General features: G+C 38.7%; 1 protein-coding gene across 1 annotated transcript; it reads left to right on the forward strand.

Annotated features, from left to right (window-relative positions):
* Window positions 1–5,981: 5,981 nt before the first annotated feature.
* On the forward strand, window positions 5,982–38,129 carry LOC149104646 (uncharacterized). The gene is made up of 5 exons (XM_089271320.1): window positions 5,982–6,048; window positions 7,978–8,100; window positions 10,380–10,508; window positions 11,604–11,783; window positions 34,861–38,129. Exons 1-5 carry the CDS (start codon window positions 5,982–5,984, stop codon window positions 38,127–38,129), a joined length of 3,768 nt encoding a protein of 1,255 aa, XP_089127446.1.
* The last annotated feature ends 33,960 nt before the right edge of the window (window positions 38,130–72,089 follow it).

Raw genomic sequence — 72,089 nt, forward strand, 5'->3', positions numbered from 1 at the left:
AGAACGTCTTCTTTGGAAGAATAGTTAGTTAGCTTGAGTAACATGCACGGTGGTGGGCGGAGAAAAGACATCTGTTGGGTAATTAATCCTTCCAAGAACTGCTCTTTAGTAAATTTGTTTGCGTATACAATTATGTTTCTTTAACAGCCCTTTTGGCGAATCTTCCTTAAATAGAAATATAACCTCTTTTAGGAATGACGATGTCAAACTGTGAGAACAAACACTGGTCGCATAATGTCACAATTTCTTCAATTTTAATAACATGCTAAGCCAAAATAATTGTTGTTGTTACTGTTTTTTTTTTATATAATCTTTATCTTTCTCGTTCTTTGCTTGTTGACGACTCTAAACGATTTTTGGGAACAAAGAATCAGTCATTAGCATGGGACAAGGGATAATTTTGGATTATTTTAAGGGAACAAATGCTGTCTGGGAACTATCAGCATAAATATTTTGAAGCAAGATTCCAAAAATGCAAAGTTTTCAGACATCCGGAGAAAGTGTAAGCTTTGACCAGGAAGTCTTTTGTCATGGGCTTGATAGATGTCTTAGCACCTATTTTTCAATCGCATTTAACTTGCTGTGGTATCCAACATCTAGGACTTCTCATTGCAGCGAAGGATAGTTTCAGGGAAAAATGTAGAAAGGAAAACATGTGGGAAGAAAAAACGGAAAAAAAATCATTAACGAGGGTTACATAGAGGATATTACACGGTGGCGAGAAGATATGAATTTTATGTTCGAGTGGCAAAAACAATATCTCACCCGTTCGCTGCGCTCACTCGTGAGATATTGTTCTTGCCATGCGAACATAAAATTCATATCTTCAAGCTAACGTGTAATGTTCTTTTTATTATATAGACATACTGATGACGGCGTTTTTAAAGATTTTCCGAAGATTTTCGACCACTTTCCGAAGATTTCCGAAGATTCTCCAAAACTTCTTCGAAGGTCACACGAACGTTGCCGGACATTCTCCGAAAATTTTCGAAGATTGCCAAAGATTGCCGAAGACTTTCGAGGAAGACCCGAAGATGTTTCGATCGTACCCCAACGAATTTAAGTACAATTTAAGAGACAAATTTGATATGAGTGAAATCATTGATATCTTCACTAGTGAGGATATGGAAAATACGCCACTCAAGTCCCGGATGTAGTTTCGTATGAATTTTGCGAGTGGTGTATTTTCCAGTAAAACACTCGTGTCTATATAATAAAACCTTGATAGACCATCCTGTTCACAATAATAACGTTCAAACAAGTGAGAGTATACCAATAAAGAATCTTGATACGAGACTAAATAGCGGGAATCAGAAACTCAATCATCGTTGCACTTAGTCTAAGAAAGAATCATATTTCTTACAAGGAGAACCGGAGTTTTAGAAATTTATTTTCTTCTTCTATCTAAGGTGTAACTGCAAAAAAATCTCTTTTGTAATTACTTGAGGACAGTGAATTAGCTTAACTTTGTGGGTTATTTCGAACTTAAACTAGAATGGCTCTCCTTCAAGTATATTCAACCAACCTACATGTAGGCAAAAAAATATACATTAATAATTAATTGAATAACCGTATTCTATTTCTTCATAAAAAATGCACAATTAGAATGGGAAGTTTACATGTACTGAAAAATCTGTCAAGCGAAGACGTAACATGATTGGTTTACGCCTATTATCTAAGCGTTGTTTTAGCTGTGAGCCAAATAATGCCATCTTTCATTAGTCGCTGTTAGCTTTTGTTGGAGCTTAATTCGACCAGACATCACTGGTGCTTAGACAGCATTGGTGCTTATTCAATACTGTATTGACTTGTATCTGAGACATATTAAGTGGAGACGTCCGACGCAGGTTAAGAATGAGTTTTTCTCTCCCTTTCGTTCTCGTGTCATGGATTTCAGTAATCCCTTGTCCAACTCGGCCGCAGGGTAAGTTTGAAAAATTTCCTTTTTACCTGCTTTGTATTTTATAGATACTATTTTAATTCAGGTTTCTTCAGTTTGGCTAAAGATGGTTGTTGAATTAGGATAATTGATCATTTGTGAAACGAATCTATGGTCGGAAATTATACCGAATTTCTACGAATTAGCATCAGATCCTTTCCATTCTGACTTACGCAGGGTCGGCGCCATATCTCTCCATGCTTTATTAATATTGTCAAGTGGCAGACAAGTCAAGAGAATAAGGAAAATCAGGCGTAGAATCCATTGATATTGTCACAATATTCTGTCCAATTTGAAAATTAAGTGGTATCTAAGCAGGCCTATCTACTTCTGGTCGTGATCAAGGGTTAGTTTGAAGTCTTCCGTTTAAATCGAGGGCCAACATATTCGTTGATGATCTCCAATTAGCCATAGATTTGGAAGCAATGTGATAGAATGCTGCAAGCATTTGTGTTCATAACCATTTCATTCTGGAAAATTACGCACTGTCAGCATGTAAAGCGAGGAAGTGAGACAAATTTTGGACTAGCTTTATCTCTAAGTTTTATAAAGCAAATGACAGCAGTTTGAAGAAACCATGAATACTTGAATAAAGGTTGATGCCGAGCATTTTCCTCTTCATTGGAAAAGGTGTCTAATAGTTAACTTGAGGTGGTTACCGTAAATCCTTGGACAATCACTCGATCCATGTAAGTCTATAAAACAACGTCGAATTTGGACTTTCTGGAAATGATTAGAGGTTACACCTTTTTGGAATTCAAATGAGTTACATGCGACATGCGAATACTCTTTTGCTAATTATCTTATCTGAATACAATATCATGTATGAGAAACGTACGTACATCAGCCATGTTTACCAAATTCAAATTACCTACAAGTTTCTTATCTTGCATTTTAAGCATAATTTTACTATGCGACACATGCATTTATGGCAAACGCTTTTCATTAAATCAGTCCGTTTCCTAACGTAAGACGTTTAAACGCTTCACTACATTATTTTGGCCAGTAAATCGAAACTTGTATGTTAGAGGAAGTTGTTACAGTTTGTCTAAAACCACCCACAATGAAGGCAAATTTGCGCAGACAACAGAATTTCGTTCTGTTATTGATTTGTTCAATTTTGGTGCTAGTGTCTGTAGAAGCCTTCCTTGTATATTCCGAGAGAAACACAAAATTAAAGCTGTTGACATTATGATGGCGCGCGTAAAGAGAATTCATATTTTGATAATAGAAATGAACGAATGATCTTTCGTCGTTTTCTCGTAGTTATTTTTTTCCCAATGAAAAGGAAAATAAAGCGTTGTAGCATACATTAATTTTAATTCAAGATCGTAAAGCAGGTGATAGTCAGCTATTTAAGAAGCAAACATTTCCAGCTTTTCTACCAAGTTACAGAAACACTCGTGAAAATAACAGGAAAAAAAATATGGAAAAACATCCATAGGAACACAGAATTTTATTCCTTTTTTCATTTGTAATAACTAAAACCGCCGTGATCCTGATCATTACCCACCGCTAATTTAAAACAACAATACTTTTACCAGAGGTTGTTCAAGCGAAAATTCTAAACTTGTTTTTTTGACGCAATAATAACAAATATTATCGAATTAAATACGAAATTGTTTTGTAAAAAGATTAAAACCCGGAGGAAATTCCCTCCACCAGAACCGTTTTGACTAAAACTGTAGCTAAAAATAAGTTCATGATGTAAATCCAACATAGACGTCGTGTCTCGTATTAATTAGCCATTTCCATGTCAATCTAATTTCGGTCTTGTAGCACGGAAATTTTCCATCAGACCTAATCAGACCTATCAGTCCACAAAAGCTGATATTTCGAGGGGAGGATTCATTCTTCTGCCATAGAGCGAAATTTCGGGTTCCACAACTATTATGTTTTTCTTAAATAAACTTGGAAAGCTTGATCAGCACTCTCTATTGTCAGAATATTAATATGCTGTCTGAATGGACAGGTGGCAAAAACAACGTGGATATTATATTGATATACCACCAAATTCTCACAAGGACAGTAACTGTGAAATGTGTGATGCTTAGCTAGGAGAATTTACGATTGATTTCGGCGAGAGAAAGATTAAAAAACAAGCCGCCTCTACCACTTTAAAAAGTCGATTTTAAGTTTCAGACCTTTCTACGTTCTCCGCTAATTATAACCTAATTAAGACTTCGAGATGTCCAGTCTGCAAAATATTTGCAGTTCGCAATTTCATTCAAACACCAAGTAAACAATTTAAGCATCAGCGTCGAATGTTTAAGAAGGAATGCATCTGAGGTACGAGTAACATGTGGACAAATACTTTGTATTGAGATTATTTACAGCGTGTTGCAAACTTCTGTTTGACTGTTTTAAAATTCTTCTGAAAAATAAATCATTGCTAACAACAGGACATATCGAAGAAACACTTGAAAGTGCTGGTGAAATGAAACTTATGATAAAAATTTACCTGCATTTGCATTATTTCTTTGAACTTTGAAATTTATTTTCTCCAGTTCCCATAAATAAAATGTTCTCAATGTTACTCAAGGCAACTATTTAATACTATCTTTAGCTTTAAGAAAATGTAAAAGGGACTGAAAAGTACCTGTAATTATTCTGGTCCACTAGAAACTTAAATTTCTCTATTTACTATTAGATTTCTTCATAAATTCTTCAAAAGAAGCGATGACACTGAAAGGTGAACTCTGAAATACATCATACAGTTATCTTGGATCCTTACAAGACTTAGCAAGCGGAAAAGAAAATTGCGACAACACTCTTGAGTCCCCTTTAAGGAAGTTATTTCATATTTAGGGTCTGAACGATAACGAAGTGGTTAGAAATTATAGTTTCAGCGATTTGTTTATACAATTAAAGCTCTGGCAAAAAAAAAAATTCTTGTGCGTGGGAAGTAAATCGAAATAAAGATATACTGCATGTTTCTAAGAGATACTGCGTACTTGTTTCAGAATTTCTGTTATTTATTATAAGCCCTTTAGATAAACATGTGTATATTTTTTTCAGATGGAGGACGTGAGCTCTACTTTCCAGCCTGCTATTTCTATGCTGAGAAACATTTAGTGAACCACTCGATAAAAACCATGACTGTCAAGGACTTGGACGAGTGTGAACACCGTTGCTACCTGGATGCAAACTGTGTCAGTCTTAATATTAGGAACAAAGATCCTGACGGAACACATAAATGTGAGCTGAATAACTCCACTCACTTGGAGCATGACAGGGATCTGAAGGACAACCAGCTCTACTACTATCGTGGCGCCGAAGTAAGTGACTGGTTTTTTTTTTTTTTTTCCAACTTTTCTCCTTCAGTTGTTAATAAGCCAATTTGCCTCAAAGCTCTCCACGAAAATCTTAATATTTGTGCATAAGTTACTTTTCTTACTTCTGGGTTAAGTCGGCGAAAGTCAGCGCGATGCCAAGAGTGAAATAAACTTGTATCTCGAACAGTCATTCATTCGTTTATTCTAACAACGAGAGAGCAGTAGATTATTTATAAGCAACTATTTTCCTTTTCTGCGTTTCAGAACAAGTGCGGAAAGATCGGACTGAAGTGCGCGAACAACTCAACTTGTCAGTCCGGTTTTACACAGAAAGGATATCGATGTTCGTGTACTACTGGGTTCGAGGGCGAACACTGTGAGAATGGTAACTATGCTACTCCTAACATAGCCCTTGTGTTGTAACTATCATTTAGCGCAAATTTCGTTGAACACAGGGCTCGAAAAATATTTGAATTCCACCTTGCCCGTTGGGCAAGTAACTCTCAAATTTTGCTTGCCCGGGGCACTTCCCCGCTTGCCCAAGTTTTCAAACTCATTAATAATTCATGAACCCCAAAATGAACAAACTACAGGCGTGTTTTAATGTAATAAACCCATCTTGACTGTAATCGTACGTCGTCTCAGTGCTGATCACTTTCATGTTTACGCCATTATATTGTAATACTTCCACAACTTTTAACTTCTTCATTCTGCTTTTATGGCGTCAAATTCAACTTTCCCTGGAATTTTCGAACGTGATAAAAAAAATGTCACCAGGAATTAAATTTTGTCCCAGAGCATCTTTTGCCAGTGCCTCCCAGTTGAAGAAACAAAGTTTGCGAAGTTGTAGTAGTTCGTTCAAGTACGTACTTCCTAGTTCCTGTATTACACGCTGGGCATACAACCTTGAATCAATTTGATTAATTCGTCGAAGATCGTGTTCAACTCCCTGAATGTTCACCTGCATCTTGTCCAGCTCCACGAAATCATTGTGAAGAGAAGCGCGAGAAATTTATAACACGCAGAATTAACAACAAGTCGCTTTCCCACTTCAGTTTTGACACAGGCACAGTGTCGAATTTGAAAAGCCAGCGAGAGCATAATTTTTCATTTGGGTGAATGAAAAATAGTTTCAATCGAGGGAAAACGTCTTCGTTTGAAACAAACACTATTTTAAGTTATCTTCCAGGAGCTCTGAAAGTATTTTAATGACTTACTTATCCATTTCGTTTTAATAATATAATACTTTTCATTTCATTACTTGCATGTTACGCCGAAAACAGAGACTTACCTGGATTTTAGCATCAAAATTGCTGGCTTCGTTTTCGAGGTAGCAATATGCAGCTTCTTTTCGCGTACAATTTCTACAGCTTTAATATATCGTTGTTGAGTTAAGTTTTGTACAGAGAAACTGGAAAATGCTCGCAGAAAATTGCTAAAATTTTAAGAAATAAACACAGGGTTTCCGTGCCCAATGTGGCTATTTTTAATCCTGGAAAGAAATTTGATCACATTTTGATCACGTGCTAGGCAACCACTTGTGAGCCGTGAGTGCGCGTCACGCAATCAACAAAACAACGCTATAAATTGCAATTTTCGTCAAGCTTCGGATGTGTCGAAAACGAAGACCCAAAAACAAAGACCGAAGACCTAAGACCCTGTGGTCTAAAACGAAGACCCACCGGTCTAAAACGAAGACCCACCGGTCTAAAACGAAGACCCACCGGTCTAAAACGAAGACCCATTGGTCTAAAACAAATTCTTGTGGCACGTGGTGAATAAATTTGCGAGTCACGCACAGTTGACCTTTGCGCCTTTATATGATAAGGACAGTAAAGCAAAGTAATGAAGTCACCTCATCGTAATTTGCTCATATGCATTTGAAAAATAAAATATTGGTGACGATAAATTATACTAAAATCGTCACTAAAACGTATATTTCTATACTGTTGGAATTTTATTGGGTTACACAATTTGACACGTTGTACAGACTGAAATAAAGCAACTGTCAAGTTTGCCGCGCGCTCAGATGACATTTTAATTTATGCGCTACAGAAATGAAAGCAATTTAGCCTAGTGTAGAGTCTTTCCTGAAGAAAAAAAGGTTTTAGACCGGTGGGTCTTCGTTTTAGACCGGTGGGTCTTCGTTTTAGATCGGTGGGTCTTCGTTTCAGACCACAGGGTCTTAGGTCTTCGGTCTTCGTTTTTGGGTCTTCGTTTTCGACACAGCCTCAAGCTTCATCTACTTCAACACTTGATTACCCTTGAGCCTAAAATTTACCTTTTCTTCTCAAAATTGTTATCAAAAATTTAGTCCGCGAACGGCTTGCCTGGGTCCTTGCCCATGGGGCAAGTAAGGAGAGAAAGTTACTTGCCCGAAGGGAAAATCTACTTGTCCCGGACGACCGGACGGGGGTTTTCTCGAGCCCTGTGAACATCAAACATTCTGTGGTAGAAGCTAAAAGTTTGAACATCCCGTTCTTTACATGTTAACATTAAAACTCACATATTTCTAGAAAATTAGTTCAAATTGATTTTTGACTCTCTTCAGTAAACGAATTTTTCGGTCTTTTCCTCAGACAAATTCTCGATCACTTAGAGACAGCTTCTCGTTAAAAATTCACAGTTACATTGCCTCTTAAAACCAAGTTTAACTGATATTCCAAATTTTGTACTTTGTAGAGGTAATCTGACGAATTTAAGGAACTTAGTTGCTTCTCCGATTCAGTGGATCCTATGAAACATGTTTTACCTTAACTTTAGATATTGATGAATGCGATAGAGGTTCTCACAAATGCCACGTGAACGCCAACTGCAACAACACCAATGGAGGGTACAACTGCTCTTGTAAAGACGGATACACTGGAGATGGACAAAATTGCGCAGGTTTGTTTCATGTCTGTTTATAACATACTTTAAGCCAATGATACATGGTTCAACATTTGTTGAACAATTAACGAATGTTGCAGCTGCTGTTCAACAAATGTTGAACAGTGTATAATGTGATGTTGAACGTTGAAATCAGGGCTGTCATTAGTAGCCGGCAGCCGGCGATTATCGCCGGCTACTATGACGAAAATCGCCGGCTACTTCACTTACGAAGTGACACCGAAATTTTAGATACCGAATAAGTCACTCAGGGCTGGAAATAACAGTCGGTCATCGGACATTGTCCGACCACATTTTAAATATGTCCGGCCAATTCACATTATGATCGTATATGATGTCCGAACATTAATTTTCAGCAACAGCAATTTACTGTCCATCCATAAAATTTAGTTAGATACATTGTCAAAAGGCTTGAAATTGCGACCGGTACGGTCGCCAATAGGGCTAAAATTTCATCTTTGGCGACCAAAAATTCTGGTTTAGTCGACAGCCGAAAATACGTCTGCGTTCTCAGCCTACCATAATGGCGACAAGTTAAAGGTTATTTGGTGGCACAGAATTTACTGGATCACCAGGTTACTTATTATGAACTATACTTATTTCATTTAGCAAGTATCCTGTAAGAAACTGCGCTGAAAAAAGTACTTATATTCAACAAAAGGCCTTCAACTTTTGCGCTTTGGATTTTCTTTGGAATTATTTCAGTGCCAATTCATTAATCCTTTTTTGAAAATTTTGGTTTGTCGTCTGTTTTTCACGCCATTTGACATTACCAGAGATATTCAGGTCAAGCTAAATAGAGAGGTTCAGGTCAAATGGGCCATTTCCAAGTTGGACTAAACCGAGGCCTGGTACACAGCTGTTCAGATGAAAACGAATTTAATTTGCATGCGAAAGGGTGGGCACCAAGACTTCCTTTCAGAAAGAGGCAAAGGGTAATGGTCTGTTGGGTCGTCTTTAACAAAATTCCCTTTTTCTTGTTTTCTTCGACAACATTGCAGGAATAGTATCATTTCACTATCATTATTATTTTGGACTAATTTTCCCACAACTAACGCTTTCTCACCGACCTCCCGAGAAAATACTCCTTTTCTTTGGCCATCTTAGCTTAATAAGAAGTAACATACAAACTGCGGTGACAAACATGACAATGAAATGCCAAATTGACGGTGTGGCAACGGGCTTTCCTTTAGGTCCTATTTTGGCCAATATCTTTATGTGCCATTTGAAGAGAAAAGGGTTCTTAACAACAACGCTCGCCCTTCTATTCGGTTTCGATACGTTGACGATACCTTCACCTTGTTCGACAGTAAAACATAGCAACTCAGTTTCTACACTATAACTGTCGTCACGCAGTTATCAAATTTACCGTTGAATTTGAAGAGAACAGTACAATCCCTTTCCTGGATATCCTCATCAAACGCCACAGTCATACTTTGTAAACATCTGCTTACCGAAAGAAGACCTTTACCGGCCTGTACACAAATGGGACTCCTTCTCACCTAAGGAATACAAAGTAAACCTCATCCGCACGCTCACTTTTCGTTGTTTCCCCATCTGTCAATCACGTCACGTCAACTGGTCACAACTTAAAATAGGACCACTTTGAGATATTAGCAAAAGATCTGTCAGATACACATTCCAAGATAAAGGAGACTCTTCTAATTAGGGAGCTGAAACCTTCCGTAAATGATAATGTTAGCAGCGAAACTCTTTGTCGTTATTAGTTTGCATCTTTTAATATGCAAAGTTTTCCCAGCTTCTGTCATTGTTATTGTTAATTACTTATCTAAAATTCAGTTTTTACTCCTATTCTAAACGGTCACTTCTGAAGATGTATGTCGAAACATACGAAACGCCAAGTTGAATGAATTTTGTTTTCCAGCATGCGTTTTATTGTCATGTTTGTCACCGCAGTTTGTGTGTTATTTCTGAGAAAATAATTTGAATTCCAAGTTAGTGGATCCAAGATGGCCGGCTAAATGACGTCACATGACGTCATAACAACAGAGAAAAACAACAACTTATCTTGGACGAATTTTTAAGCAAGCCAAGAGAGAAAATGAACTTTCCATGTCTTACTACAACGAAATCCCGGAGGGTGCTTCTGTCCACCCACTCCTCCCTTGCACTACGGTTGGGCCGGTACGAGTAAGGAAAAAAAAAAGCACAGCATGACTCACAATGCTTAACACACAGTCGGTTTCACAAACCCTTGGGGTGGAAACGCAAGAAAATATCACATAAATATAACTATTATATTACATATCTCCCAGATATCGATGAGTGTGCTGCACAGAACGACCCATGTGCTGCCGTTGCTAACTCTACGTGCAGTAATACGCATGGATCGTACTATTGCATGTGTGAAGATGGATTCGTAAACAACGGTGCAATCTGTGAAGGTACAATGTAATTTGGTTCGTAACATGAGTATCCTTACGTTGCTTAAAATTAGTTACAACCTGTCCGTAAGGAGTTGCTATCCGCTCCATCCTCCATTATGTGTAAGACAAACCTCAATTGGCCATTTTTGTATTCTCGGTGTTGGACTGGAACTACAATCGTGGACAAAAGTCCTTGGGACACCTATGTAATGTAACGAGTTATCTGTGTTTTAGAACTGAAGTTTGAAAAGAAAGAAAAAAAAAACCCTGCTATATCCTTTAAAAACGCGTCGCTGTCCCCCCTCCCCACCCAACACAGTGTTGAAAATCAGGTGAAATTGCAGGTACTAGTTTTCAACATTGTATGGGAGGTGGGGGCGAGGTTAGGCAGGTGAAGTTGTATTCGCCTCTGGCGTGTGAGCAAAAGCGCCAAAAGTGCAAATTTGTCCCAAGACTTTTGTCCATGATTTTAGCTTGTGACTGCGGCTAATGCGGGGAGTATTTTCAAATGCAAACGACTTTAATCTCTTTTTAATGATATTCCCCCACACGAGCCTCCATTCCAAGCTACAACCATGGTCACAAGCGTTAGAAATCGTCATTCTTTTCGCATTTTGCCCCTCCCTACCCCTCTGTAATGTTGACATAACACTGAAGTCCAACACAAGTTTACATTATACCATTTTCCAACATTGAAAGGGGGAATGGGGGTGCTGACACTCGTTCTGTAGGTAGTACTGTTATGATTATTTTCCAAAACAATTTGTCCATGATTGCAGTTGCAGTCCAATACCGAGAATACGAAACTGTTCTATTAGTACACCTCTTCCTATTTCACGTGATTTACACCAACGGAAATTTAGTTCTTTTATGTATTTCATACGCCAAACGAAAAATCGGAGAGCATTAAAGACGCTAGAGTTTCTCTTGACTGCGCATCGAGCAACCCTATTATGCACGCTAAAGCATGAATCAATTCTTAATTACGTATTTCATTGAGTCACTTTTTCATAATTGTTCAAATGTCTTTCTGTTTATCACATATTTATTTACACATTTGTGTACTTCCTTTAGTTGATGTATGTCACTGGCAACATTACCAAAATCTGACAGATGCAGAAAGAAAATATGACTACGTGACAGTAAACAGTAAATGTGACAAGACACTCGATGGCTGGTACCGCTTCAAAGGAGCTGCAGGCACAAAAATGGTGACCACATGTCCGTCGATGAACAGATGTGATGGAAACTTCCCTGTCTGGTTGAGTGAAGATCATCCTACAGTGGCTGAAGGTACAGTCCTAAGAAAAGTCTGCGTGCGCAAGTTTGAACTCTGTTGTGAAAACTGGTTCCGGATTAAAGTAAAGAACTGCAGCTCCTACTACATCTACAGGTTGGGTAACCTGGGGCATTGTGACGCCCGTTACTGCAGCACCGACTAATCCAGTTACAAATGCCCTTACTGTAAAACCTAGACATTGAGTGACAGCTGAATACGTTTACTTTCATTGGTCTTTTTTTCTTTGCGATTATTAACAGGCCCGGGCACCCGAAAAACAAGCAAATGGAACTACAGAAGAAATTTACTTAGCACTAGACCTTTTCCGACTGGGCGGTTTGTTGCCCCATTTCAGACCATGTGATGATACCCTTGAGAATTATTCCTTTCAAATTTTCAAATGGTCCCGTGTATGTAAGTAAATAATTTTTAGACGGATAAAAGAACAATTCTCTAGAGAATACCACGTGGTCTGTGATGGGAAAACAAACCGCCCAAGCGAAAAAAGGTTTATTAAAAACAATATTATATTATTAGTGGGGTGATGCCTCAATGCTGGGCCTTACAAGTACAAGTATTTCTACACAGATTGTTTCATGTTGTAGAAATCATGGGGGTTGAGGGGCACAAGGTTAACAATTTTCGGTCAAAATATCTTCTTTACAGCTAGATTTTTTTGTTTGTTCTCTGTTGTTCTTGCGTTTTGGAAGGGGAGAGTGCAAGCTGCGCATGATTTTTTTTTTTAATGAATTTTCTTCTTTTTTATTACCAACTGTATTCTTGCCATACAACTGTAGTACTATAGGACACGTGACTCCACACTCACTCGAGTGATGTCGCGCGGAATGAAGTAGATCATGTACAACACTTTACTAATAATACTAATTTAGAGGCATTCCAAAGGTCGTTCAATGTCAAGATTAATAACATTCAGCCTAAGTCGACCATACCAGACTCAAGTTGTTAATCAAGCACGTAACCAAGGAACGACCAATAAGAACATGCATCAAGCAATAAGGCTTGTTGTTGCATCAAACCGGATGAAATTCCAGCTCCATTGCAATGTCCCTTGAGCGTTTTTCACCTCTTTTCTTATCAATTGTAGCTGTTCTTTAATATTAAAACTGCGGTAAAAAAGTATGCACCCATTTCTAGATTTGTCCTGAACGATGGCCACTTTCAACTAAATCCTTTTTTTCAAACTAAGGGTCCAGTTGGAACATTTGAGGTATAAAGGGCATCGTTCAGACTGCTCGGGCATTTTCTATTTTATTATTTAATTCCCTCGATGCTAACTGGACGGCGTATGAGCGTGAATTACGTTTTCGTACACCATAAAAGTAAGCGCACAAGCTGGAGTCACTCTGAAAAGCAAAAACAAAAAATTGTTAATAATAAGGACAGACAGTGACTAGTTGCTTCTTTGATTGTTTATTGACTTCACAATTTAGTTTCGAGTTGGCGTGTTTGTTGATAATATCTTATTTTCGTGTTTCCTAGTTTTCGCGTTTGTTTGTTTGTTTGTTTATAGATTGACCATCGGTAACTTTGGAAAGAATATTAGAAACAAAGACCTCAGTGCTCTAATCGAGGATGCGTGTTCAAACTGCCTTATATGCACTTCTTAATTCTTGAACTACTCACTTAAATATCAATTTTTATTTCTCTCTTGTATTATACTGTATTTGTAATTTCAGAAACAGTTTTTATATTATTTATAATTATTTATTCTTACTTATTCCTAGTGTACCCAATTAATTTTAATTCGTATTCTTAACTGTACATTTTAAATCTCAATACATTGTAACGTAGTAGTGTCCCCAATCAGCTTCTGTAAGCTAAATACCTACCCTGACACTTAAAGTTTATTATTATTATTGTTGTTATTATTGTTGCTTTGCTTGTTTGTTCGTTTGCTTGTTTTGATGTCTGTTTCCTAGTTTGCATGCTTGTTATCTTGTTTTAATGTTTGCTTCTTTCCTTTGTTTGTTTGTTTGTTTTGTTTTTATTTCGTTTTCCATCTTGCTGCTTTGTTGACTGTTTTTGCTTGTAACATTTAATTATTTTTGCTCTTTCTTTCACTGGTGTTTTTGTTTCAAACATTGTTAACCATGTCAAGTGAAAGAGTCGTGGAATTATTGCGCCTTTCAAAAACACGCGAACTCTGAAGCTCAGTCAAACCTCAACTAAGTTTTTTGTTTTTTTTGTTTTTGTTTTTGTTTTTCCCGCTGCTGTCAATAATAATGACAAGGAGATAACGAGATAAGATAAAGAGACCGCTTAATAGCGACAACGGACATTTTCTGTATCTCAAGTGACAAGTTCATATACAAAGTTGACCGCGTTTTACAGACACTGGTTATCTGAGCACTGCAGATTTTCATAATTAAGTATCAATTCTAATCTGTTAGAAAGTGAAAGCTTTTAATTTCACTAAACTTACTATGATAAATGAGTATTGACGCTCTTGCACTTGACAAGGGAACTTTAAAGTGAGTGCGAGACATTTGCATATTTGTTCTTCAGTTACATGGATTAAATAGACATTTTGGAAGAAGATTTCAATTCAGTAAATTTTTATGTATATAATTTTAGATAAGATAGGTTTATACTCAATACTTTTTGCCATTTTTTCTAATACAATAAATTGTAATTTAGAGCGTCCTCAATTAGCGCTGTTAAGCTAAATACATCGGCACTGTGAAATAAAGTTATGATTTATGTACACATGGACAAAACATGTGTTCACTGAGTCTATTACGAGAACCCGGTTAATACGGACACCCGAGTAATGTAGATACTTTTGCTTATCTGTCCCATAGTGCTCTACAAAAGCCTAACATGCACGCTGTACTGCGACTAGCAGGAGCCTGACCAGTTGCCTATTTGCAAATTGTGAAGAGGTAATTTTGCGACTACCAAGAACAAATCGAGTATAATATGTAGCAACATAGAGGACTTCAATGCAAGGTATTTAGATTACCAAACATGCTGCTTTTCTCAAACAAACAAACAAACAAACAAACAAACAAAATCGGTACATGAAACCTTAGAAGGGGGAATTATTGCATTTGCCATTCGGAGGAACTGAACTGTACGTGACAGTGTAAGAGAACGTAAATATTTTTCTGTCGGTATGAAATGCACGTGTGTCGCTTAAGGCTAATTTATTGAGTCTTTGGTTGTAAGGTTGGTTAGACAGTTGTTAAGCATGGATCTCAGCTTCAGTTTTAGTTTGAAATTTTATTAGCACCAGTTTATATCTGAAGGTCTGTGAATGCTTTAATTATCTCTAACCCGCAGAGGTTGATGTACTTGCACTTGGTTAGGGAATTCGTTCCCAATTTTTCCCGCTGTGTTTTAGGGTTTTGGAATGAGGCGATTGCAAGAGCTTTATCACCTGAGTGCTATTTTAATTTAATTTTGTTGTGTACCTCACAATAGTATCTTATTTGAGTTACGTAAGGCTGCACGACCGGCAGTAAACATTGCGGCTCAAGATTTGAGCTGCACTGCAATTCCTGAATACGAGTCGCAGATATGAATAACAAATCACAGCTACCGTCACGCTAGCAAGAATGACCAAAACTGCAATCCTGGTCCCTATTACTAAGATCTGACAACAATACGGAGAGACGCAAACATGAATGCATGTTCTCAGATTCAGTGATAATTGTTGTAATTTGGGATTGTATTGCAAATGTCAAAAATTTATCTTACCCCAGAACATTAGGAGCCAGTCCCTTGTAAAATCCTTTCACCCCTTCATATCTAGAATTTTGAAAGGGAACACGAAGGAAGATGTCAGCAGGCCGCTAAGGCGACAATGATATAACTGTGACTCGCCTCGCGTGACCCAGTCAAGCTTAAGACACCTGCTGGGTTTGAAAACGCGTCCATCGCCTAATACTGACAAGTAATACTAATAATTCTCTATTTCCTAAGAGTGTCGGTTGTATAAATGCACTTTGATGTAGGGTGCTTTCCACTACATCCAAAATTTCGGTTTGAATTTCCAGACCGACAATTCCCATGTAGAACAACATTTTTCAGAATTTCCAGACTTTGGTATGCCCAAATTTTGTCGAGTTTCTCCCCATGGATTTCCGTTCTATTTTACTTCGCACGCAGAATTTTTTTCGAATTTCTTAGTTGAATGCCGGTTCGATTTTCGAGAATTTAACAATTTCCGGAATTTCCCGAGACTTTGGCAGGACATTTCCGTACCATTTGCCTCCATTTGGAAATTCAGGAACTTTTAATCCAAGCCGGATAACGCCGAAAATTTCATTAACTACGCACTACTGATCTATTAACACACGTAATAAATGGAAAAGCGAAGTTAAGAAGGACCTCTCTCGCCCGCTTAGGCCCCGAAGTAAGGATGGACCCTTTCTGGTTCCAATAACGGAGAAGGAGGGGGGGGGGGGAGGGGGGGAGGGGGGAGAACTTTCAGCCCTTTGGGCCTTATATCTTCTCAGGCGTGAGGGGCAAGAAAGGAGTCTCCTGCCTTGTTGTTCTACTGAAGACGTCCCTAGCCACACTGCTCGACAATTTGTTAGTGGACGTGGTAAACATAGAGAAAGGAGAGTACAACTTAAGACAGTCAACTGACATCCACTCTTAGCTTAAGTCGAACACAATAACCATTTACTATTTAATTTCATTGTTTCTCGCTGAGTAAAAGATCTCGACTCGACTCACCTGAACGTTTTTCGTATGTCCACTGCTCCTTTGTACTCGGCCATGGTGTACTGATTCTTAAAATTAGAAAACTGACAATAGCGATAGTCCAGTTCAAGTATCGTGACTTATTAGAGAGCTCTCCTCTCAGCAAACACCACCATCTTTTGAATCTGTTCTTTAAAACAAGATCTGTTCTTCCCATGACGCGTGGCTCGAGCTTTATTCGACCCCCAAAAAATACCATTTAAAACGGAAATGACAGGATTTTTTGTGTTTCTTTTCTGTTTTTATTTCTTCTCGAGAATGCACCCTAAAAGATAATATGACGGCTAAAAATAGTGCCGTTTTGTCCTGAACATCCTAAGTGAGACCAAAATCCGTGATTTACACTCCTAAGCAAGACGACGATCATCCCTGACCTTTTTAAATCAAATGGGAGTTCCCGCCCACCTCCAAGCCCTCCTTACTTTAACAGCACTTAGTTTAAAAGCCTGAAACATTAAATTGCAATAAGCGAAGGACAAACAGCTAAAAACTGCAATGATTTTACTGTACACGTAACTCAAATAGCCTCGTTTAACAGTTGAACACCTGACATGCTAGGTTACCGTGTCTCGCTTGCTAACCTCCTCTACAATCCCTGTCAAAAGTAGTTGGGATAGTTGCACTAGATCACGTATCCCCCATCCCCTCTAATCAATGCTGGAAAACGTCGCGTTTTTCTCAACAAAAGGGACAAAATCACCTGATTATCAGCATTGTAAGTGAATGAGGGGCGGGGAGGGGGGGGGGGGGGGAGGGAGTGGGGAGGGGAGAACTTGCTTTGTGTCCCAACGTTTTTGTCTGGAATTGTCTGAAAGAAGAATTTAAAGAATGTCAAACCGCTCGCTGTAAAACAAGTTGGAGAAAAGGAGGAGTTGTACCATCTCGCGGGTACAGCTAACGAGCGCTACTAAAAAGAAACAGCATACAACGACAAGTTTTACCTGGGTAGGCGTCAAAGAACGTGAAGTCATATTTTTAACTGACTTTCTACGGTAGGCGATCGATAAGTCCGTGACATAAACCTCTATTGCTTCTCAAGGGGCAAATGACTCACTTGTTCGCCCCTAAAATCCAACTATGCGCAAGATATTGTGTTGAAATGGATTTTTCTATTTTCTGCACTGAAAAAAGGATCTTGTCTACTTCTTTAGAGGGGTGGTTGATTCGCGCCAAACAGAAATGATGCAAATCCGGCTGAAGCAGTGGGCACCGAGCAAGTGAATATTTTCGCCTTGTCTATGCTGTCTCGCCGAGTTTATCAGTGCACAGCAATAAAGCGTTGCTGCTACCTAAACGCGATTAAATTAGACATGTCTCTCTTCGTTTTCCTCTCCAATACCGGAACGCGTATAAAGCGAGGTGTGTTCTCGGCTTTGGAAGTGTCACCGGATAAAACATTTTGTTTCCAAACCTCTTCGTGTCATTCGAATTATACCTTTTTCCGCTTCATAGGAATTACTAAAAACTATTTAACATTGTTTGGGATCAAGAACTAGCAAAACAGAGCTTTGCGAGAAGGTTTATATGGTTAACCGTTCAATTAAGATAGGAAGGGTAGACACGTAGTTAACTTAGTCTCCGGAAAATGGTTAATCATATTTCAAATGTCAAACTCTACTATTTTGCCACTAAATTGCTTCCATCCTGCATTTCAAACGTGTGAAGTGAGAAATTTGTGTACCTTCTGCCAACTGGGAAGATCAGCGAAGGTTAGGTTGTAAAACGCTGACTTTCAAATCGTTAATCGTTGTTGGTTATTCGTGCGCGTTAATTAAATGCATGGAACAAGGAAGTTGTTGTGTCGCGTGTAATCGTGATATATCTGAATACTGTACACGGGTAAGCTTAAATCAACTTATTTAACACTATTCCGTGAAACAATACAAAGATCTGCTAATAATAATCCTGGAAAATGTCCTAAATAATAGACAAGAGCTCTAAATCCCATTTTGCTTGAAGCAGACCGCAAATTTCGTTCTATTACAGGCGGTTACGAGTTATATTCCACGAATATCTGCACCGAGCCTTGAACCAGAGACAAAGTGTACGTCATTGACCCGAAATCAAAATGCTAAAATATTGTGACGCCATGACAATCGTTGGCGTTACCTTTACTAGAAAATTCTTCGGATATCTCTTTCAGACAATCCCGGACAAACGTAGTTGGGACAGCTGAGCTGGATCACGTATTCCCCATCCCCCCTAATCAACATCGTAAATGATGGGAAGGGAGAACTTGCTTCGTGTCCCAACTTTTTTTTTTGTCAAGGTAATTCAGTTTTACCCTCATTACATGTTACTAGACGCTCTAAGAGCATTTACTCGGTGACGACTTTTTTTTCACCGTATGACAAATTAAAACGACAACACCGTATCAATAGGATGGGCCGTAATCTTTTTTCTCAGGGTTGGCAAATTTAAGATTTGGAAAGAAATGTAAGCTTATCTTCATCACCCGTATTTTGTGTTGTGTGGCGGCCATAATAAAATTTAAATACGCGGTCAACTGGTGCGAGGTCTGGAACCAAGAATTTAGGAAAATAAGGGAAATTCTGATACCTCGCCGAGCCACTCCCTGTCAATCACTGATGTAGTTATAATGTTACATTAACTAGACTATACAATGTAATTTTTAATTTCTACTCCATTGCCAAGATTCTCTTCTTGCTGTCTACGTTGACACCTGTTTTCAAATTGCGACAAAGGTTCGCAGGATTTTTTCTTTTGTTCGTTTTTTTGTTTGTTTGTTCTCGGGGGGGGGGGGGGGGTAGTTGTTTTCGCTATTTGAATCCTGTGCTCGTTTTGTAACCAGGTTAATATATCTTTTTAAAATCCATAAACTATTAGACCGAAAACCGTAATTAATAAAGCCAATCAAGAACTGCAATGGTGGACAAAAGCCCTTGGAATACTGATGTTATTCAACGTGCTTGTCTGTGTTTATCTTTTATCTTTTTCACTAAAGTTTGAAAAAGCACTGCAGTTCTTTTAAAGAGGCGTTGCTATTCCCTCCTCCCTACTAAATACAATGTTAAAACTCAGGCGAAATTACACATTTTAGGTAGGGTGGAGGGAGAGGCTAAGCAGGTGAAGTTTTTTTCGCTCGCGACTGTTGTCTGGCGTGTGTGCAAAACCGCCGAGAGCGCAAATTTGTCTCAAGACTTTTGTCCATGATTGAAGGTGAAAACTAAATTAACTGAATCCTCTTCGTTTTATGGGGATGTCTGGTGAAGGGTTTATAGTGGTAGCACGTTTACAGCGATTTGGTCCATCTCAGTGCCAGGCATTTGGTAAATGGCTGACTGGCTGTACCGGTTCACACACACATTGAACGCTCCAACTCGCACCCTTGACATGGTGACGGCCACACTCCGGGCAACGGCATCAACCTGTCGGGTAAACTACATAACGAATAACTGTCCGCTTCACCACGTGGCATATAGGGCCGCAACATCTTCTCTCCACCTCAATCTGTCCCTAGCCCTGTGCGCTGTTTCTCTCACAACCCTTTCGCGAATTCTTCTTCAATAAAAACATGAACTATTTTAAGAATGACGAAGTCAAACTGTGAATATAAACACTGGTGGTATAATGATCACAATTTCTTCTATATTGACAACGTGTGGTTTAGCTAAACTACGTCTACTTGACAATCTGTATCTTCCGCTTTCTTCGCCTCTTGGAGATATTTTCGGGAACAAAAGGGCAAGGTCGTCATGTTAAATGGAAAAAGGGACAATTTTGGATTATTTTAAGGGAACAAATACTGTCTGGGAATTATCAACAGACACCTGATGTCAAGGAGCAAAATTGCAAAAGTTTTGTGACATTATAAAAAGTGTAAGCTCTGACTAGAAGATCTTGCGTCGTAAACCTTATTGATTTTGAGTACCTTTAACTTCCAATATTCTATAACTCCTCTGGGTATTCAACATCGAGAATTTATCATTTAAAATGAAATATATTCAGGTACAACACGCCGGATGAAAAAGGAAAATCATTAACGATACCAACTTGATAAGACATCCAGTTCACGAAAATAACATTTAAACTGTTCTCATGCACTGCATAATTAATTAGCTCATTACAAAACATGCTGTTATTCCATAACATTTTCCCGTTTTCGCCCGTGCTGGTGGCGTCGGTAATGCTTTGCGCCATTTGGAGTTTGGTCTCTCCGCTTGAAGCGTGGTCTTTTCGTCCTGTACTCCACAAAGACAGTCGTCTTTTGCCACTCGCCCACCTCCCCTGGTGGCGGTTGACCAAGCTCCTATCTGCTCATATCCTCGTTGCATGCCTACTAGCTGCCTCATCAGTCGCGGACTCTTCCCAAAACTTAATCTTATGCGATGAGGTAATGGGTGTGCAGTGAGGATATGGTACTAATAAGAGTATACCAATCAAGAAGCTTGATGCGATGAGAAGAGATAGCGAGAATCTGAAGCTGAGTCACCTTGAGCGTAGTTATTTGTGATAACTAAAACCGGAAGTTTTGAAGTTTATTTTCTTCTGTGATCCAAAGTTTAACTGCAGAAAATCCCTTTTAATATTGCTTGAAGACAGTGAATTAGCTTACCTATATGTCTTTTATTTCGAAGAAAGAAAAAGTTCACATTTACATAAGAATAGCTATCCTTTAGACATATTCAGCCAACCTTGGTAAACAAATTAATTAATTAACCGTTTCCTCTTTCCTCATTAAAAATGCGCAATTAGAACAGAAAAATTATACGTGCTGAGGTCTACTAAGTCATCCGTTACGCGAAAAATTGAAATGATTGGCTTACGTCTGACATCAAAGCGTTCTTTTAACTGTGAGTCATATCATGCCATCTTTCATTAGTCCCTCTTAGCTTTTGTCGGAGCTTAATTCGACCAGACATCACTGGTGATTATTCAATACTATATTGACTTATATCTGAGAGTTATTAAGTGAAGACATCCGTCGCAAGTTAAGAATGAGTGTTTCTCTGCTTTTCGTTTTCGTGTCATGGATTTCAGTAATCCTTTGTCCAACTCGGGCGCAGGGTGAGTGGAAATTTTCTCCTTTAGCTGCATTGTATGTTATAGATGTTATCTTAACTTAAGTTTTCTTCAGTTTGGCTAAAGATGGCTGTTAAAGGATTCTTGATAATTTGGGAAATGGATCTATAATTGAAGGTTTGTCACTAATGATAACTTATTCGTTCGAAGAAGCATCACATTCTTTCAATTTTGTCTTACGGAGAGCCAACGCCATAGCATAAGCTGTAATGTTACGATAATATGTCCAGTTTTGACAATTTATTGAAATCTAATAAGCAAGCGTATTTACTTCTGTTCGTGATCAAGGGTTAGTTTGAAATCTTTGTTTGAATTGTGAGCCAATACGGTCGGTGATGATCTCCGATCACCGTAGTAGATTTGGGAGCGATGTGATAGAATGCTACACGCATTTGTACTCGTAACCGAATTCGTATTTAAAGAAAATGATGTATCATTTGTCAGCATATAAAACGAGGAAGTGCAGCGAATCTTAAACCAGCAGCTCTGCCTCTAAAAAATCAAAACAATCAAAATGACAGCAGTTTTTAAAAAGGCTGTGTTTACTTGATTAAAGGTTGATGCTGAGCATTTTCCTCTTCATTGGAAAATGTGTCCAACAGTTAACTGGAGGTGCCTACTGTAAATCCTTGGTCAATAACTCGATACTTTTAAATACTATAGACAACGTCGAATTTGGATTAATTCAATTATCAAATTATCAAATTGCTTCAATTTTCTTACCTGGTGATGTGAACATAATTTTACTTTGTATTATTAAAAAAGTTGGTTTCTTAGCACAAGAAGTATAATCTTCCCTACATATTTTTATCCTGTAAATGAAATTGCATGTTAGAGGAAGGTGCTACCGTTTGTTTAAAACCACCCGCAATGCAGACCAATTTGCGCAGGCAGCCGAAATCTGTTCTATTATTTATTTGCTCGGTTTTGGTGCACTTACTTGTAGAAGGCTTACCTGCATAATCCGACAAAAACACAGAACTCCAACAAAAGCTGCTGACATAATACTGGAGAGATATTTTTCATAATCGAAATATACGAATGATTTTTCGCCTCTTTTTGCCGATTTTTTTCCCTTCGAAAAGGAATATAAAACATTGAATTATAAATCATCTTAAATTCAAGATCGCGCAGCGGGTTATAGTCACCTGCTTTTTTATATTGTAGAAGAAGAAGAAAAACTTTTCTGTGTTCCTACCAAGTTAACAGAAATACCCGTGAAAGTATCAGTAAATTAAAAATTATATAAAAAAAATTTAAATAGGAACACCAAATATTATTATATTTTTATTTACAGTGTAATAACGAAAACTGTTCTTATCGTGATGTTTACTCACCGGTAATTTTTAAATAATCGCTCTCTCTCAGCGGAGGTTGTTTAAGCGTTAATTCTGAAGAGAGGTTTACAGGGGTCTTATCAAATTAAACGCTAATTTTTACCTAAAAACCTGCCAAAGATTGAGACTCACTTCAGTTCTTCTAAATTTGCTACAACCGGTAACTTTTGGAATATGAATGTAACTAAAAATACGGTTCATGATGCAGATTTAACGTAGTTGTCGTGTTTCGTATAATTAACAATATCAATTCCATGGCAATCTATTTTCGGTCTTGTTGTGCGAAACTTCTCTTATCGTGATGTTTACCCACCGCTAATGTCGACCAAACAGAAGCTCATAATTCGAGGGAACGGTTCCTTCTTTTTCTATAAGGGAAAAAACGCGAGCTCATGAACTAACTGTTATTTTTTAGACTAAACTTGAAAAGCTAATAGGCACCTCTTTTTTTATCAGAATATTAATATGCTGTCTGCATAGACAGGTGGCAAGGACAACATGGATATTATATTGATGTAACACCAGATTCTTACAAGGACAATTACTAAGGAATTTATGATGATTAGTAACGAGAATCTACGTTTGATCTCGGGGAACGAAGATTTAAAAACATGCCGCCCCTCGCACTTTAAAAGCTCGATTTTAAGTTTGAGACCTTTTTACGTTGTCCGCTAATTATGTATGGTTATCACTAAATTATGACTTCGAGGTGCCCAGTGTTCAAAATACTTGTAGTTTGCAATTTGATTTAAATGCAAAGTAACCGATTTAAGCATCGGTGTTGAATGTTTTAAAAAGAAGGAATTCACCAGAAGTTGGAGTAACAACTGTTAAACAAATTGTACCAAAATTATTTAAATATTGCAAACTTCTATGCCACTGTTTTCAATATCTTCTCAAAATTAAACTTTAATAAGCATTGAAAGTCGCAACTTTTCGCAAAGGTTTAAAAAAGTCTGTTCATAGGGTTCAGAGCCACCGCAACGTTCTGCTTAACTTTTCCAAAAATTGCGTCTTATCGTGCTTATTAATATTTTGATCAAAAAATCACCATCATGATGCCGTTTTCAAATTATGAGCCCCTAAAGCTGTAATTAAGGGTGTTTTTAGCAGGTCATACCTTTGCTTTGGTAACCTATTGTGTCACGAAAACGATAACAACGTGTTCACCAGTGACTGGACAGCTGTTTGATACCACGTTTGTAGCATTAAGCGATAAATAGTGCATGGTCATAACGACCCATCAAAATCTAAGTGACAAACTAGTCTGGGAGCAAATGTCGTAAAATTAAGTCCCGTGAGAATTTCGTGCTGAAAGCAAGCCACCAGTCTAAAAGTGTTCATTAGGGTCTAGTAAACATGAAAAGTTTTGGTGGCAACTCTGCAACTTTCTAGGACGGGTTTTAAGGAGGGTTGAAAATCGGACGTATATTGGCAAACATGAAAACGAGGCTGGTAAATTATATTCTTTATAACCTCATCAATTACCATCAGTTAACCGCCAAACTTCGCAGATATTTGTAAGTTGATTATTTTGTGACAACTGCTGATTATGAAGTGGCCACGTGATTTTCTAGCATAAAAACGAGGCTTGAATAGAATATTACATATTACTATATTTAGTGTTTGCAAAAGCTTATCAAACTTACCCAAAATGGGCAGAAATACGCAATTTGATCATTTAGTGACAGCTGCTGATTATGAGGTGGTTACGTGACCTAGCTTGAAAGCGAGGCTGGACCAGAAAAACGCATGTAACCTTTTTTAAATGTTCACAATAACTTGTCAAACTTTCTCAAAATTAATCCCTCGATGATACGGTTGCATTAATGACATTCTTATTTGTCACGTGGTGATATTTCCTGCAAAGAAACGAGGCTCTAAGCAACCATTTATTTTATGATAAATTTACACTGGTAGCAACCCACATAATTAAAAAAGACAAAAAACAGCAACAACTTAAAAAACAGCAGTAGTAAAAATGAAAATGGTCACATTTTTCACCTTTCTTTGGCGAAGTATTTGTCCAAGGACGCTTACGATATCTAATTTAACGCATCGTCATCATCTTCTTCTTCCTCAATATCTCTGTCATCATCGTCTCATTCGCCTTGTTGATTCTCACATCCATCATCATCATCCTCAGAACAGCTGCAGAGGTCCGTGTATAGCAGCCCTGCTTTGCGGCACTGACAGTGATTCGTCGCTGCATCGCTCCTTTGCACATCTGCACTTCACAAGCCTTATTATAGCCTCGGGAACGGGCGAAAGAGTTGTCACGACAGGGATCCACTTATAATTTTCCATTGTCCAACCATACCCTCGTGCTGACGGTAAAACAGGATTAGGTACACAGTCATTGTTCCAAACCATCAACTGGTAGTGTGCTCGTAGTATGGCTTGGTGCAGAGCTGCCTTAGTTGGTGGTAATCTGTCAGATTCAGCTTGTCTCTTCTTAAATAACGACCACCTGAGCTCTTCGACAGGTTTAATTGTGGCCTTTGGCAGGAAGTGCAGCGAATCTTAAACCAGCAGCTCTGCCTCTAAAAAAATAAAAATTAAAATGACAGCAGTTTAAAAAAAGGCTGTGTTTACTTGAATTAATTAAAGGTTGTTGCTGAGTATTTTCCTCTTCATTGGAAAATGTGTCCAACAGTTAACTGGAGGTGCCTACTGTAAATCCTTGGTCAATAACTCGATACTTTTAAATCCTATAAACAACTTCGAATTTGGATTAATTCAGTTATCAAATTATCAAATTACTTTACTTTTCTTATTTTGTGATGTGAACATAATTTTACTTTGTACCATATGTATATAATCCATGCTTTGAACTAAAATAGTCGGTTTCTTAGCAAGAGAAGCATAATCTTCCCTACCTTTTATTAGCCTGGCATTGAAATTGCATGTTAGTGGAAGTTAATGAATGAGTTGCCAGTAATCGGATACCCGTAATTGCACAAAGAACTCTGGGATCGTCAGGGGGCAAACATTGCAAGTCGCTAGAAGGAAATGTATGGCGAAAAGTTGTTTCGACGCCCAAAAACATGATTTTGTGGATTGATCAACGCTTTTTCGCCGTAGTTTTATCGCAAATGGATTTTGGCAATGTTGATACATGGAAAATGTAAGTTTTTGTTTGAATAACCGTGATATAAGTGATAAAATTTACCGATAAACTCCCTTTTGCTTGCGTGAGGTTTATTGTGAAATACATTGAAGAGAATTTTGAAAATTTCAATACACGCCTGATCTCGAGAGGCTACCCGGAGCAAATGGTAGAAAAGACCCCGCGAGAAGTTACATATAAAGACAGAAAAGAAGCTCTAAAACAGAAATCGAAAATTGCAGAAGGAACCACTAACCTTTGTGTCGGGCAATTTCGCTCAACCGTCAATACCAAACTTTGGAAAGCATAATTACGCACAAATGGCACTTTTAAATACAAATACTCAGAGATATATTCAAGGAGCCACCCTTGATCTGTTGTAGAAAAGGAAACCACTGAAATATGTGCTTGTAAAAGCAGAACGAAGGCTTTGAGCAACACGGTAGTCACACAGCATGAGTCGCGCGGACTCATTTGTCATTAAATCAACTCCAGACAGTACAATGATCGCCACCGGGCTTATTTCCAGTATTATTTGTATGACTGAGCTTTCAAATAAGCCAAAAGTAGCCTGCACACAACTTGAAAGGCTTTACTGGGTTATTTCCTCTCGATTTATACCTAATTAATTTTGTAATATTTTCAGACCATTACGTGATGTAAATTTCTCAATAACGCTCACGTAAGCAACGGAGTTTATCGGTAGGTTTTATCCCATATTTCACGGTTATTCAAACAAAAACTCATATATTCCACATATCAACATTGCCCAAATCCATTCGCGATAAAAACGACGGCGAAAAAGCGTTGATCTCTCTCACAAATCGTTTTCTTGTACCTCGAAGCAACTTTTCGTCATACATTTTGTTCTAGCGACTAGCAATGTTTGCCCCCTGGCGATCCCAGAGTTCTTCACGCAAACACGGGTATCCGATTACTGGCAACTCATTCATTTGCTACCGTTTGTTTAAAACCACCCGCAATACAGGCCAGTTTGCGCAAGCAACAGAAATCTGTTCTATTGTTCACTTGTTCGGTTTTTCTGCTCGTACTTGTGGAAGGTTTACTTCCATAATCCGATAGAAACAAATAACTCGAAAAAGAGCTCGCGAAAGTATAAGAAAAAAGTCTATAAAAAGAAACTAAATAGGAACATCAAATTTTATTATATTTTTATTTACAGCGAAATAACAAAAATGGCCGTTATCGTGATGTTTACCTGCCGCTAATTTTGAAATAGTAACTCTCTCAGCGGAGGTTGACGTAAGAGGTCTTGACGCAAGGGTAAAAATATTATCGAATTAAATGCCAAACCTGCCAAAGATGAAGACCCACTCTCGTTTAAATTTGCCATACATACAACTGTACCTACAAAATACGTTCATGATGCAGATTTAACGTAGATGTCGTGTCTCGTATAATTAGCAATTTCCTTGGCAATCTATTTCCGGTCTTGTTGCATGAAACTTCTTAAAACATAATCAGCCCTATTAGTCGACCAAACAGAAGCTAATAATTCGAGGAAACAGTTCCTTCTTTTTCTATAACCTGGGAGAAACGCGAGCTCCAAACCTATTATTTTTTAAACAAAACTTGAAAGGCTAATAGACACCTCTTTTCTTATCAGAATATCAATATGCTGTCTGCATAGACAGGTGGCAAGAATAAGGTGGATATTATATTGATGTAACACCAAATCCTCACAAGGAAAACTACTAAGAAATGTATGATGATTAGTAGTGAGAATTTACGCTTAATCTCGTGGACGGATAGATTAAAAATACATGCCACCTCTCGCACTTTCAAAAGTCGATTTCAATTTGCGTACTTCGCTAATTACCACTAAATTACGACTTTGAGGTACCCAGTGTCCCAACATTACTGTCCAATGTGTTATAAAGAAGGAATGCACCAGAAGTTCGAGTAACAAATGGTAAAAAAAAATGTGCCGAGATTATTTACATGGTATTTCAAACTTCTGTGCGAGTGTTTTAAATATCTTGTCAAAATTAAATTTTAATACGTATGAAAAGTCGCAACTTTTAAGAAAGTTTTCATTATTAGCCCCTAAAGCTGTGATTAAGGGTGTTTTTAGCAGGTCATAATTCAAGGTCAGTAAGCTATTTTCTCTGACATCTTCGTTACCAAAAAAAAAAAAAAAAAAACAGTCGAATGATCTAGAAGTTTTCGTACGCGGTGTTTCTTCAGTACTTCCACCTTGTTTCCCACCGTAATATCATCTCTTCTGAATGAATGAATGTCGAATGAACGAAAGAACGAACGAATATATTGAGACGAGTACGAGCTGAGGACAAGCTTGCGTACGCTGCATGAGACGCCCGTATCTCTGAGTAGAGTCCAGCTTTTTCAACAGGTCCAAATGGTCCATTTATATCATTGGCTTTGCTGCCAATAAATTAGCTGAATTTTACCATTAATTTGAGTGTCTTCTAACGGCAGATGAGCTAAGCCACAAGTTTGCCTGCAAGCAACCAAATGTTCTTGCATGCTTAAATTACAAGCTAAAATTTGCAAGCTGCGATGCCTATGAAGTAAAAAATGATTGCTGCCTATTTTAAAGGCTCTTCAAAGTAAAGAAGAATGGCGTTTTCCTGGCCTTTCTTGTTTAAAACAAAAACATCATATAGAAAAACCTCATTAACATTACATAACTAAACGGAGCTTGAGGCCTGTAATGAACTTTTCCGCAAGATGTGGCACGCTCGTCAAAACAAAAGCTTTATTATCGCTAAAAGCTTTCTTTCCTTCCATTCGGCGCAAGTAGAAAAGCATAAAACTAGCACTAGGGTGTTGAAAACACATCGACGTAAACCCAGCTTTGTGAAGCGTGGTGAAGCTAAAACTTCATAACTCTCTTTCAAATTTGCCCAACGTGCATTTTTTTAAACTTATTTTCACTCAACCATGCTATTCTTCTCAGTAGTTGACTGACAAACATTTTCACATATACTAGTTGGGAGAAAGATTAGTGCTTTTATATCAGGCAGATATATGCCCCTTTTACCGTAATCATCTTCTTTAGATAAAACACCTTAACTAGAATGCTTATTTAATAAGTATTTCAATCGTGTAGAGAAATTTGTGCTGATCGTTATGCATCAGTCAATTCCAGCAGTGCCCACCCCACCCCCCCCCCCCCCCCAGGGCTAACCCCCGGGCATTAGCATTTTTTTTTTAAATGGGCAAATTTCCCGGGGTAGGGACACATAAGCTGTCTAAATGCCCCGGCGTGGGGACGAAGAAAGAGGGCAAATGCCCCGCCCCCGGGATCGTCGCCGGCCAACACCTCCGCAGTTTTTTAATTAATCAGTGAATAAAACGGTCAACTATTCAGTATTTTAATGCAAAGATAAAACTTCAAGGACAATAGTACGTGTTAGTTGATTCTGATTATAGTTATTTCTTTATATTTGTTGTTAACAGTTTGCTAAAGGATAGCTGGGATTGCGGCGGATGTGCCCCCAGCCGCGAGCGATGATAGGCGCTTGTATTCGCAGGCTACTTTTTCTGTGAAGAATCAAGACATTTTAAATGATGATGCATTGCATTTTAAGCTCGCAAGATCTGTCTTGAAGATCGCATCATTTGAATTCGCAAAGCTTAAGTATTTTAACTCCACTTTCATGAATTTAAAAAATGCTAGGCTAGTTTTGAATGCGAAATGCGAAATAGTCGTGTTCACGTCAGTGATTGTTTTGTGATAAACAAAATATAGAAATATCAAAAATTCAGAAAACATACCTTTAAAAACATCTGCAAGTTCCTCTAGTCCCTGACGGACAAGCTATTGTTCGACAAACACCTCGTCTTTCCCGATGAACTCATCCATGGCACTTTCCAAAACACGTGTGTCGAATGTCCGGGGGTCGCCCCGGGGTACCTCAAATGTCCAGCGCCCAGGCCGCGATAAAATTGCGGATGCCCCACCCCCGGGACTGACAACGTGAGCAAATGCCCTGCGGTTGCCCGGGGAGGGGGAGGATGGGCACTGCTGGAATTGACTGATGCAAATATCGAATCTTGAAGCGCTAAGGCTTGATAAAAAGTTTCATACAAGTCACAGCTCTTCGTGCAAACGACAAAGCTGATCGACGATCTAAAGATAAAGGATGGGCCGAACTCTCAGTTTTCCACACGTCTAATCTCACTTCACAAATTCTTCAGCTTTCAAGAAAGCAAAGAGGCTCTCTACTGGAACGGCTCCTTTATTCTCCTTATAAATGTTAAACATAAATTGTTTAGTACACGCTTTTCATAATTTCGGGATTAGCAAGTTACATGTCACCGATTCACTGGACATCTTCTTCCTTGCACTGAACACTTGAAAATTCACGAATTAAAGAGAAACCTTCTTTAATGGAGGTGCTGCCTTATTTTGCTTGTATATGTAAACATTATATTCTAAGTAACCTTCAAATGTTTCGATAATTTCAGGATTAGTTCAATTCACCATTCTAACGAATTTGTGATAGGGTTGGAAATGTATTCGGTGATATTTCAATTATATTTCAGATTCAAGTTCAACAAACTTTTATTTAGCAACAAGGTTCGCACTTTTCATAATGCGAAAATAAAACGTCTCTTAGCCTTGGTAGAATAGTCAGCTTGATTAACGTACATGGTGGTGGGCAAACTAAACACGTCTGTTGGGTAATTACCTCAATTCGCATTAATTTAGGTCACGTTATGTTCAAATACCTCAATTAGCACGAGTGTTAATTTCCTTCAGAAGGTGGCCCTTCTAGGAACTGCACTTTAGTAAGTTTGGTTGCGCTTTTATTATGTATTCCTAACAAACTTTTGGCGAATTGTCCTTATATAGAAATGTAAACTCCTCGAACGATGACGGCGTCAAACTGTGCAAACAAACAACTGGTCGAACGATGGACACTTTTGCGTTAACAGGCGTAAAGCTGAATTGCTTGTACTTTAAAATCTTTATCTTTCTCGTTCTTTGCTTGTTGGAGACTTCAAAGATTTTTGGGAACAAGGAATCATAGTCTTTTGCATGAGACAAGGGATAGTTTTCAATTATTTTAATGGAACAAGTGATGTCTTGGAACTATCAACAGAAACTTGATATCAAAGGACAAAATTCCATAAATTTAAAGTTTTAAGGCATTGGTAGGAAGTTTAAGCTCTGATTAGGAAATCTTTCGTCGTGAACCTTATTGATTCTTGAGCACCTTTCCCGGCCAATAGTCTTTCATATGTCTTGGAATGCAACATCTACAATTTCTCATTGTAGAATGCATAAATTCAAGGGAAAACTCGCGGGAAAAAAAAGGGATATCATTAACGAAAGAGAGCGTCTTGATAAACCATGGTGTTCACAAAAATAGCATTCACACAGGTGAAAGTATAACAATAAAACGTCTTGATGCAAGACTAAATATCAGGAATCTAAAACTGAATCATCGCTGCGTTTAGTTTAAGAAAGAATGTTATTTCTAAGAAGGAAAACCGAAATTTGAGAAATTTATTTTCTTCATTGATCTAAGGTTTAACTGCAGAAAATCTTTTTTATCAACGATTCAGAATAGTGAATTAGCTCAACGACTTTAACCATGCCTTTTATTTGGATAAAAAAAAAAAGAGACAACTAAGACTCAAACTTTCACAAGAGTTGTTCTCCTTCAAATGTATTTTACCAACCTACATGTAGGTAAATAAATTGATTAAAGAACCGTATTCTATTTACTCATTAAAAATGCACAATTAGAGCAGAAAGTTTATATGTACTTTGTGGAGTGCAGTCAGGCGAATAAGTAACATGATTGGTTTACGTCTGTTATCTGAGCACTGTTTTATCTTTAAGCCATATCTTGCCATCTTTCATTAGTCGTTGTTAGCTTTTGTTGGAGCTTAATTCGACAAGACGTCACTGGTGACTATTCAATACTGTATTGACTTGTATCTGAGACTTATTAAGTGGAGACATCCACCGCAGTTTAAGAATGAGTTTCTCTCTGCTTTTCATTCTCGTGTCATGGATTTCAGTAATCCCTTGTCCAACTCGGGCGCAGGGTGAGTTTGAAAAACTTCCTCTTTACCTGTTTTGTATTTCATAGATACTATCTTAATTTCTATGTCAGCGTTCCCCAGTTTGGTTAAAGATGGCTGTCAAAGGATTCTTGATAATTTGGGCAACGAATCTTTAGTCGGAAATTATGCCTAATTTGTTCGAAGATGTATCACATTCTTTCCATTCTGTTTTTCGCTGAGTGAGCGCTATGACTCTTTGTACTGTATCAATCTTGTCAAGCGCGGACATGTGACGAGAAGAAAGAAAATCAAGCGTAGCAAAAACTGATATTGTCACAATAGTCTGTCCAATTTTGGAAAATTAAATCAGTGATATGTAAGCAAGGCTATCTACTTCTCTTCTTGATCGAGGGTTAGTCTGTAGTTTTCTGGTCGAATCGGGAACCAAGACATTCGCTGATGATCTCTGATTAGCCGTAGATTTGGAAGCAATGTGATAGAATGCTACATGCGTTTGTCTTCATAACCAGTTTATTCCGAAAAGTGCCGCACTGTCAGCATGTAAACCGAGGAAGTGAGACGAGTCTTAAACTATCTTTACCCCTAATACATAAAAAGGCAAATGACAACGGTTTGAAGAAACCATGTTTACTTGATTAAAGGTTGATGCTGAGTATTTTCCTCCTCATTGGAAAAAGTGTCTAACAGTTAACTGGAGGTACTTACTGTAAATCTTTGGACAGTCACTCGATCTTTTTAAATCCACAAAAAAATATTCTGTATGAGATACGTGCATCAACCGTGTTTACCAAATTCAAATTACTTCAATTTTGTTATCTTGTGTTTTAAACTTGATTTTACTTTGTGATACATGTATATATGGCTCATGCTTTTCATTAAAACGGTCTGTTTCCCAGTGCGAGTAGAATAATCAACTCTGCATTATTTTGGCCTGTGAGTCGAAACTCACAATGATCTTAGCGGAAGTTGCTACTGTTTGTCAAAAACCGCCCCCAACCCAGACAAATTTGAGCAGACAACAGAACTCTGATCTACTATTTATTTGTTCTGTTTGGTGTTGGCTCTTGTAAAAGCCTTTCTTGTATAATCCCATACAATCACAGAACTCGAGAAAACGCTGTTGACAGAATTCATATTTTGATAATCGAAACAGACGAATGATTTTTCTTCCTTCTCTTGCAGTTTTTCCCAATGAAAAGGAATTTTAAACTTAATATAAATTAACTTGAATTCAAGATTGCGCAGCGGGTAATACTCAGCTGCTTTAACATATGCTATAACAAGAGGAAATTTAAGGAGTGTTAAAGCGCGCAATTTAAGGAGTGCTAAAGTGCACAATTTAAGGAGTGTTAAAGTGAGCAATTTAGGAGTCTTAAAGTCCGTAATTTCAGGGGTGTTTAATTGTAAAATTTTAGGAGTCTTAAATTGCGCAATTTGAAGAGTCTTAAAGTGCGTAATTTAAGGAGTCTTCAAGTGCACAATTTAAATTGCGCGCTTTAAGACTAATTAAATGGTGCACTTTAAAGTGCGCTATTTAAGCAGTCTTAAAGTGCGTAATATAAGGAGTCTTAAACTGCGCAATTTAAGGATTCTTAAAGTGCGTAATTTAAGGAGTTTTAAAGTGCGCAATTGAAAAAAAGTCTTAAAGTGCACAATTTTAGGAGTCTTAATGTGTTTTATTAAGAGTGTATTAAAGCTCGCAACTTAAGGAGTCTTAATAAAGTGCGCAATTTAAGGAGTGATAAACTGAGCAATTTAAGGAGTCTTAAAGTACGCGATTTAAGGAGTCTTAAAGTGCGCAATTTCAGGAGTCTGAAAATGCGTAATTTAAGGAGTGCCTAAGTGCGAAATTGTGAGAATCTTAAATTGTACAATTTCTAAAGCCTTAAATTGCACAGTTTAAGGAGTCTTAAAGTGCGCTATTTAAGAATTGTTAAAGTGTGCAATTTCAGGAGTCCTAAAGTGCGCAATTTAAGGAGTCGTAAAGTGCGCTACTTAAGAATTGTTAAAGTGTGCAATGTCAGGAATCTTAAAGTGCGCTATTTAAGGAGTTTTAAAGTGCGCAATTTAAGGAGTCTTAAAGTGCGTAAGTTAAGGAGTGTTAAAGTGCCCTACTGAAGGAGTCCTAAAGTGCTTAATTTAAGGAGTGTTGAGCACGCAAGGAACTTGAAAATAGACAAATTACATAAGGCATTTTTTGGCGGTGATCCTCATCATTACCCACCGCTAATTTAAAATAACAATACTCTTAGCGGAGGTTGTTTAAGCGAAAATTGTAACGCCTTCTCAGTCGTTCAGTGTTGCGTTACGCATCCCGTCATCCCCTAGTTCTAATACGGGACTTAAAAAAAGGGTTCCTCGTGCTAGGAGAACGTTTTCGCAACGTCCGTGTATTTTCAGTGTGTATTTGCAGCTTCGTTACCTATTTACTCAAGCTTCACCCGAAGCCATTCCCGAGTACGTTCCATTACAGTCTTTGACAATCTTATCCGGACATTGTGGTAAGGAAATCCTGTCATGCCTTACTTTGAACTTTAACATGTTCAAGCTGTAATAATTCGTCCCAACACCGTGGAAAATAAACCGGAGTAGAACTGTTAGACGTGTGGATCGTACCAATGTTTCTCGCGCCCCGTTCTGCATAGAAAGGCGGCCGCTACAGTCAAAGACTAGTGAACACTCGAAAGAACCTCATAAGCATCATGCAATCGGAAGAACAGAAAGGAGATAAACACGAAGACACCGGCATTGGGTTGACCTTCGCTTCAAAACGAGATGTCACCGAACCGGACAAGGAAAGAGAAATTCCCAGATCAACATGAGAAGAGCCTATCGCTTCGACAGGAACGAAGGTTAGTCCTTTTCCTATTGCTTCGTTCGAAGAACCTTCGTTTAATTCAAATGAAGTCGAAATTTTGCCCAGTGATACAGACAATCTCGAGCACGATGGTAGTGAAACTAGATCCAGGACCCTCACGTCCAAAGGAAGAGAATATCAATGTGATTTAAAGAAAAAAGCCGCGTTAGCCTGTGACCGCGAGCTACGAGCAAAGTTAAGAAGTTTTGAAGGTTTTGTGCGTGATTGTAAAAGCCCTGATGAAATCAGAAGGGAAATTGCACAAACAGCTAGAGATGTAGACGAAGTCCAACAAGCTTTTGATGATTGGATTGAATTGTCAGACGAGACCAGCGAATGTCAGCGTGCCTCGAATAAACAGTCATACATATATGAAGCCTGGAAAATTGCACACACTACTGCCGCGCAAGAAATTAAAAGGCTTGAGGAGGATAGTAAATCTATTTACTCACGAAAGTCAAGCCGATCGCGAACCTCTACTAAATCAGGGTCCAGCAAAAGTTTATCCAGGGAGACACTTATTGCCTGCCAGGGCAAAAAGGCTGCTCTAAAAGAGAAACTCAAGTTCTCACCAGTCATCGCAGAACAAGAAAGTAAGTTAGAGCAGTTAAGGATACAAAAAGAACTTGAAGAAATCGCAGCCCAAGAAGCTGCGTACAAAAAAGCGATCGACGAAGAGAATCAACTAGATGACGAACAACAACCTTTGCTGCCCACTACTCTGCACGATCCTGTTGATGCCTTTCTGAACTACCACGAGGAAGCCGGGTTGACCTCCACACCAGTGGCTCCCATCTTAACATCTTCTACCCCAGTAACGCCAGCAACAAACAATGTATCGGTCACATCTTCGTCACCTTCAATTCACGTGCTACACCCTCAACCAGAGCTTCCAACTTCACACAACGCACCGCCCCAAGCACCACTGGTACCGCCAGTTCAAGAACCCAGGAGAACCTTGTGTCCATTTTCACCCGTTTACACTACCACCAGCTTCAGCATTGGAGGTCAGCGCCCCCCGATTATTCCAGCAATCACCACTGCACAGTCAGAGCACCATCCTTCTACACCAAAGGGCTTCAGTGGAAACCGTCCAGCCTTCTTTCCGCCACCTGTAACCTCGTTTCTTCCAGTATCGCAAAGCTACACAGCCCAACTTACGGATACCCTTGCGAAGATTACCCAGTTACAGCGACTACCACAGGCGACACCTGATGTTTTTGAAGGCAACGACTCGGACAAAACTAAATTCTTCTTGTGGGAAAATGCATTTGAAAGTCTAATTGATTCTGCACCAGTTACAGCTAGACAGAAGTTACATCTCTTGTACCAATACTTGGGCGGTAAAGCCAAAAAGGTCGTGGAACAATTACAATACCTAGTACAAGACCCCGAAAGTGCATACCAGGAAGCGCGCAAAATCCTTAAGGAACGTTTTGGTAACCCTGCCATTATCAGCACAGACTTTGAAAAGAAACTAACAACTTGGCCTAAGGTCGGACCAAACGATGCAACTGGTCTGGAAGAGTTCAGTGATTTCTTGCAACAAGTAAAAATCGCAAGCAAGCATATCGAAAGTCTCAAAGTTCTCAGTTACCCTTCACAAATTCTAGTCTTAGTTGAAAAGCTACCTGGGTGGTTTAAAGCAAAGTGGTCAGATATAGTGTTAAAGCTTCAGAGAAAGAAAGGAAAAGATGCCTTCCCATCCTTTGAAGAGTTTGCTGAAGAAGTACGCTACCATGCAGAAAGGACAAACATCCCTCAAATTCTGCAAAGTCCAGGAACAACTGGCTCCACAACCCCTGACCGAGGCAAGCCTGCAGGTCGCCAATTTCGTCGTAGCCGAAATTCAAATGTTGCTTTGACATTCGCATCACCTTCAGGCAACGACAGTGAACTAAACCTTGTTGACAAAGAATCGCAAGTGGCAGCAATCCAAGCTCAGCAACCAAACCTGAGAACCACTCCACCAAGCAACTTGCCAACCCCTCAGCAACCAGGCCACACCACTCCACCTGACTCTGATACATACTGCTTCTATCACAAGATGAAGTCCCATGCAATGAATGACTGTGAGCAGTTCCAAAGGCTCAGCTATGAAGAGCGCAAAGACTTCTTGATGAAGAACAGGATCTGTCTCAAGTGTGTCAGCTCTAACAGGCATATCTCCAAAGACTGCAACAGAGACAAGCTACAGTGCAAGATCTGCCAACAGAAACACGCCACTATACTTCATGATCCGACCCGACATGAAAAGAAACACATTAGCCAAGCTAATTCTGCCTGTTCTCAAGTTTGTGGACAAAACCAGCCAGCACGCTCTTGTGCGCGAATAGTTCTTCTTGAAGTCTTCCACCAAGACAATCCCTCAGTGAAGGTACCAACCTATGCAGTACTGGATGACCAGTCGACAGATGTTTTCGTTACAGATACCCTTCTCGAACAGCTAGGAGTCAAGGGCCAAGATGTAAACCTTGAAATAAACACGATTACAGGAGTGAACAGTGTCCGCACTCAGAAAGTGAATGGATTACACATCCAGGACATTGACAATCTACACAAGCCTATTAAAGTTCCATTTGCTTACTCTCAAGATACAATTCCAGCCAGTCAAGAAGACATTGCAACACCAGAAGTAGCCAGGTGTTGGAAGCATTTAGAAGAAGTGGCTCATCGCATACATCACCATCCTGGTACAGAGATTGGAATATTAATTGGTCGTAACATTCCATCTGCCTTCCAGCCGTTGAGTATCATCTATGGCAGAGAAGATGAGCCTTGGGCTGAAGAGTATAAGTTCGGTTGGACAATCATCGGTCCTGTGTGTCTACACAAGAGAGAAGATAGTGTGAACTGTGCGACAGTTAATCGCATTACGATACAGCGAGAAATCCCTCAGAACCACTTCAATGTGCCGAATAGCAACAGTTCCAAAGAAGTTTCTGTGATCTCCTTTGCCACAAGGCACTACATTAAAGATGTTACCTCGCCCCAGCAAGTCAGAAAAATGGTGCAATTGGACTACAGTAAACTTCACCACACCCGAAACATCCCTGGCACCGAAAAGAGTGAGTCCGTGGAAGACAGGCGTTTCTGTAACATTCTCACTACCAGCATCCACAAGAATCAAACGGGAAATTGGGAAATGCCTTTACCATTCAAAACAGATGATGTGACTTTGCCAAACAATCGTGAACAATGTCTGAAAAGGCTACTTGGCATCAAGAGGAGATCCTTAAAAATGGCAAGACACTAAAACATTACACTGAGTTCATGCAGAAGATCTTTGACAAGAACCATGCCAGTCTCGTCCCACCAGAGGAACTGGAGACCAATGCTGGGAAAGTCTGGTACCTGCCACATTTTGACGTCTACCATCCCAAGAAACCAGATCAAATACGAATAGTCTTCGATTGCAGCGCTGTCTTCCAAGATCAGTCGCTCAACAGACATCTCTTGCAAGGACCAGACATGATGAATGGTCTCGTTGGTGTACTCCCAAGGTTTCGAAAAGAAGAAACAGCAGTAACATGCGACATCGAACAGATGTTTCACAGTTTTCATGTTAACCCAGAACACAGAAACTTTCTGAGATTTCTATGGTTTAAAGACAATAATCTGAATGGCCAAATTTGTGAATATCGGATGAATGCCCATCTCTTCGGAGCCATCTCTTCGCCAGGCGTCGCCAATTTTGGTCTAAGAGCCACAGCTGAAGCCGGTCGAGAGCAATTTGGCCAGGCAGCTGCAGACTTTCTTCAACGAGACTTCTACGTTGATGATGGATTAAAGTCCTTTGTTACACCTGAAAGTGCTATCGATATCATCAGGAACACGAAAGCCATGTGTGCAGCCGCTAACTTACGCTTACACAAATTTGCTAGTAACAGTAAGACCGTACTGGAAGCCATGCCCGCTGAAGATCGTTCCAAAGACCTGAAGGATCTTGATCTTCGTCATGACATCTTACCTGTCCAGCGTTCACTGGGTACCTACTGGTGCATTGAATCTGATACGATTGGATTCCGCATAGAACTTAAGGATAAACCTCTCACCCGCAGGGGAATTCTTTCAACCGTGAGTTCGGTGTACGATCCGTTAGGGATAGTGGCACCAGTCATCTTAGTGGGAAAACAGTTACTTCAAGAACTGTGCCATGACGGCATCGATTGGGATGACCCCGTACCAAGCCATGTCCACTCACAGTGGGAAAAATGGAGGTCAGAACTACCTCTCCTAGAGAAAATTATGATTCCAAGATGCGTCAAAGCCCCCGGGTTTGCGAACCAATCGTTTTAGAGTTACACAGTTTCTCCGATGCCAGTGATGTAGGACTTGGCCAAGTAACTTACCTCCGACTTGTAAACAGCTCGAACCAGGTACACGTCAGTTTCCTAATGGGGAAGGCTCGAGTTGCACCACTGAAGCCAATGTCAACTCCACGGCGTGAACTTACTGCTGCAGTAATTTCGGTCAACGTGGTCTCCATGCTCAGCAGAGAGCTCAACTACAAAGATCCAGCAGAAGTATTTTACACGGACTCCTCCGTCGTTTTGGGTTACATACGTAACGAAGCGAAGCGTTTCCATACGTATGTGGGAAACCGTGTACATCACATCCATGGAAGATCAAAACCAGAACAGTGGCACCATGTTTCCAGCGCTAGCAACCCAGCTGACGTTGCCTCACGAGGCACAACCGCCAAACAACTTGCAGAACATGAACTGTGGTTCAAAGGCCCGAGTTTCTTGAGGGAAACAGATGTGATTGTGGTGAACTCGGATCCAGTCCCTAATCTGAGCCCTGAAGATGCGGAAGTAAAGAAAGTCAATACAGCTGTCCTTATCTCCAACCAAGTCAGGCCTGAAATCAAAAAAGAGAAAGCCTTTCCAGAAGTTTTAGAGTTGGAACGCTTCACTCATTCATCGTCCCTCAGTCGCCTGAAAAGAAGCATTGTTCGCATCCAGAGATTGATTGAAAGGAACCGTCCCAACAAACAGTACAATTCAAGGCCTGTTTCTGGTCCTCCAACCGTGGAAGAAATGCGCGTAGCAGAAGAAGTAATTTTCAAGTCAGTACAGTTTTGGTACTTTGGCAAGGAGATTCAAGTACTCCAAAACCATAGCGGCAAAGATCCCATGTTCCGGAACCGCCAGAATGCTCACACCAGAAATGAAAAGTTGAAGCAAACCAGTTCACTCTTTCGGCTTGACCCATTTCTTGACGAAAAAGGAATGCTCAGAGTAGGGGGCCGACTCCAGAAAGCTACCTTAGCGTATGAAGTTAAACATCCCATTGTTGTGCCCAAGAAGAGTCACATAACTGAACTTCTGATCAGACAGTACCACAGTCAAGAACAACATCATCAAGGCTGCGGTATGACGCACAATGCACTTAGACAAGCCGGTTATTGGATTATAAACGGACGTGCCTCTGTTTCACAGCAGCTCCGAAAGTGCATCATCTGTCGCAAGCTCCGCGCACTCGCCCAAGTCCAAAAGATGGCGAACCTTCCTGAAGAACGTGTTACTCCAGCTTCACCTTTCACATACTCCGATATGGACATTTTCGGCCCTTGGTACATCAAAGAGGGCCGGAAAGAGCTAAAGCGCTGGGGACTAATCTTCACTTGCCTCAGTTCCCGGGCTATACATCTGGAAACCTTAAACTCAATGGAAACTGATGCATTCATTAATGCACTCAGACGATTCGTCAACCGAAGAGGCAAAGTCCGTGAATTGAGATGTGATCAAGGATCAAACTTCATAGGAGCGAAAAATGAGCTCAACGTTGCGCTGAGAGAAGTAAACATCGATTCTGTTAAGAACTTCCTCCTAACCCAAGATTGCGACCTCATCGAGTTCAAGATGAACGTGCCATGCGCATCCCAAATGGGCGGCATATGGGAGCGACTTATTCGTACTGTACGCTCAGTCCTGGCCGGTCTCCTAGATGACCACGCCCAACAGCTTGACGACGAGACCCTTCGAACTCTGTTTACTGAAGCAGAAAACATCGTGAACAGCCGCCCGCTCACTGTGGACAATTTATCAGATCCAGAGGCACCTGAGCCAATCACTCCAAATCATCTGCTTACTCTCAAGGCAAAAGTAGTATTGCCCCCTCCGGGCAATTTCTCGCGACCGGATCTCTACTCAAGACGGAGATGGAGAAGGGTTCAATACCTGTCAGATCAATTTTGGCGCCGCTGGCAACGAGAATACTGCTTGCTACAACAGAAACGCCAGAAATGGAATGATGTCAGTCCTAACAGCCAAGTTGGTGATATTGTCCTTATTCGCGATGATTCCTCCCCTAGAAACCAGTGGCCACTTGCCAAAGTGACGGAGGTCTATCCCAGTGAAGATGGGCTTGTACGCAAGGTCCTCCTCCTTGTCACCAAGTCTGGAACAAAGAAGTTCTTTGAAAGACCTATCCACAAGTTGGTCCTGATTTACCGTCCAAATGAAGATGAAAGGGACGACTGATTCAGTGTGCTGATGAAGAAGCCTTTATTACCGGAGTACGACCCCGTCGGGGAGCCTGAACTGTTCCTTCATATAGGAATGATTGACATTGATAGAACTTATTCTGTTTGATATTTGTTATTGTAACTTCATACATTCTTACAATGTATGAGGGGAGCCATGTAACGCCTTCTCAGTCGTTCAGTGTTGCGTTACGCATCCCGTCATCCCCTAGTTCTAATACGGGACTTAAAAAAAGGGTTCCTCGTGCTAGGAGAACGTTTTCGCAACGTCCGTGTATTTTCAGTGTGTATTTGTAGCTTCGTTACCTGTTTACTCAAGCTTCACCCGAAGCCATTCCCAAGTACGTTCCATAACAGTCTTTGACAATCTTATCCGGACATTGTGGTAAGGAAATCCTGTCATGCCTTACTTTGAACTTTAACGTGTTCAAGCTGTAATAATTCGTCCCAACACCGTGGAAAATAAACCGGAGTAGAACTGTTAGACGTGTGGATCGTACCAATGTTTCTCGCGCCCCGTTCTGCATAGAAAGGCGGCCGCTACAAAAATCCTAAAGAGAAGTTTGCAGGGGTTTGACGTTATAGTAAAAATATTATCGAATTAAATGTAAATTGTTTTGTAAAAACTTGCTAAAGATTAAAACCCCGTATAAATTTCCCTCAGCCAGAAACGTTTTGATTAAAACAGAGACTAAAAGTAAGTTCATGATGTAAATTCAACATAGACGTCGTGTCTCGTATTAATTAGCCATTTTCGTGACAATCTAATTTCCGTCTTGTAGCACGGAAATTTTCCATCAGACGTAATCACACCTATCAGTCCACAAAAGCTGATATTTTGAGAGGAGGATTCATTCTTCTTTTATAGAGCGAAATTTCGGGTTCCACACTATTATTTTTTTCTTAACTAAACTTGAAAAGCTTGATCAGCACTCTCTATTGTCAGAATATTAATATGCTGTTGAATAGACAGGTGGCAAAACCACCGTGGATATTCATATTGATATACCACCAAATTCTCACAAGGACAGTAACTGAGAAATGTGTGATGCTTAGATAGAAGAATTTAAGTTGGATATCGGCAAGGGGAAGATTAAAAAACAAGTCGTCAATCGCGCTTTAAAAATCGATTTTAAGTTTTAGACCTTTTTACGTTCCTCGCTAAATTACGGCTTCGAGATGTCCAGTCTTCAAAATATTTGTAGTTTGAATTTCATTCAAACACCAAGCGAACGATCCAACCATCGGCGTCGAATGTTTAACAAGGAATTCACCCAAGGTTCGAGTAACATGTGAACAAACACTTCGCACTGAGATTATTTACATCGTGCTGCAAACTTCTGTTTGACTGTTTTAAAATTCTTCTGAAAAATAAATCATTTCTAACAACAGCATATATCGAAAAATCACTTGAAAGTACTGGTGAAATGAAACTTATGAAAAAATTTTACCTGCGTTTGCAGTATTTCTTTGAACTTTGAAATTTGTTTTCTCCAGTTCCCATAAATAAAATGCTCTCGATGTTACTCAAGGCAACTATTTAATACTATCTTTAGCTTTAAGAAAATGTAAAAGGGACTGGAAAGTACCTAAAATCATTCTGGTCCACTAAAATGGGACATTTCTTGATTTACTATCGGATTTCTTCACAAATTCTTCATAAAAAGGGATGACACTGAAAGGTGGACTCTGAAATACATCATGCAGTTATCTTGGATCCTTACAAGACGGCAAGCGGAAAAGAAAATTGCGAGCACACTCTTGGCTCTCCTTTAAGGAATTTATGTTATTTTTAGTATCAGAACAATAACGAATCGGTTCGAAATTATAGTTTCAACGATTTGTTTGAATATTATACAATGGTCTGGCAAAAAATTAATCTTGTGCGCGGAGAGTAAATCGAAATAAAGATATACTGCATGTTGATAAGTGATACTATGTACATAAGCCCTTATCACTCATTCCTTAATTAGTCTGTTCTTTTTAAAATGCTTGCCTATTGATTTTTGTTTCAGACTTTGAAAGCCTGTTTCAAATTTTCTTTTATTTATTATAAGCTCTTTAGATAAACATGTTTATGTTTTTTTTTTCAGATGGAGGACGTGAGCTGTACTTTCCAGCCTACTATTTCTATGCTGAGAAACGTTTAGTAAACCACTGGATAAAAACCATGACTGTCAAGGACTTGGACGAGTGTGAATACCGTTGCTACCTGGACGCAAACTGTGTCAGTCTTAATATCAAGAACAAAGATCATGACAGTGGAACGCATGAATGTGAGCTGAATAACTCCACTCACTTGGCGCTTGACAGGGATCTGAAAGACAACTCTCTTTACTACTATCGTGGTGCCGAAGTAAGTGACTATCAATTTTTTTTTTTAACTTTTAACCTTCAGTTGTTAATAAGCCAATTTACACCAAAGCTCTCCTCGAAAATCTTAATATTTGCGCATAAATTACTTTTCGTACTTCTGGGTTAAGTCGGCTAAAGTCGGCTAACAGAATTTCAATCCCAAGAGTGAAAGAAACTTGTATCTTGAACAGTCATTCACTCGTTTATTCTAACAACGAGAAAGCAGTAGATCATTTATAAGCAACTATTTTCCTTTTCTGCGTTTCAGAACAAGTGCAGAGAGAACGGAGGGAAGTGCAAGAACAACTCAACTTGTCAGTCCGGTTTTACACAGAAAGGATATCGATGTTTCTGTACTACAGAGTTTGAGGACGAACACTGTGAAAAAGGTAACTGTTACTCCTAACATACTCTTTGATCATGTAAACTATCATTTAGCGAAAACGTCGCTAAGCATCAAACATTCTGCGGTAGAAATTTCGATCTCTACATTTACTTATCAAGACTGAAAATCACATATTTCTCAGTTGCAAATAGTTCACCAAGGGAGTCTCTTGGACGAATTTGCCGGTCATGTTTTACCTTAATTTTAGATGTTGATGAATGCAATAGAGGTTCACACAAATGCCACCTGAACGCTGTCTGCAACAACACCAAGGGAGGGTACAGCTGCTCTTGTAAAGACGGATACACTGGAGATGGACATAAATGCACAGGTATGTTTCTTGTCTGTATATAACAGTATATCTTATGATATTTTATGTCGAGAAGTGGATGAGATTCATTGACTTCATGTCAGCCTATGGAAACCTAATCAGCAAGGAAGCCAGCAGGACAAACAGACAAGCAAACAAAGGAGAAATAGTATTCCCACAGCATGTTATTCCATGTTTAGGTTAATGGCGGTAAGATTGCGTCAAGTGGTGTCATCGAATCTCCTGTACACATTTGTAATGCCGAGTGGAGAAATGAAGTCAGAGTAAAGTGTCTTGCCAATAGCATATAGACGATGATGTAAAGCTGTAGGGGCCATAGAAGACATAAAACCTTAGCAACGTGTCAAGTCCCAATGCAATCAGGGGTCTTCTGATTTGCATCATTTGACCAACAATATTTACATCCGATCGTACCTTTCAGATATCGACGAGTGTGCTACCGGAAGCCATACCTGTAAAAACAAAGCGAATTCTGAGTGCAGTAACACCGAAGGATCGTTCAAATGCCCTTGTGCGTTTGGATACGTAAGCAACGACAATGGGGAAACTTGTAAAGGTAAACATTCTCCATCTTATTACATTTTAATTACCTTTCAATCCATTGGCTCTTGTCTAGTGAGGACTTCTCTCATTCCATTAGCTATTTTTCCGCATAGGTGATTGCCCATTGACACACGCTCGAGAAGGCGGTAGAAATCTAAAGCGCAATTTGAATACTGATTATTTCCGCCGACGGCTTTCCAGTCATCGACCCTAGCTACATCTGACCTGTAAATACATTTTCCCGAGAATTTAAGCAAACCGAATAAATTGACGAAATCTCCATACTTAGTAAACACAAAATTAGACTACGAATAGTCCCTCTTCCGCTTAGTCCGTCGAGCGAGACCGTAAATAAACCGCGAGAAAAAAATGGCCGCGTGAACTCGCGCGGCTATTTTTTCTCGCGGTTTTCTATCGCGTCACGCACAGCGGACAAAGCGAAAGAGGGGCTACTCGTAGTCTAACACAATATGCAAGTGTCAAATATAACAAATCCTGTTTCGTTCACAACTAGCAAAACTCGCCTAACAGTATTTACAAATACAGTTTTATTATTTTTAGACATGAGTTTCATATCGGTGGAAACCGAGAGAAAACTATTTGTTTACAATATGCAACTTAAACAATTGAACTTACAACAAAGCATGCAACTCAAGTGTCATTGTTTAGGGATTAGCGGAATTAAAACAAAGAAATTTTATTAAGTGTCTCACAGCATGGTTTCAACTGAGGAAGAATTTACAAATCCTATTGAAGATATCTCGCCGAAGCAACGTAACAGTTTTTATAGAAAACGCGAGGAAGGTTTCTACAACAAAGAGTCGCTTACCTCAATTTAGCAATTCGCTTCAGTGTGAATCTTCCGGAAAGAAACGTCGAGCAAAATTTGTGAAGAGTGAAACGAACTAATGTTTTTGATTGATCAATGAATCGACCACATTTTACCGTTTCTTAAAGTCTTTAAACAAACCAGACACGTTTGATTTTTCCAGTTGATCCATATGATTTTCTCCCCCTCCCGCATTGTTTGTACGGACGGACGCTCGCTTGCTCTTACGGTGACGTTATAACCAAGTTTTCTCGGCTTGATGGTGTACTAACAATCTCTACCCATGGTGCTCGTCCGGTGCGCTTCGCGAGCTGAAGCTCCGCTATGAACTAATTATTTTATAACATCAAAATTAAATCAGAAACAGTTTATGCATAGAGCAATTCAACTCACTCCCTTTTCTCAATTTTTTTTTCTTTTGGTGTTTGTTTTTTTCTTTAGTTGATCCATGCCATCATTACCAAACCCTAAACAGCTCTGATAGAAATATTAACTATACAGAATCTTCGGATGAATTATGTGACGGTTTTCTGTTATGGAATGTCGCCTGGTATCGTTTTCAAGGAGCTGCAGGAACAAGATTGCCAACCAAGTGTCCGGCAACCTTTAGATGTCACATCCAATATCCTGGATGGTTGAATGTTACTGAACACAAACCCTTGCCACCAGAAGGAGTAACAGAAAAAAGCATGAAAGTCTGTTTTAATTTTCGTTCTGAGCAGAATAACTGTTGCGGCAGATCGATGCTCATTCACATAAAAAATTGTAGTTCCTACTTTGTCTACAAGTTGTTTCCTACCCCTGGATGTCCTCTCCGCTACTGTGGAACCGACTAAACCAAGCGAATAAACTAAATAGGTATCCAGAGAGTACTGTGAGAGTTTGTATGGAGCTTTGTATCAGTTTTAAATTTATAACATTGGATCAAGAACTATATCCTTTCTTCCTTTGAAAAGGTACAATTGAGAATTAGTAATAATCTAGCAACTAGCATCACCGATGCCATTCTCTTGTTGGCTACGCTATCGACTATTTATTATGTAGATAAAAAGTAGCCCAGTCGTGTGCGGTTTTTAACAAAATGGCGACCGCTTCTTTGCGTTTTCCAAGTGTCAGTGCAGAGGATTTAGATAACTTTATGACCGACAAGAGAATTTGTACTAAAAAAATTAGATTATGGGCTCGATTATGCGAGATATTTTGAGCTCATAATCAAATTCATTTGTTAAATAGAAAACATTGCTCGTGTTTTTTTGGGCGAACGCGAGTTACTGTGGGAACAGGAGCTGCGGGCGAGTGTTTCTACCTTTTTCCAGTCCCGCAGCGGTAGCGATAGAAGCAGATCTAGAAGAAGCAGCAGTACAAACATTAGAAGCAATAGCAGCAGTAGTAGTTGGCGTAGTGGCAGTAGCCGCAACAGCAGCAAGTAGCAGTATCAGTGGCAGTACTAGTAGCAGCAGTGGTAGACGTAGTAGCAGGAGCGCAGGAGCAGGATCTGTAGCAGTAGTAACAGCAGCAGCTAGTAGCAGTAGCAGTAGCAGTGGCAGTAGAAGTAGCGGCAGCGGTAGCGGTAGCAGTAGCGGTAGCAGTAGCGGTAGCAGTAGCGGTAGCAGTAGTGGTAGCAGTAACAGTAGCAGTAGCAGTAGCAGTAGCAGTAGCAGTAGCAGTAGCAGTAGCAGTAGCAGTAGCAGTAGCAGTAGCAGTAGCAGTAGCAGCAGCAGCATAAGCATTAGCAGTAGCAGTAGCAGTAGCAGTAATAGTAGTAGTTGCAGTAACAGTAGGAGTGGTAGTAGCAGTTGCAGTGTCAGCAGCAGTAGTAGAAGCAGTGGCACTAGCAGTAGCAGGAGCAGGAGCATAATAAGTAGCAGTAATAATAGTAATAGTGACAATAATAATAATAATAATAATAATAATAATAATAACTTTATTTAAGTGTCGAATGTATTTAGCATTATTGTCTTCACTGGGGACACTGTAAATAAGTAACTAAATATTGAAAATAGAAAAAAGACTATTGGGAATCCCAACTGGTGGGAGGCTGACCAGTTGGCTATTTACACAACGCAGTCGAGGAGTTGAACTCGGGACTACCGAGAACAAATCCAGATAGCAGTAGGGTGGAGCAGGAGCTGTAGCAGTAAAGCAGCAATTGTAGTTGCAGAAAGAGTAGTAGCAGTAGCAGTGGCAGTATAGCAGATTGCTTAGTATTTAGATATTAGCCAGTTTTCTCCACAATTTCGCGTTAGATGATGAAAAACCATTTTACTAATATCAAATAATCACTAACAGAGAAGCAGAAGCTTTTCTCGCGTTCGAGTTGATTGGGTACGAAGTCAGGCTTCTCATAAAGAAAGCGAGAAATTGTGTCTGGCCCTCTTCTCTGACGTGTTTTGCCTTGATTAAAAGGGTTACAAAATAAACCATGCCAGGGAATTCGATTTGTTCAAATTGACAACAACCTAAAAAACATCTTTTTGCTTTTTCTCATCGCGAATATCGCTATATAGTTACAGTATGATTAAATTCAGGAAAGGCTGTTCAAATAAGGTAACTGTTTCAATCATTTGTGTTTAATGAAACTGAAGGCTACATGAACCGTTAGGTTTTCAAGTTAGCCTATAGCCTTGATATGTCTAATTGTAGAACAGAAAAAATGAAGAAAGAATTTAAAATTTGAGTTTTTTCGAAGAAATGAGAATGATAAGATCGAAGGAATGAGAAGATGACGAAAATAGAAAAAAAAAACGCGCTCGTAAACTTGCTATAGAAGAGTTTTTTGAACACATTTTGAATTTTTAGATTTTTAAAATTCAAATTTAAATTTATTCGTAGCGTTGTTTGAAGTAGTTTTTAAATTTTACTTTATTATCCTAATTTTTTAACTTCATTAACGGAAGTAAATTCCCCATTCTAACTGATGGGGTTTTTTTGTCCAATGTCATATTCCACGCTATGACGATTAAGAACACTGGTCGTCAGTTGTCATCGGATACACGCTTTTACAGAGTGAAAATATTTAACGACGTTCGCGCCCGTTACTACGTCGATTTTTTTTAAAGGAAAACTTGCCATGCAGTAAGGGTAAAGAATGATGGGGTCATCAAGCATCATTTCGAAATAAGGCGCATTGAAGTCCCTGAGTTTAAGAAGCTTAGGTTATTTTAAACAATTTTAGCGTGTGACTATCAGCAACAAAATAAGCTACATTACTGAACTTTAGATCAGGTAAACGTACGTACTCAGTTCAACACAGCTGATGTCGTTCCTTCGAGGCTTTTAAGCCTGGCCAAACGATGCATGATAGTCGATGATAGTTGAATGATTCTCCCCGAATTTTCACCGACTATCATCAACTATCATCGACTATCATGCGCCGTTTGAAAAGGCTTTAGATAGGGAGTTTAAGAAAACCACGACGGCAACGACACCGGGCACGTAGCTAAACAAAAGGTTTAATGAGCAGAACAATGGCTGCGAACGTGCGTTATAATTCTTGGTACATTTCTTTACCGTCCTCTGAAAAACTACAACGTAAAATGACTAAATTCCTCGTTGTCTGGGGAACGTGTTTAGTTTTATATTCATGGCTGTAAAGCGATATAGAACTTTGTATATATTCGCTATACGAATAAAGTTAAGGTGTTGTATTGTAACGTGAACCACCACGGCTAATTTTTTAAATTTTTATTTCAAATTTATCGCTTTGTCCCTTATTCAGTTTCGTGACAGTTTTGACAGTGACAAACAAAGTTAATGACTTTAGAGTACCGCGAAATTCGTAGATGGATTATAAAATCTTTTTATTTTATTTTTTTTCAATCGACGTTGTCCTCGGGGTCGTCGTCGTAGTTACTTAAACTGACTCCCTAATAGTTTCTTGTGTACGCATGCAGTTTTGACATGTAGGAAGTAAAACATTCTTAATAAACTATAGTTACTAGTTTAATTGAGTTTCGATATACATTACAACATTACAACACTGTTAAGTCCATGCAGATGAATAGCGGGCGCATAAGTACACTAGATTCTGACTTACAGAGCGGTCTGACTGACTGGTCGGCTTAGTGGGGAAAAATGGCTGGCGGAAATTGTATTTCGTTTAGTGAGATAAGCTTACTATAGTCAGATCTGCCCAGCCGGACCGGTCAAATTGTAAGTCGGTATGCATGTATATATACGCAATTATTAAAATCTCGATCAATGTTTACTGCAATTCAAGAGTTTTCATCGGGTTATCCATCATAATTGTTCGCGTTGTTAGTTGTGGACCAGGATGTAGATTCGTTGGTGTGCAGGCTACGTAATTATGCTAAAAAGCTGATATTTAAGAAGTTTGTCCGTTAGGAGTTGTCACTCGACGGCGTCTCCGTTTTTAATCACTTTATTCTGGAAATTTTGTTTTTTGGTAATTTTTTTTTTTGTTTGTTTAGTACATTTGTTGTATTAACAACTATTCTAGGGCCGCTTATGTTTGTAACAATAAACTATGCTAGGGCTGTTTATGTTTGATCAATAAACAAGATGCCCCCTCCTATACGACTGGTGTTTCTTACTTGTGCTACGTTAAAAATTATTTTGTTTTCGTTTCACTGCAGAGTGATTGGACAACAAAAGCCATTATACCCTGCTTTATAAATGTGCTAAGCGCACGCATAATTGTCTAGGTCGTTTTTATTTTCATTTTACCTTAGTTTTCTATATTATTGTGGGGACTATTTTTAATAAAACAATTACTTCAATCACGCTTGTTGGATATGACGTGATTATAGCTTCGTTGGCTATCTATTAAGAAGTTTCAAAAACCACGAGGGTAACTGCAACGGGAACGTCCCTAAACAAAATATTTATTATTATAGAGAGCTTTAGCAAAGCACAACGGCGACGGCAACGAGGGCGTCACCAAAACAAAAGGTTTAATGATGAAAACAATCATGTTGTGCACTTGCGTTAAGGCTGCGCACACTAGCCGATTTTTTGTCGTTGAACTGCAGATTTTTCTGTCGAGGTCAAATCGGGTTAAAATTTGTCGGACCATCAGCTTGCCGCACACTAGCCAACGCTTTGGGCAGAGTCATCCAAAATCAAGATGGCGCCTATTCCACTGACGTGACTCTCATGACATTTTCTACTTGGTTGAGGCGCGCGGGAACCCCGTCAAATTGTCTTCGTCCACCGCACACTAGCCGAAAAGGCCCGACAAGACGTTTTGAGATCTCGCACTGTCAGATATCGCGAGAAAAGCCCTGATATTGTCGTAGACTTGTCTGAATTCACCGCACACTAGCCGACAAGTGAAAATATTTTGTCGTCGGACAAAAAATCGGCTAATGTGCGGCGGCTTTTACAAATGTAAGTACATTTCTTGCCCGTTCTCTGCAAAACAGCGACGTGAAATGACCAAGTTCGACGTATTTTGGAGAACGCGAACCGCAATGGCCAATTTTTCGTGCCTTCTTTAGGAATTGAAAGCTGTCGATGTATGTTTGGCCTGAACAAGTTTTTTGACCGATAGGCGTACTGAACAGATTTACACAGTTGCAACATTCCAAGATAAAATATAATACATTTCTACAAGGTATCGTCCTCGGCGTCACTGTCGTCATTGCTAAAACTCCCTAAATAGCTTAACCAACGACGACGACGGCAATGCCAAGGACGATACCTGGTCAAAACTGAGCTTATAGTTTACCAGCGAAATTCCCAATTGCTTAGATCTACTCAGTTCGCCAATAGCTCTAAAAACCTGCTCACGCTAAATATGCAATGACAGCTTTCAATTCCAAATGGAAATACGATAAATTAGCCGTCGTCGATTCCGTCCCTCAGGCTACGCAGAACTTGGTTATTTCAATTTCTTGTTTTGTAGAGGGCGGCAAAGAAAAGTACAAAGAATTATAACGCACGTGTATAGCTATTGCTTTTGCTCATTTTAAAAAACTTCTGATTAGTAGCGTTCTCCTTCCCTGTTGTTAATTTTGCATACGGAGACTGAGCCCACAGTACGAGCGCCAGACAAAACTGTCCTAACAAAACGGCACGATATCAGATAGTCTTTCTGTTCGCAACTAACAAAACTTTAGACAACGCTAAAATTGTTGTGGCCTCTTTGAATACTTAGCTCGAGAATTCAGGGTTCAATTTCACGAGAAACAACTCACAGTATTTTCTTCAAAATTACACAACTATTTTTCTACATGAGACACTCGACGAATTACAAGTGAGTTCCTGGACGCGTGACACCCATTTTCTTGCTCCAAATTAAAGGCTTGGAGAAACAAAATGTTTCATAAAAATTTTCACTATATGTATTTACAATCTGATAAAGTTTTGGGAATTATAAATCCCTTTTCGGAAATATATATTCAGTGCCGTCTCCAGTGAGAAAGGTTGTCTGACACCGTATCAGTCGGATGGGCCGTAATCTTTTTTCTCAGAATTAGCAAATTTAAAATTTGGAAAGAAATGTGAGCTTATCTTCATCGCCGGTATTTTGTGTTGTGTTGTGTGGGGATAGTTCTTTTTGCCCTTTGAATTGTGTGCTCGTTTTGTAACCAGTGTAATATATCCTTTAAAAATCTATAAATTATCAGACTGAAAACCATAATAAAACAAATCAAGAACTGCAATGGTGAACAAAAGTCCTTCGGATACTGATGTAAGTCAACGTGCTTTTCTGTGTTTATCTTTTATCTTTTTCACTGAAGTTCGAAAAAGCACTGCAATTCTTTTAAAGAGGCGTTGCTATTCTCTCCTCCCTACTAAATACAATGTTAAAACTCAGGCGAAATTACACATTGTAGGTAGGGTGGGGGGAGAGGCTAAGCAGGTAAAGTTGTTCTCGCTCGTGACAGTTGTCTGGCGTGTGTGCAAAAGCGCCAAGTGCGCAGATTTGTCTCAAGACTTTTGTCCATGATTGCAGGTGAAAACTAAACTAACTGAATCCTCTTCGTTCTCTGGGGGTGTCTGGTGAAGGGTTTATAGTGGTAGCACGTTTACAGCGATGTGGTCCATCTTAGTGCCAGGCAACTGGTGAATGGCTGACTGGCTGTACTGGTTCACGCGCACATTAAACGCCCCTACTCGCACCCTTTACATGGTGACGGCCACACTCCGAGGAACGGCATCGACCTGCCAGGTAAACCACATAACTAATAACTGTCCGCTGCATGCCACGTGGCATATAGGGCCGCAACACCTTCCCTCCACCTCAATTTGTCTCTAGCCCTGTCAGTGCTCTGTTTCTCTAACAACCCTTTCGCGAATTCATCTTCGATAGAAACATGAACTATTTTAAGAATGACGAAGTCAAACTGTGAATATAAACACTGGTCGCATAATGATCACAATTTCTTCTATATTGACAACGTGTGGTTTAGCTAAACTACGTCTACTTGACAATCTGTATCTTCCGCTTTCTTCGCCTTTTGGAGATCTAGACTTAAAGATGTTTTCGGGAACAAGGGGACAAGGTCATCATGTTACACGAAAAAAGGTATAATCTTGGATTACTTTAAGGAAACAAGTGCTGTCTGGGAATTATCAACAGACACCTGATGTCAAAGAGCAAAATTGCAAAATATGTATGACATTGTGAAAAAGTGTAAGCTCTGACTAGAAGATGTTGCGTCGTAAACCTGATTGATTTTTGAGCACCTTTTACTCCCAATATTCTATAACTCCTCTGAGTATTCAACATCGAGAATTTCTCATTTAGAATGAAATAAATTCAAGGATAACACGCCGGATGAAAAGGGGAAATCATTAACGCCACCAACTTGATAAGCCACCCAGTTCACAAAAATAACATTCATCTATTCTCACTACATAATTAATTAGCCCATTGCAAAACATGCTGTTATTCCATAACATTCCCCGTTTTCGCCCGTGCTGGTGGCGTCGGTAATGCTTCGCGCCATTTGGAGTTTATATTTGGTCTCATCGCTTGAAGCGTGGTCTTTTCGTCCTGTACTCCACAAAGACAGTCGTCTTTTGCGACCCGACCACCTCCCCTGGTGGCGGTTGACCAAGCTCCTATCTGCCCATATCTTCGTTGCATGCTTACTGCCTCATCAGTCGCGGACTCTTCCCATAACTTAATCTTACGCGATGAGGTAATGAGTATGCAGTGAGGACATGGTACTAATGAGAGTATACCAATCAAGAAGCTTGATGCCATGAGAAGAAATAGCGAGAATCTGAAGTTGAGTGATCTTGCGCGTAGTTATTTGCAATAAGTAAAACCGGAATTTTTGAAGTTTGTTTTCTCCTATGATCTAAGGTTTAACTGCAGAAAATCCCTTTTAATATCGCTTGCAGACTGTGAATTACCTTGCCTATGTCTTTTATTTCGAATAAAGAAAAAGTTTACATTTACACAAGAATAGCTATCCTTTACACCTATTCAGCCATCCTTGGTAAACAAATCCTTTGTCCAACTCAGGCGCAGGGTGAGTTTGAAAATATACTCTTTACCTGCTTTGTAATATATATAGATAGTATCTTAATTAAGTTTTCTTCAGTTTAGCTAAAAGATGACTGTTGAAGGATTGCGGACATGTGACGAGAATAAAGAAAATCAAGCGTAGCATAGACTGTTAATGTCACGATATTCTGTCCAATTTTAGAACTTAATTGATATCTTAGCAGGCCATCTAATTCTCTTCGAGATCAATGGTTAGTTTTAAGTCTTTCGTTTTAATCGGAAGCCAAGACGGTCGCTGATGATCTCCGATTAGCCGTAGATTTGAAAGGGATGTGATAAAATGCTACACGCATTAGTGTTCATAACCAATTCATTCTAAAAAATGATGCATTGTCAGAATCTAAAACGAACAAGTGAACCGAATCTTAAATCAGCAGCTTTACCTCTAAAATATGAAACGAAAGTGACAGCAGTAGAAAAAAAAAAGCTGCGTTTACTTGATAAAAAGGTTGATGCTGAGTAGTTTCCTCTTCATTGGAAAAAGTGTCTAACAGTTAACTTAAAGTGCATACGGTAAATCCTTGGACAATCACTCGATCCTTTTAAGTCTTGTAAACAATGTCGAACTTGGATTAATTCAGTTATCAAATTATCAAATACTTTAATTTTCCTATCTTATGATGTGAACATAATTTTACTTTGTATAAGTATGTATATAATCCATGCTTTGAATTAAAATAGTCTGTTTCTTAGCAAGAGAAGCATAATCTTCCCTACCTTTTCTTAACCTGTAATTGAAATTACATATTAGAGGAAGTTAATTTGCTACCGTTTGTTTAAAACCCCCCGCAATACAGGCCAGTTTGCGCAAGCAACAGAAATCTGTTCTATTATTTACTTGTTCGGTTTTTCTGCTCGTACTTGTAGAAGGTTTACTTCCATAATCCGATAGAAACAAATAACTCGAAAAAAAGCTCGTGAAAGTATCAGAAAAAACTATATAAAAAAAACTAAATAGGAACATCAAATTTTATTATATGTTTATTTACAGTGTAATAATGAAAAGGGCTGTGATCGTGATGTTTACCTGCCGCTAAATTTGAAATAATCACTCTCTCAACGGAGGTTGACGTAAGAGGTCTTGACGCAAGGGTAAAAACATCATCGAATTAAATGCCAAACCTGCCAAAGATAAAGACCCACTCTCGTTTAAATTTGCCATACATACAACTGTACCTAAAAAGTACGTTCATAATGCAGATTTAACGTAGAAGTCGTGTCTCGTATAATTAGCAATTACCTTGGCAATCTATTTCCGGTCTTGTTGCACGAAACTTCTTCTTAATACATGATCAGCCCTATAAGTCGACCAAACAGAAGCTAATAATTCAAGGGAACAGTTCCTTCTTTTTCTATAACCTTGAAAAAACGCGAGCTCCAAACCTATTACTTTTTAAACAAAACTTGAAAAGCTAATAGGCACCTTTTTTTTCAGAATATTAATATGCTGTCTGCATAGACAGGTGGCAAGAACAAGGTGGATATTACATTGATGTAACACCAAATGCTCACAAGGACAATTACTAATAAATGTATGATGATTAGTAGTGAGAATTTACGCTTCATCTCGGGGACGGATAGATTAAAAGAAAACATGCCGCCCCTCGCACTTTTAAAAGTCGATTTCAATTTACGTTCTTCCCTAATTACCACTTAATTACGACTTGGAGGTGCCCAGTGTCCCAACATCACTGTCCAATGTGGTATAAAGAAGGAATGCACCAGAAGTTCGGGTAACAAATAGTAAAAAAAACATGGTATTGCAAACTTCTGTGCGACTGTTTTAAATATCTTCCCAAAATTAACTTTTAACAAGCAGGTCATAATTCAAGACCAGTAAGCTATTTTCTCTGACATTTTCGTTGCAGAAAAAAAAAAAAAAAAAAAAAAACGTCAAATGATCTTGAAGTTTCGTACGCGGTGTTTCTTCAGTAGGTCCACCTTGTTTGCCACCGTAATATCATCTCTTCTAAATGAATGAATGCCGAATGAACGAGCGAACGAATATATTGAGACGAGTACAAGCTGCCAATAAATTAGCTGAATTTTACCATTAATTTGAACGTCTCCTAACAACAGATGAACTAAGCCACAAGTTCGCTTGCAAGCAACCAAATGTTCATGTATGCTTAAATTACTTGCTAAAATTTGCAAGCTGCGTTGCCTTTAAAGTGCCTATGAAGTAAAAAAAAATGCTGCCTACTTGAAAGGCTTCTCAAAGTAAAGAAGATTGGCGTTTTCCTGGCCTTTCCTGTTTAAAAAATAACATCATCATGAACCTCATTAACATTATATAACTAAACGGAGCTTGAGGCCTGTACTGAACTTTTCTGCAAGATGTGGCATGCTCGTCAAAACAAAAGCTTTTTTCCTTCCATTCGACGCATGTAGAAAAGCATAAAACTGGCACTAGGGTGTTGAAAACCCATCGACGTAAACCCAGCTTTGAAAAGCGTGGTGAAGCTAAAACTTCATAACTCTCTTTCAAATTTGCCCACATGCATTTTTTTTAAATATAGTTTTACTCAACCATATGCTGTTCTCCTCAGTAGTTTACTGACATACATTTTCACATATAGCAGTTGGGAGAAACTGCTTGAATATCAGGCAGATGTGTGTCATTTTTACCGTAATCATCTTCTTTAGTTAAAACATCTTAACGAGAATGCTCATGATTTAATAAGTATTTCAATCATGTAGAGAAATTTGTGCTGATCGTTATTGAAACTTGAAGGGCTAACGCTCTATAAAAAGATACATACAAGTCATAGTTCTTCTTGTAGAAAACAAAGCATGATCGACAATCTGAGGATAAAGGATGGGCCGAACACTCAGTTTTCCACACGTCTAATCTAACTTTATAAATTCTTCATCTTTCAAGAGAGAACAAAGGTTCTCTACATAAATTGTTCATTAAACGCTTTTCATAATTTCGGGATTAGCAAGCTACATTGTACATGTCATGGACTCACTGGACATCTTCTTCCTTGCATTAAGCGCTTGAAAATTCACGAAAGAGAAACCTCCTCTACAGGAAGTGCTGCTTTATTTTCCTTGTATTTGTAAACATTAAGTTCTAAGTAGCCTTTATTTCGATAATTTCGGGATAAGTTTAAGTCGCCATTCTAACGAATTTGTGATAGGGTGGTAAATGTATTTGGTCATATTTCAATTATATTGCAGATTTAAGTTCAACAAACGTTTATTTAGCAGACAAGGTTCGCACTTTTCATAAAGCGAAAATAAAATGTCTCTTAGCTTTGGTAGAATAGTCAGTTCAATTAACGTACATGATGGTGGGCAAACTAAACACATCTGTTGCGTATTTACCTCAATTCGCCTTAATTTAGGTCACGTTAACTTCAAATACCTCAATTAACATGAGTGTTAATTTCCTTTAGAATATGGACCTTCTAAGAACTGCACTTTAGTAAGTTTGGTTGCGTGTTTTTATTATATATTTCTAACAGCCTTTGAGCGAATCGTCTTTAAATAGAAACGTAAACTCCGCGAAACACGACGGCGTCAAACTGTGCAAACAAACAACTGGTCGAATGATGAACACTTTTCCATTAACACACGTAAATCTAAAGTGCTTGTACTTTAAAATCTCTATCTTTCTCGTTCTTTGCTTGTTGGAGACTCCAAAGATTTTTGGGAAGAAGGAATTATAGCCTTTTGCATGAGACAAGGGATAATTTTCAATTACTTTAATGGAACAAGTGATGTCTTGGAACTATCAGCAGAAACTTGATATCAAGGGGCAAAATTGCATAAATTTAAAGTTTTAAGGCATTGGTAGGAAGTGTAAACTCTGATTAGGAAATCTGTCGTCGTTTACTTTATTGATTCTTGAGTAGCTTTCTCTCCCAATAGTCTTTCACATGTCTGGGTATTCAACATGTACACTTTCTCATTGTAGAATGTACAAATTTAAGGGCAAACACGCGGGATGAAAAAGGGATATCATTAAGGAAGGTTACCGTCTCAATAAACTATATATGATGTTCAAAAAAAAAATAACATTCAAACAAATGAAAGTATAACAATAAAATATCTAGATGCAAGACTAAATAGCGGAAATATGAAACTGAATCATCGCTGCGTTCAGTTTAAGAAAGAATGTTATTTCTTAGAAGGAAAACCGAAATTTGAGAAATTTATTTTCTTCATTGATCTGAGGTTTAACTGCAGATAATTTATTCAATCAACGCTTGAGGACAGTGAATTAGCGTAACGACCTTAACCATGCCTTTTATTTCGATAAAAAGCAAAAATAAACAAAACAAAACAACTAAAACTCAGACTTTCAGTAGAGTGGTTCTCCTTCAAATGTATTTAACCAACCTACATTTAAGTAAATAAATTAACTGAAGAACCGTATTCTATTTACTCATTAAAAATGCATAATCAGAGCAGAAAGTTTATATGTACTTTGTGGAGTGCAGTCTCTTGTCAAGCGAATAAGTAACATGATTGGTTTACGTCTGTTATCTGAGCACTGTTTTAACTTTAAGCCATATCATGCCATCTTTCATTAGTCGTTGATAGCTTTTGCTGGAGCTTAATTCGACAAGACATCACTGGTGATTATTCGATACTGTATTGACTTGTATCTGAGTCTTATTAAGTGGAGACATCCGCCGCAGGTTAAGAATGAGTTTCTCTCTGCTTTTCGTTCTCGTGTCATGGATTTCAGTAATCCCTTGTCCAACTCGGGCGCAGGGTGAGTTTAAAAAATTTCCTCTTTACCTGCTTTGTATTTCATAGATGCTATCTTAATTTCTAAGTCAGCGTTCCCCAGTTTGGTTAAAGATGGCTGTTAAAGGATTCTTGATAATTTGGGAAACGAATCTTTAATCGGAAATTATACTTAGACTAATATGTTCTAATAGCCGTCACATTGTTTCCATTCTGTCTTACACTGAGTCAGTGCCGTATCTCTCTGTACCGCATTAATCCTGGCAAGCGCGGACGTATGACGAGAATAAAGAAAATCAAGCGTAGCATAAACTGATATTGTCACAATAGTCTTTTGAAAATTAAGTGATATGTAAGTAAGCCTATCTACTTCTCTTTGTGATCCAGGGTTAGTCTGTAGTCCACCGGTTGAATCGGGAACCAAGACATTCGCTGATGATCTCTGATTAGCCGTAGATTTGGAAGCGATGTGATAGAATGCTACACGCGTTTGTCTTCATAACCAGTTAAATAATTCCAAAGAGTGCCGCATTGTCAGCATGTAAAACGAGGAAGTGAGACAAATCTTAAACTAGCTTTACCTCTAATACATAAAAAGGCAAATGACAACAGTTTGAAGAAACCATGTTTACTTGATTAAAGGTTAATGCTGAGCATTTTCCTCTTCATTGGAAAATGTGTCTAACAGTTAACTGGAGGTGCTTACTGTAAATCCTTGGACAGTCACTCGATCTTTTTAAGTCTAATAAACAATATCCTGTATGAGATACGTGCGTCATCTGAATACCATATCATGTATAAGATACGTGCATCAGCCATGTTTACCAAATTCAAATTACTTCAATTTTCTTATATTGTGTTTTAACGTGATTTTACTTTGTGATACATGTATATACGGCTCATGCTTTTCATTAAAACAGTCCGTTTCCTAGCGCGAGTAGAACAATCAACTCTGCAACTTTTGGCCTGTAGATCGAAACTCACAAAGATCTCAGAGGAAGTTGCTGCTGTTTCTCAAAAACCACCCACAAGCCAGGCAAATTTTGAGCAGACAAAAGAACTCTGATCTGATATTTCTTTGTTCGGTTTGGTGTTCGTTCATGTACAAGCCTTCCTTGTATAATGCGATACAAACACAGAACCCGAGAAAGTGCTGTTGACATTGTGATGGCACGAGTAAAGAGAATTCATATTTTGATTTTTCTTCATTTTCTTGCTTTTTTTTCCCGAGGAAAAGGAATTTAAAACATAGTATAAATTAACGTGAATTCAAGATCGTGCAGTGGGTAATAGTCAGCTGCTTGTATATGTATTATAACAAGAGGAAATTTAAGGAGTGTTAAAGCGCGCAATTTAAGGAGTGTTATGGTGTGCGATTTAAGGAGTCTTATTGTGCACAATTTAAGGAGTCTTAAATGCGCAATTTAAGGATTGTTAAAGTGCACAATTTTGAGAGTCTTAAAGTGCCTAATTTAAGGAGTGTTTAATTGCAGAAATTAAGGAGCCTTAAATTGCGAAATTTCAAAAGCCTTAATGTGCGTAATTTAAGGAGCTTTAAAGTGCACGATTTAAGGAGTCTTAAAGTGCGCTATAAAAGGAGTCTTAAAGTGCGCAATTTAAGAAGTCTTAAAGTGCGCAATTCAAAGAGTGTTTAAGTGCGCTATTTAAGTTGTGTTAAAGTGCGCAATTTTAGGAGTCTTGAAGTGCGTAATTTAAGAAGTGTTTAATTGCGCAAATTAAGGAGTCTTAAATTGCGCAATTTTAGGAGTCTTAAATTGCGCGATTTCAGGAGTCTTAATGTGCGTAACATAAGAAGCCTTAAACTGCACAATTTAAGGAGTCTTAAATCGTGCTATTTAAGGAGTGTTAAAGTGCGCTGTTTAAGTAATCTTAAAGTGCGTAACTTAAGAAGTCTTAAAGTGCGCTATTTAAACAGTCTTAAAGTGCGCAATTCAAGGAGTCTTAAAATGCACTATTTAAGGAGTCTTAAAGAGCGCAAGTTAAGGAGTCCTAAAGTGCACAATTTAAGGCGTCGTAAAATGCGTAATTTCAGGAGTCTTAAAGTGGGAAATTTCAGGAGTCTTAAAGTGCGCAATGTCAGGAGTCTTAAAGTGCACAATTTAAGGAGGCTGAAACGCGCAATTTAAGGAATTTTAAAGTGCGCAATTCGAGAAGTTTTAAAATGCGCAATTTCAGGAGTCTCAAGTTTAGGAGTCTCGAAGTGTGCTATTTAAGGAGTCTTAAAGTGCGAAATTTAAGGAGTCTTGAGGTGTGCTATTTAGGGAGTCTTAAAGTGCGAAATTCAGGGAGTGTTAAAGTGCGCAATTGAAGGAGTCTGAAAGTGCGTAAGTTAAGGAGTGTTAAAGTGCGCAACCGAAAGAGTCTTAAAGTGCTTAATTTAAGGAGTGATAAGCGCCCAAGGAAACTTGAAACTAGATATATTACGTAAAGCATTTTTTGGTGATTTCAGGAAAGTTTTAATAAAAAAGACTTGGCACAGATACTGATAATGTTGCAAATTGTTTCTGTGGTTCAGGACCAAGTTACAGAAACACTCGTGAAAGTATCAGAAAAATGCATTAAAAAAAAAAAAATCGATAGGAATACAGAATTTTAAAATTGCCGTGATTCTCATCATTACCCACCGCTAATTTGAAATGACAACACTCTTAGCAGAAGTTGTTTAACCGCAAATTCTAACGAGAAGTTTGCCGGGGTCTAGACGCAATAGTAAAATTGTTATGGAATTAAATGGGAATTATTTTGTAAAAACTTGCCAAAGATTAAAACCGATGATGATGTAAATCCAACGTAGACGTCGTGTCTCGTATTAATTAGTCATTTCCAAATTTAAGGCAATCTAACTTCCGTCTGGTAGCAAGGAAATTTTCCATAAGACTTGATCTGACGTATCAGTCCACAAAAGCTAATATTTTAAGGGGACGGCTCCTTCTTCTGCAGTAGAGCGAAATTTCGGGCTCCACAACTACTAATTTTTTGAACTAAATTTGAAAAGCTTGATCAGCACTCTCTATTGTTAGAATATCAATAGGCTGTCCGAATAGACAGGTGGTAAAAACAACCTACATATCATATTGATATACCACCAAATTCTCACAAGATAGTAACTGAGAAATATGTGATGCTTACAGAGGAGAATTTACGTTTGATATGGGCAAGGGAAAGATTAAAAAACAAACCGGCCGTCACTCGCACTTTAAAAATCGATTTTAAGTTTTAGACCTTTTTACGTTCTTCGCTAATTTTCACTAAATTACGCTTCGAGGTGTCCAGTCTTCAAAATATTTGTAGTTTGCAATTTCATTCAAACACTAAGTAAACGATTTAACCATCAGCGTCGTACCTCAGGAATTCACCTGAGGTACGAGTAACATGTGGACAGACACTTTGTACTGAGATTATTTACATCGTGTTGCAAACTTCTGTTTGACTAATTTAAAATTCTTCTGAAAAATAAATGATTTCTAACAACAGCACATATCGAAAAAACACTTGAAAGTACTGGTGAAATGAAACTTATGATAAAATTTTACCTGCGTTTGCACTATTTCTTTGAACTTTGAAATTTATTTTCTTTAGTTTTTACAAATAAAATGTTCTCAATGTTACTCAAGGCAACTATTTAATGCCATCTTTGGCTTTAAGAAAATGTAAAAGGGACTGAAAAGTACCTAAAATTACTCTGGTCCACTAGAAACTGAAATTTCTCGATTTACTATCAGATTTTGTCATAAATTCCTCATAAAAAGCGATGACACTGAAAGGTAAACTCTGAAATACATCATGCAGTTATCTCGGATCCTTACAAGACTTAGCAAGCGGGAGACAAAATTACGACTACACTTTTAACTCCCCTTTCAGAAAGTTATTTTACATTTGGTATCACAACAATAACGAACCATTTAGAAATTATAGTTTCAGTCTCAGTCTTAATATTAGGAACAAAGATCCTGACGGAACACATGAATATGAGCTGAATAACTCCACTCACATGGAGCATGACGGGAATCTGAAGGACGACCAGCTTTACTACTATCGTGGCGCCGAAGTAAGCAACTATGAAATTTTTAACTTTGCGCTCTCAATTACTTTGTTAAACTGTATATTACCACCGGAAGCCCTCACTCACAAACGTTTCGGGCTTGAACAAGTAACGAGAGCAAGCAGGCCTGAAGCCAGAAACAAGAAGCGGGCTCTCAGAAGAGAACACAAGTCATCCTTGCCGGGAGAAAGGGATTTGGGGGAGGGGGAGGGGGGAAGGCAAAAGTCTGTTGTTTAAACAAAGAAAATGAAAGAGAGAATACAATTGTAGGATAATGCTGACCTATACATATCCAGCCAGTATATAACTATATAACAAATAATTGCATGGCTCATGACACAGTTTGGCCAGCTGATTTCAACCTTTTGCTTTGATTATTGCAGTCTGTTAATAAACAGAAATTTATAAGATGACTTATTTTGTTTCAAACACGAGTAGCATCGTTCCAGTCTAAACACCGTCAGCCTTCTGAGCAAAGTCTCTCGAGGCAGCTGCCAATCAATTTCAGAATACTGCGATCGATATAGGATATTGTGCTGCAACAAAATACTCTTAAGGCTAAAGAGTCGTTGTCGTTATAGGTTTCATGTAAATTTCGGTAGGAATTTGGCGATGTGCGCAAAATATCCCAATATTTTCACGTAGGGGCCAAACCACCCCCCTAATGTTTCATGAAGGCTATATTTGCTTGGTTTATATATTTCTGAACCAAGTTTGGCAGAAGAAATTTCTTTGTTCTCCAGTTTATTTTAGTGTGGAAGTTGTGACAAAATGTCAGATTATGACGTCATAATTGATGACGTCACCAAAACGTGCTATAATTTTCTGTAAAATCTGATGTAAAGATTGTGTCATTGGAAAGGCCTTGACTTGACGAGTAAAATGCCGAAAACTGTTTTTTTGCTATGATGATTATTTTTTGTTCTCCCCCCCCCCGGAATCTGCTTAACTATACTGTCCTTCTTAAGTCAGTCTCTGGTTTATTTTTTCAGCTTTATTCTAGGAAGGCTAGTAATCTAGAAAAATAGAAAGCTTGATGTTGGCAAAAATCGTATGGTTTTAGAAATGTGATTTTCGGCTTTGTTAGGATGATATTAACAGGAAAAAAACGGGTGATGTCACAGGTTATGACGTAACAAAACTAATTTTAGTGCAATAACACTAGAGGGATAATTTTTTATTCCGATTTTCTTCTTTACATTTGCTTTAGTCATCTGGCACATCACATGTGCAACATAGCTGCATTTGCTGGAACAAAATTACGGCTCCAATTTGGGGATTTTTCTCAAGGGAGGACCCCATATTTTGCAGAGTTTTTCAGGTTTCAACTCCCCTTGATGTGCTCTTTCGAACACATTGTAAAAAATATGCATATTAAAAACTTCAATAGTGACAAAAACATGACGCCATCACTGTGACGTCACAACTTTGACATTTACTGACATTTTTCACTTAAATATAATTGGCAATAGGTCTCCAGCCCATCTGCCAAGTTTGGTGTAGAAAGAGTCAATACTTTTTTAAGTAATGCGAAATAATGTGAAATACCCAAGAACTGACGGAACACTTGGGGGATGGTTTATCACAAGTGGTTTAGACCACGCTCGGGTTTTGTTTAATAATAGCTCCTTTTTCTTCCGCCTTTTGTCGGGTAACAGAATTTCAGTTGAAAAAGCAAAGAAGAGCTGTATCGTGTCATTCGAAGATACGTCATCCGTACTTAACCTCGCGCGTTCTTAATTTCGCGAGGTTTTATTTCGCGAATTGAGGATGCGATCTTAGGTAAAGAACATTAAATTTCGCAAAAGTACGTCGACAAAGATCAAATAACACTTGATGAGGCAATTGCTTGACTTCGTAAATTTTATTACCGTAGTTAATTTCGCGAGCGTTTTTTGCTAGTCTTAAAATTCGGGAAAAATCACGAAAATTAATACTCGCGAAAAAACTGACAGCACGAAAAAATATGGGAACTTTAACACCAGATTATGTAAGAAATTATCCTTGGCTAATTTTAAATGATATTTAGTCACGGGTTCGTTGATAATTGTTGATTATTTTTCCTTGAAAATATCCAGTCTTCATGTGGTCTTGTTTTCAACTAACTAGCACTCTTCCTCCGATTCACCGTCATCTTCAGCTTGTAAATTCACCAAAACCTATTAAGTATAGTCATCAAATTTCAATTTGTAGGCTAACTCTAGGGAAACGGGGTCCTCGGATAAGGAACCGGGAGATTAAAACAATGGGAAAGCCGTGAAATTAAACGTACTTGTGTAATTTGTTTCCTGCAATCGCGAAATGCAACTCCCAAATTCTCGGGAAAATCAGTAAGAATATGCTAACTAGTTTTCTTGTTACTTTGATTTAGAATCATTGTGGAAAGAACCAAGAGATGTGCCAAAACAACGCAACTTGTCTGTCCGGTTTTACAACTAAGAAATATCGATGTGTGTGCAGTCCTGGTTTTGAGGGCGAAAACTGCGAACACGGTAGGTATAAAAGATATCTTGAATCGTAACAAGAGAAGCAAAAAACATCTTATCTTGTAGATACTTTTAAGCAAGCCAAGAGATATTATTATGCTAAAAATGACTTTCCATGTGTTACTACAACGAAAACCCAGAGGGTGCTTCTGTCCACCCACTCCTTCCTTGCACTACGGTCGGGGTACGAGTGAAGAAAAAATAGCAGAGCATGACTCACAATGCTTAACACGCAGAGTCGGTTTCAAAAACCGTTTGGTTCGAAAACCGACGGGAAAAATCACACATTTGACCGTTGGCTTCCAGATATCAATGAGTGTGATGCACAGAACGACCCATGTGCTGCCGTTGATAACTCAACGTGCAGTAATACGCATAGATCGTACTATTGCAAGTGTGAAGATGGATTCCTAAAGAACAGTGCAATCTGTGAAGGTGCAATGTAATTTGGTTCATAACATGAGTATCCTTACGTTGTTTAAAAATTAGTTACAACCTGTCCGTAAGGTGTTGCTATCCGCTCCATCCCCTATTATGTTTAAGACACACCTCAATTGGCCATTTTCGTATTCTCGGTGTTGGACCGGAATTACAATCGTGGACAAAAGTCCTTGGGACACTTATGTAGTGTAACGAATTATCTGTGTTATAGAACTAAAGTTTGAAAAAAAAAAAAAAAAACCTGCTATATCCTTTAAAAACGCGTTGCTGTTCCCCCTTCCCACCCAACAAAATGTTGAAAATCAGGTGAAATTGCAGATATTAGTTTTAATCATTGTATGGGAGGTGGGGGGACGAGGTTAGGCAAGTGAAGTTGTATTCGCCTCTGGCGTGTGAGCAAAAGCGTCAAAAGTGCAAATTTGTCCCAAGACTTTTGTCCATGATTGTAGCTTGTGACTGCAGCTAATGCGGGGAGTATTTTCAAATGCAAATGACTTAAATCTCCTTTTGATGATATTCCCCCACACGAGCCTCCATTCCAAGCTACAACCATGGTCACAAGCCTTAGAAATCGTCATTCTTTTCGCATTTTGCCCCTCCCTACCCCTGTGTAATGTTGACATAACACTTTAGTCCAACACAAGTTTGCATTATACCATTTTCCAACATTGAAAGGGGGAATTGGGGTGCCGACACTCGTTCTGTAGATATTACGGTTATGATTATTTTGCAAAACAATTTGTCCATGATTGCAGTTCCAGTCCAATACCGAGAATACAAAAATGTTCTATTAGTACACCTCTTCCTATTTCACGTGATTTACACCAATGGAAATTTAGTTCTTTTATGTATTTCATACGCTAAACGAAAAATCGGAGAGCATTAAAGACGTTAGAGCTTCTCTCGACTGCACATCGAGCAACTTTATGATCCACGCGAAAGCATGGATCAATTCTCAATTACGTACTTCATTGATTTTTTCCGTGCTTGTTCAAATGTCTTTCTGTGTTTATCACATATTTATTTACACGTTTCTGTATTTCCTTTAGTTGATGTATGTCACTGGCGAAATTACCAAAATCTGACAGATGCAAAAAGAAAATATCACTACCTGACAAAAAACTTTATATGTGACAACACACTCAGTGGCTGGTATCGCTTCCAAGGAGCTGCAGGCACAAAAATGGTGACCACATGTCCACCGATAGACCGTTGTGATGCATCCTATCCTGTCTGGTTGAGTGGTGGCCATCCTACAGTGGCTGAGGGTACAGTCCTAAGAAATGTCTGCATCCACAAGTCTAGGGACTGTTGCTACGACTGGCTCTTCATTCAAGTAAAGAACTGTAGTTCCTACTACATCTACAAGTTGTTTTACCCAGGGCATTGTCCCGCCCGTTACTGCAGCACTGACTAATCCAGTTACAAATGACGTTACTGTAAAACCTAGACATTGAACGACAGCTGTATACGTTTACTTTCATTGGTCTTTTTCTCTTTATGATTACTAACTGGCCCAGCCACCCGAAAAACGACAAATAAAGTTAACCCTTTACCCCCTAAGAGTGCAAATTGGCACACAAGGTCATACCTTTGTGAATATTTGATAGATTTCTATGAATTTTCGCTATGAAAATTGTCTTGTGAAGATCTGCTCATTGAAGTCATAAAATTTTGACCCCCTCCCATCTAAAACATAGTTGACCACCCCCAGAAGTTTTTAATTCCTTTTTCGGGATGCAAATGGAATGCAAGACGTGTTTCATATCAAGCTATACACTAACAGCTGCTAAATAAGCTATAGTTTAGAGGTGTGCCTAACATAGAAGAAGATTGATACATTTTTGAAGTCGTTCATTTTCCCATTTTAAAGCAATTTCTCTCAAAATGTCTACCTCCTTAATAGCTGCTGATGTCAATTCTTAAATAAGCTGATTAGTGGCTTTCAAATGGCATATTGTACACGGGCAGAGTGTCTTTATTTGCCGATTTGGGAAAAACTGCGGTTCGCCTTAGGGGGTAAAGGGTTAAAGAAATTTACTTACTATAACTCAGTCCTGAGTTAAAGACAATATTGTCCTGTGGGATGATGCCTTTAATGGTGGGCCTTCTCAGGCTCAGTTTGACCGTCGTTCATGGCGTACAATTTTTTCTTTCATGTTGTAGAAATCATCGGGGTTGAGGGGCAGGTTAACAATTTTCGATCAAAATATCTTTTTTACAGCTGGATTTTTTGTTTGTTTGCTCGATCTCTTTCGTTCTTCCGTTTTGGAAGGAGAGAGTGCAAGCTGCACAGGAATTTTTTTAATGGGTTTTCTTCTTTTTTATTACCAGTTGTATTCTTGTTATACAACTGTAGTACTATAGTACACGTGACTCCACACTCACTCGAGTGATGTCGCACGGAATGAAACATACCATGTGCAACACTTTACTAATAATACTAATTTAGAGGCATTCCAAAGATCGTTCAATGTCAAGATTGATAACTTTCAGCCTGAGTCGACCATACCAGACTCAAGTTCTTAACCAACCATGTAACCAACGAACGACCAATAAGAACATGCATTAAGCAATACAGCTTGTTGTTGCATCAAACCGGACGAAATTCCAGCTCCATTACAATGTCTCTTGAGAGTTTTTCACCTCTTTTCTTATCATTTGTAGCTGTTCTGTTCACAATGTGGTAAAAAAGTATGCACCCATTTCTAGATTTTTCCTGAACGATGGTCACTTCCAACTAATCCTTTACCTCAAACCAAGGTCCAGTTGGAACATTTGTGGTGTAAAGGACATCGTTCAGACTGTTCGGGCATTTTTCTGTTTCATTATTAATTCCCTCGATGTTAACTGGAGGGCAGAAGAGCGTGAATAACGTTTTTGTACACCATAAAAGTAAGCGCACAAGCTGGAGTCACTCTGAAAAACAAAAACCAAAAATTATTAATAATAAGGACAGACAGTTGCTAGTTGCTTCTTTGATTGTTTATTGACTACAAAATTTAGTATCGAGTTGGCTTGTTTGTTGGTAATATCTTTTTTTCGTGTGTCCTAGTTTTCGTGTTTGTTTGTTTGTTTATGTTTGTTACTTTGCTTGTTTGTTCGTTTGCTTGTTTTGATGTCTGTTTCCTAGTTTGCATGCTTGTTATCTTGTTTTAATGTTTCCTTGCTTCCTTCGTTTGTTTGTGTTTGTGTTTTGTTTTTATTTCGTTTTCCATCTTTCTGCTTGGTTGTCTGTCTTTGCTTGTAACATTTAATTATTTTTGCTCTCTCTTTTACTGGTGTTTTGGTTTCAAACATTGTTAACCACGTGAAGTATATATGAAATAACTCATATTTGAACTGCGGTTGTAGATGGAAGTGAAGAATGATCATCGCAGCAAATTTTCCAATTTAAGCTATTGGAAAGAAGAACCCTGAAAAAAAATCAGCGCGTCAACGGGATTCGAACCCGTGACCTCCGCGATACCGGTGCGATGCTCTACCAACTGAGCTATGAAGCCACACATGCTTCATAGCTCAGTCAAGTGAAAGAGTCGTTGAATTATCGCCCCTTTCAAATACACGCGAACTCTGAAGCTCAGTCAAACCTCAACTAAGTGTTTTTTTTTCCCGCTGTTGTCAATAATAATGACAAGGACATAAGGAGATAAGAGACAGAGACCGCTTAATAGCGACAACGGACATTTTTCTGTATCTCAAGTGACAAGTTCATATACAAAGTTGACCGCGTTTTACAAACACTGGTTATCTGAGCACTGCAGATGTCCATAATTATGTACCAATTCTAATCTGTTAGAAAATGAAAGCTTTTAATTTCACTAAACTTACTATAATAAATGAGTATTGACGCTCTTGCACTTGACCAGGGAACTTTAAATTGAGTGCGAGACATTTGCATATTTGTTCTTCAGTTACATAGATTAAACAGATATTTTGGAAGTAGATTTTAATTCAGTAAATTTTTATGTATATCATTTTAGATAAGATAGGTTTATACTCAATACTTTTTGCCATTTTTTCTGTTACAATAAATTGTAATCTAGAGCGTCCTCGATTAGCTCTGTTAAGCTAAATACATCGGCACTGTGAAATAAAGTTATGATTTACTTAAACATCGATAAAACATGTGTTCACTGAGTTTATTACGAGAACCCGGTTAATACGGACACCCGAGTAGATACTTTTGCGTATCTTTTCCTTGGTGCTCTACAAAAGCCTAACATGCACGCTTTACTGCGACTAGCAGGAGGCTGACCAGTTGCCTATTTACAAAGTGTGATGAGGTAATTTCGCGACTAGCAAGAACAAATCGAGTGTAATATGTAGCAACATAGAGGACTTCAAAGTAAGGCATTTAGATTATCAAATTAAACATGCTGCTTTAAAAAAATAATAAATAAATAATAATAATAATAATAAAAATCGGTAAATGAAACCTTAAAAGTGGGAATTAATGCATTTACCATTCGATTTCGGAGGAACTAGACTGTACGTGGCAGTGACAGAAGGAGAAAGTAAATGTTTTCTGTTGGTATGAAATGCACGTGTGTCGCTTAAGACTGATTAATTGAGTCTTGTTTTAAGGTTGGTTTGACAGTTGTTAAGCATGGATCTCAGCTTTTCTATTTTGAAATTTTATTAGCACTATTTTACATCTGAAGTTCTGTGAATGCGTTAATTACCTCTCACCCGCAGAGGTTGATGTACTTGCACTTGGTTGGGAAACTCGTTCCCAATTTTTCCCACTGGGTTTCTGGGTTTTCGAATCCGGCGGCTCCCCAAACTTTATCACCTGAGTGCTATTTAATTTTCTTGTGTACCTTACAACTAGTATCTTATTTTAGTTACGTAAGGCTGCACGACAGCAGTAAACATTGCGGCTCACGATTTGAGCTGCACAGCAATTCCTGAATACGAGTCGCAGATATAAATAACACATCACAGATACCGTCACGCTAGCAAGAATGACCAAAACTGCAATCCTGGTCCCTGTTACTACGATAGGAAAACAACGCGGAGAGACGCAAACATTGGTAATTGTGGTAATTTGGGATTATTGTATATGTCAAAAATTCATCTTACCTCAGAACATTAGGAACCAGTCCCTTGTAAAATCCTTTCACCCCTTCGTATCTAGAATTTTGAAAGGGAACACGAAGGAAGATGTCAGGCCGCTAAGACGACAATGATATAACTACAGTGACACGCCTCGCATCACCCAGTCAAGCTTAAGACACCTGCTGGGTTTGAAAACGCGTCCCTCGCCTAATACTTACAAGTAATAATAATAATTCTCTACTTCCTAAGAGTGTCGGTTCTAAATGATACTCTATTCTAGACCCAAACGCTCTGATTTATATACCCTATCCTAGAGTAAAATGCTTGAAAACCATACCTTTCACAGCAGCACATACCTATATAGCCCATATATGGTAGTGCCCCCCCGGGGTACCAGCCCCTAGCATTTGATTCACTAACACTTAGCAAGGCTGCTGCCTAACGGGCGCCCGGTCGCCTGAGGCGCCTAACTTACGAGTGCGGGCGACTAAAGTTTTGTTCAAGGAGCCCGAGTGGGCGCCTAAACATGGAGTTTTGTTTCCCATGTAATATGTCCGATGACTTCAATCTTCTCATGAAATTGGTCAAAAAATCGTTCACACAATAAATTAAACGGAAAACAACAGCTACTCTGGTCCTGTTTTGCATTTATCACGAGAAATCTGGGCAAAAGCACGGCAACAAAGTCTCTGTCCGCTCACGAAACAGCCGAAAACAGCCATGTTTGAAAATCGCCCTATAATGCATTGCAAGCTCAGTATTGAATAACTGTACATCATGTATGCCAATGGATTGTGTCTCTGTTGATGCCTTACTGATTCCAAGTTGCAAATTAACTACTTTGATAACAAATATTTTCGGAATTGGAGTGATGATCCTGCTGACATTATATTTACAGTTGAAAAAAGATAGATGTGTGTACATATTTGCCTGATACTTCAGAAAACTTCACTTAGATGTACTGAATGAATTTCTTTAGGTTCTGAAAGGATAATTCAAGTAACTAGCCAGCAAAAAGAACACATCATTGCAATTCTCTTTGCATACTA

The sequence above is a fragment of the Orbicella faveolata genome, unplaced genomic scaffold (genome assembly GCF_042242905.1).
Source record: "Orbicella faveolata isolate gen_17 unplaced genomic scaffold, um_ofav_v1 contig_34, whole genome shotgun sequence".
NCBI lineage: Eukaryota > Metazoa > Cnidaria > Anthozoa > Scleractinia > Merulinidae > Orbicella > Orbicella faveolata.

Coding starts and splice junctions, on each gene's coding strand:
- LOC149104646 (XM_089271320.1), top strand. CDS start 5,982: ATGTCACCAGGAATTAAATTTTGTCCCAGAGCATCTTTTGCCAGTGCC. Junction 6,049..7,977: donor CTCCCAGTTGAAGAAACAAA/GTTTGCGAAGTT, acceptor CCTTAACTTTAG/ATATTGATGAATGCGATAGA. Junction 8,101..10,379: donor AGATGGACAAAATTGCGCAG/GTTTGTTTCATG, acceptor CATATCTCCCAG/ATATCGATGAGTGTGCTGCA.